Genomic DNA, 53,601 nt, shown 5'->3' with positions numbered 1-53,601 from the left:
ATGGAGATCAGATTTAAGGAGGGACAGGTGGGACTTTGGGAGGCCAGTAAGAAGAGAATTGCAGTAGTCCAGTCTGGAGAGGACCAACGATTGGACCAGGGTATTAAGGTCTTGCTCTGGGAAGAAGCGACAAATTCCCCAAAGAAGGCGCAATTGGTATCGAGCAGACTTTGCAATGGAATTGATGTGGGAGATTAGATTGAGTTTTTTTATCGACCCAAGACCTGCTGACCTTCAGGAGGACACTAAAGACCTGGCTGTTCGATCAGTAGCGCCCCTCCCTCCCCCCAGCACCTTGAGACCCTCACGGGTATGTAGTGTGTTTAACAAATGACTGATTGATTGATTGATTGAGTATAACACCAAGGGATTTTGCGCTGTCGACAATGATGGATTATTGTTAAGTAGATTCATCTGATCCATCCATGATTGGACCGGGGGAGGAGAAAGTGAGGAGGAGAGGAGGAGGAATTCAGTTTTGGATGGATTCAGAATCAGTTGATGAGTTGTCATCTAGTTTTGAATGGCGTCGAGAGTAGAGCTTAGGATGGAGAGATCGTGAGTGGAGGCAACCTTGAGGTAGATTTGAGTGTCGTCTGCATAGAGATGGTAGTGGGTCCCGGATTTACTTAGGAGATTTACCAGTGGTTCTAAATAGAAATTGAACAATGTGGGTGCAAGTATAGAGCCTTGAGGAACGCCTTGACCTACACCAAAGGAGATGCAAGACTGTTCACTATTTTGATCATTTGGGATCTATCAGAGAGGAAGGAAGCAAACCATTTAAGCACAGTGCCCTCCATGCCCATTCTCAGTTAAAGAGTGTTGTGATTGACAGGGTCAAAGGCTGCGAAAGGTCAAGGAAAATTAGAAGACAAGACCCCCCCGAATCGAGTATCCGCAGCGCGTTATCAATCACTTGCAGCAGAGCTGTTCAGTGCTGCAGTTTTGGATGAAGCCGGACTGAAAATTGTCAAGAAGATCATTGTCTTTGATATGACGATAGAGTTGTTTCGCTACACATCTTTCTGTGATCTTTTCAAGAAAGGGTAGGTTAGTGATGGGGCGGAAATTGTTGAGGTCATCCGCATCAGCAGTGGGTTTTTTAAGCAGAAGGTTGACCTGCCCAGTTTTGAAGGAAACAGGAAGGGAGCCTTGACAGAGGGAGAGGTTGACCAGAGTGGTCCAATAGGAAAGAGAATGTGGAAAGAAGTCAATGGCAATGGCATTAGGGATGGGGTCAAAAGAATGGTTGGAGGGCTTTATTTCGAGGATGCAATTGAGGAGGGCATCTTTAGAGATGGAGTCAAAGTTCTGCCAAATGGCTAAGGATTTGCGCTCCTCTGGAGGGGTAGGATGAACGACTTGATCCACAAGTGATTTCACTTTTTCATCAAAGAATATAGCGAAATCCGCTGCTTTCTTTGTAGAATCCTCCAACTTGGAGGTTGGGGGAGAGCAGTTAGGATTCTTAATGAGATCGAATAGTTTTTTGGGTCTATTTTTAGATGAGTCAAGCAGGGTTCTGAAGTGCGATGCTTTCCCAAGGAAGATGTGCTTATGGCACTTGGATCTTGCTGAACGAAGCATGTCCGAATTATCTGTGGAGGGCACTTGCCTCCATTGTTTCTCCAGGAATCTTAGGTGCTTCCTTTCTTCATAGAGGGATTTGTTGAACCAAGGTGCTGAGGGAGTGGGCCTTTTCTTTTTGCTTTCGAGAGGAGTGATGTTATTGATTTCGACTGCAAGGACTGTGAGGCATTGGGAGGTGAGTTTGTCAACATCTAGGTTCGGGTCTAGCCTTGGAAGTGATAGCAAAGCTGATTCACAGAGGGAACCGACGTCAATATTTTTAGTGTCACGGAACGAGGAGGTAGCCCTCTTAGGTTGGCCAAGAGTTATAGAGTGTGATAGGTGAAGAGAGAATGGGATGAGGAGGTGGTCAGACCAGTCTACATGATTAGGGGTAGGGATAGAAAGCATGCCTGCTTTATAAATAACATGGTCCAGGATTGAGCCCTTAGAGTGTGTTGATTCTGTGCAGTGTTGGATAAGATCGTTTGCAGAGAGGAAGGTGGCCAGCAGATTCGCAGAAGAGTCTTGCGGTAAGCCCCAGTGGAGATTGAAGTCACCCACGAAGGTCTGGTTGTCGCTTTGTGAGTATTGGTCGCTGATGAAGTCAGTGAGTTCCTCCATAAACGAAGGGCCACTACAAGGCGGGCGGTAAATGGCATGGAATCTGTGGGGTGAGCAGTGTTGTAATTGAAGCTCAAGAGATAGGCATTCAAAAGTGTGGAAGGAGCTGATAGGAAAAGCCTTAAGTTGAAGGGAGTTTCTAAAGATGACTGTAACACCTCCCCCAACCTTGTCAATTCTGTCATTCCTCAATATAGAATAGCCTGTGGGTAACAGTAGATCAAACATAGAGGGAGAGGTATTGTTAAACCAGGTCTCTGTGAGGAAGAGCATGTCAATATTGTGAAGGGTGATGGTATCAGAGATTTCAAGTTTGTGTTTTATTGCAGATCTGCAGTTGTGGAGCAGACAGCGCAGCTCTGTCAAGACTGTTTTGGTGACGGTTCACTTAGGCTATGAAGGGTGATAGGGATATTGTACATATATGGGGGTGCTCGATGGGTTTAGGTGGATGCTTGGTTCTGACAGAGGAGATGGTCGGGATAGTGTAGATAGTAGGGTTACTAGGAGATGCAAGTTGAAGAAGGGTGGTGTTCAAGGGGTTGTGGGAGTTAATGATGTTTGCAGATGACAGGTTATGCTTGGCTATAATGGGGTGAGGGGGTGAGGTGCATCTCGTGGAAGGGTGAGAGTTTCCCAAAGGAGGTGAGGTGAATGGAAAGTGGAAATCTTGGAGCTTAAAAGTTAAATGGTAGCTCCAAGCTGGGAGATGGAGATTTTCCAGAGAGAGTAGGGCAGAGCACGGAAGGTTGGGTGGCTCGATGGAAACAGGAGGGGGTGAAATTGGTGGGGGAAGGCAGGGAGAGGTGGGGGGACAGGAGGAGAGTTGGGGTATAGGGTTCATAGGTGGGGAAAGGTGGAGGTTGAAAGCAGAAGTTGGTGTATCAGAGGTGAAGGGAGAGCTGTTTTTGTTGGTGTTGAAAGAAGGAAAGGAATTAAGGATATAATTAGGGGGAGATGGGTGCGGATCAAGGCAGCGGGGTAGAAGGAGAGGGGAGGTCTGTGTAAGAGGTTTGGGAGGAAAAGATGTGAGGTGGTTGGAGAGGTCCTGTCAGCTAGGAGAGGTGGCTGTGAGGGAACCAGCATCTGGCAGAGTGAGGGAGGTTGGGAGAAAGGGAAGTTGAAGAAAGGAAATGGTTCTGCTGAGCCGGAGGGAAATGGAAAGGGTTACCAATGGGGAAAGGCATTGCTGGGAGAGTGGGGGGAAGGAGAGAGATGCAATGGGTTTGTGGAGAAATCGGGGTAAATAGCGAGAGGAGGATGGGGTAGAGAAGAGGGGGGAGGGAGGAATAACTGGAGCGTAAGGAAAGTTAACTGGGGGAGAAGGTTGGAGGAGAGGTGGACTAAAAATGGGGGTGGCAGGTAGGAATAGGAGGGAGGAGATGAGATTGGAGTACCGGGACGGTGCAGATTGCATGAGGAGCGTATTAGCTAGAGGTGAGGCTGAAGTGATGAAGGGGTGGCATACTGTGAGGGCGAAGGAATGAGGAAGGAAGGCACAAGGGAGGTGGAGGGAAGAGGGACGACCTGTGCTTCTTGAGGGTACAGCCTATTGGAGTGTAGGGGGGTCAGGGGAGGAGAAAGGGAGTAACGGGTGCAGCTAGATGAAGAGTCAAGGGATAACCCAGTCGCAGAGGAGGGGAGTAGGGAGGGGAAGAGGTGGTCAAAGAGAGAGAGGCAGGTGTCTTTGCCTTGGATCATGGCAGTACCGTTGTTATAGAGTGAAATAGTGAGGGAGCCGTTGAAACATGCAGAGGGGGACATTTTTTGTTGTTTTCCATGAGGGATAGAGGAAGAGGAGGTGACGTTAAGGGAATTATATAAGCTGGTGGACCAAGAGGGGGTGTCGTGAGTGAAGAAAATGAAATCGTTTTTGAGCCTCCCAAAACGACCATTGTAAAATCGATCAACAAAAAGGGATTCAGGGAAACGTTTAATAGTGTTATGCTTCAATCGTTTTACTGAAGCTTTAGTCTGGTCGGGAGGATAAATGATTTTGTAGCAATTAATTCCAGCCGTAACTCGAGTTGTGGCCATGTTGGGAAAATGAGAAGGAGGGTGGGGGGGGGGTGTTACTAGGAAAGCGGTGGTAAGGAGAAGTATAAGGACAAAAAGGGGGGCACATATTCCAGACGTCGGGTGAAGATATCTGAACTAATGTGTCGTCTGGGAAGTGAGGTGATTAGGAACAGGTTGTTACTTCAGAGCAGAAGAAGATGTAATGTAAATGTAGATGTACTTGTATAGCGCACGACTACCCGGAGGCATCTCGGCGCTTGTACGAATACCGCTGAGGAACCCTTCCTGGCCTTTCCCTGTGGAGTGCCCACTCCTGGGCACCCCCAATAATCAAGCCAGGCATCCTAGCGTTGTTGGGGCCGTTGCGGAGATTAAGCAAGCTATTGCCCAGAGTTGCAGAGTGGGACCCATGATTAGAATAGGCACCGAGGCGAGAATTAACAGGTCCGAGGAAATAGAGCCCAAGACCCGCCGAGGCGGGAATTGAACCCTGGTCCCGGGCCAGACTTCTGCATCAGGGTCTGCAGCTCTAACCATTGAGCCACACACAAGATGGGTCTCTGTGATTCCGCTGGTATTTGTGGGCCCTTCATCTAGGTATACATGATGCCTCCTGGCACTTATCTACAAGGGAATCGTTAACATATAACAGGGCCAACTGGACCACTGTCAGAACCATCACAAAGCAAATTTAGTAAAAGTAAAACAGATCATAAACGAACACCCAGTGACCACTGGTGATCAATGTACTTAGCATCAGCCAGTAATAAAAACCACATTCGGCACTAACCGCATTGTACACCCATAATCTCAACAGACTAATATTGGACCCTAACCTCCTGAGAATCACTAACGTTAGGGGCATAAAGCACAGGGTGGAACAAAATCCCAGTAGCATAACCAAAATATGCAAGACAACCTCATCATCATAAAACCACCTTTAGAGGTACTAGAACAGGGTGCATAAATCATACTACATGAAAAACATTTCCTAGCATCACATAATCGTAATAGGGTCTGGCACCCAACAAGTCTCCCTGGCCAACTGGCCATCTCAGAGGGGGGCTCAAATGCCCTGTATCCAGAATGTGAGGGCTGCTGCCAATGATGCAGCGAAAGTCAAAGGATGCGCACTTGCGCAAACCTAAGCGTAGCAGCTGGCACTAAGTGCTGCGCAGCTGTGAGGGAATGGGGCGAAGGAGTGCATCTCTCTCCTAACTCAATCAGAACTGTCCCCACAGATAAAGTGGCCTAAACAGTGCAGCTGGCACTTCTTGCTGCACAGCTGTTAATGGCCTAAACTGTGCAGCTGGCACTACTTGCTGCTCAGCTGTAAAAGGCCTAAACTGTGCAGCTGGCACTACTTGCTGCGCAGCTGTAAAAGAGGGAAAGGCCACCAGGGCACTCAATGTGCCCTTTAAATAGATAGGTAGGAACGTTGCAGCTACCCGCGCAGTTGCGGCGCAGCTGTACTTGGTCTATTGTCCGATGGTAATGTTTTATCAGTGGAACATGGATGATGTTAAGAGGAGAATTCCTGAACCAGATAAGTGGGATACTGTCAGTTTGCCCATTCCAAGATGGCCCCCAACTGCAGAGGGAGGATCCAGCTCATTTCACTCTCTCTGCACAGCCGAGCAGAGAGACCAGGGACGAGGGGCCCTCCTCTTCAGTTTCTTTGACCAAAGGACAAGATGGATGCCCAAAAGCAAAAATAAAGATAAACAAAATGGGTGACGTCCCTCAATGTATACACTAGAGCTAGGGAACACCAGACCATGTGCGTGATCCTTAAATGTGCCCAGAAACACAGAGGTTAGGAAGAAAAGGAAATCCGAGCCTTTCAGGCGGCTCTTGATGTGATCCAGAGCATGTGTCTGGGGAATGCCAGAGTAAAAACGGGGCCACCCGATTGTGCCCACCCCAAGCGCCAGTAGACTCTGCAGCTGACAATGCACTGCCTCGATCCCCCTGGCCTCAGAGGGACGAAAGAAAGGCAGAGGGCATTTGCTATCTTTACATACTTAAATTCCCCTCTCTGCCCACGTCCTGTTCATATCATTGATCATCTGAACAGTCACAGAGAAAGGATGTGTGCACCCGCCCCCCCCATTAACCCTGGAACCAGACACCTCAACACCTCTTCCTTAGCTGCCAAAACCACTGCCCACCACCCCCACCGCTCCCACTGACGTGCCTCTGCCTCCGTCCAAACCCCAATCAGGGAGGTATCACTGTTGATGGCCAGCGGTAGGGAATAAATCAAAGTTGCCCCACACTGGTGTTTCTGCACCTAGGCCAATTCTGCGCTTGTGGTGAGCCGCTGGTCACCAAAAGGTGGCAGGGAAGGGGGGTGTTAGAACCGGCTGTCTCTAGTTGGCAGAGGTATGAACTTCTGACAAATAGGGACACACCTTTTCTAGTCAGGGCAAGGGGATCACCCTTTGATAACCCCTGCTCACCCCCTTGGTAGCTTGGCAGAGCAGAACAGGCTTATCTCAGAGGCTGTGTGTTAAGCATTTATAACCACATACAGTAACCAAGTGAATACACTACAAATGGACACGACACAGTAGTATTATAAAAATAAGGATTTTTATATAAGGCTTAGCACAAGACCAAATAACGACACAAATATACACAATCTTAATAAATACTTTTGGAAGGGAAAATAATAGTTCAAAGGTAGTTTCTTCTTCAGCACAAAGTCTTTCGTATCAAAGCAATTCTTCTTCTTGGAAACACAGTTCTTTAGCAACAATGTAACCCACACGGGAGCTACACGACGTTGAGGCAAAGTTAATCCAAAGGTTCGGCGTCGACCGCGAGGAGCGCTACGTCGAGCCCGGAGTCACACGGACCCCCAACAACACAGTACCTTGGAAAATGAAGCACACGATGATCAGCGGCGTCGAGCAATCCGGCGTCGCGTCTTCGGTGTCGATCAGGCCTCAGCAGTCGTTGATGATGATGACGTTGCAAAGAGTGAGCAGCGCTCATGGCGTCGAGAGGGCACGAGGGCGATGCGATCAGCAGCGGTGCAGACACGAGGTCCCTTGGAGCTGGAGCCGAACTCACTACTCACTGGCGTTGCTGCTGGCGTCGATCGGGCCCGGCGGCCGGCGTCGAGGAAGCGGGACACTGGGGCCGTTACCCACTATGTCGAGCTGGATTCGGCGACGTCCATCGGCGTCGAGATTGCTGGTTCTTTCAGAGGTGCTGGATTCACAGGTTCCAGCAAATAGCACTTTAAGCAGATGAAGTCCTTTAGCCCTGTGACTTCAGCAGGAGACTGGCACTCTTGAGAGGAGATTACTGGAGGATGCCAGATTTACTGCCCATATTAAGAGCTGGGCAGATGACTTTTTTTCGGCCAATAGATATAGCTCTACCAGGAACATAGTGTGGGATTGTTTTAAAGCGGCTTTGAGGGGAGAAACTATTAGCTATTCGACCAAAATAAGAAACGATGATAGAAAAGAAGAAGAAAAATTACTTGATAGACTCATGAATATCGAGGAAGAGCATGTGAAAGTCATTGCATCAGGGGGAGACGGTAGCAACACCCATAAAGTACTTATGGCAATCAAGGCAGATCTCCAGAAAATCTCCACTCAGAAGGCGATGGGTGAATATCAGGCTACAAGATCCAGCCGATATGAAACTGGAGAACACGCCGGCAGAGCCTTAGCCCTGCGACTTAGGCAGGAACGGTCTAAAAACACTATTAAAAAAATAGAAGAAAGAGGTAGAGAGTACACAGAAACAACAGACATCCTCCGTGTTTTTAGAGACTTTTATAAAAAATTATATGATGAAGAAACAATGATCGGGGGGCATTATACGAACTTAGAAGACTCTGGTCCCCGTCTTGATCCCTCCCTTCAAGAGGAACTGGACAGAGATATTACCGAACTGGAAGTTAAAACTGCCCTTCAGGGAAGGCTGCCGGCTGGATGGCCTCCCCTTGGAGGTATACAAACGTATTGAATCCGTAATCATAACTTTATTAGCTGACCTCTTTAATGGGATAGTATACAAGGGAGAAACCCCGGAATCTTGGAAAGAGACAAACATCATTATTTTCCACAAAAAAGGGAAACCCAGCGAGAATCCGGGGTCATATAGGCCGATATCCTTGATTAACTCCGATACCAAGCTTTATTCCAAAATATGGGCCTCTAGAATGGGCAGGGTCATTGGCGGTCTGGTCTCTCCGTGGCAGCATGGGTTCGTTCCCGGACGAGGTACTACCGATCATACAAGCAGAGCAATAGCTATATTCGACGCCCATGCTGTCACGGGGGGGAAAGTCGCCATGATCCTGCTAGACGCGGAAAAGGCTTTCGACCGTGTGGTGTGGAGCTATATGTGGGAAATCTTGATAGGGAGAGGTTTTGGGCAAAAAATTATCGGAGCTCTAAAAGCTATGTATCTTAATCCTGTGGCAAGAGTCACGGTCATGGGTGAGAAATCTGATACTTTTAACATTAAAAGAGGAACCCGGCAAGGATGCCCATGTTCCCCGATCCTTTTCTCCCTATATATTGACCCACTTATTCAGGCAATTCTGGGATGCCCTAGGTTAAAACCAGTGGTAATAAATGGCTTTGAAAATAAAATATTAGCCTATGCTGATGATCTGGCCGTTTTTACTGATGATCCCCAACAAGCAATGTCAACGTTGGTCGATCTGACAAAACAGTTTGGCTCCAAGTCAGGTTACCTATTAAACGAAGCAAAAACTCAGATAATATGTACAGAAAATGTGGTAAAGGCAGACTCTAGATACGTGGATGCAGCAATATATTTGGGGGTCACAATTTATGCTTCTGTAGAGAAAATAGTGGAAGGCAATTATTTACCATTGATAAAATCAATCGAGACGGACCTAAAAAGATGGGATGGACTACACCTCTCCTTGATCGGCAGGATAAATGCAGTCAAGATGACGATGTTCCCAAAGCTTTTATATCTCTTTAGAGCCATACCACTATTTATTGAGGAAAAAATAATGTCAAAATTGGAGTCGGTCTTCATCAAATTTATTTGGCAATATGGTAAAATAAGAAGGTCAACAAGTCTTTTATCTCTCCAGCGGGAAAGGGGGGCTTGGATCTCCCTAACTTAAGGCTATACCACTGGACCTGTCTCTTAATACAAATGAAAATACTATTTCAATTAGATGTTAATTCGGACAACGTTAGACCCGAAGCTTATCAACCCCCCTCCATTTATGAATTATTATTGGGAAGAAAGGCTACTGGTATCATGTTATGTGAAGTAGATCGAAGATTTTATAAAAAAGTAAGATATAAGATAATTGATAGTGCTTGGAGTGTGTGGAAGGCCAGCAGAAAACTGTGTAATATTCCCAAAATTAGTGCCTATATCCACACCCATAGATTCAGCCTCTTTTCAAGGCTTGGGATTGGAAGGGTTTTAAAAATTTGGAGCGAATTGGGCATCAATACGCTACGAGACATAATGGATGCAGAAGGATTTATGAGTTTTGAAGTATTACAAAGGAGGTACGGGATTCCAGATAATCACTGGTTCGCCTATACCCAGGTTGACCGCTCCCTGAAGTCCATTAAACCAAAACCACCTCCCCCTGAAAATAGTCCCCTCTTGGAAGCATTGTCCAAAGGATGCAGTAAAATCAAGCCTCTATACAACATCCTTCGGGCTGAGATCAAGGATGATGTTGAGAAAACAGAGGTTGCATGGTCTAACAAATTAGGGAACCCGAATGTAGATGTTGACCTGGCTATAGAATTGAATAAAAGAATATTCAGAGCTACAAACCTAAGAGCCCAACACTATAAAACGATATTTAACTTATACTATACCCCGGCGAAATTACACATATGGGGGGCTAGAGCGGACGATAATTGCCCAAGATGTGGGGGTGGCCAAGCAGATCTACTGCATATGTTCTTCTCTTGCACTCTCTTGACACCAGTGAAAAAAGAGATTGAAAAACTATGGGAGGGGCTGCTAGGTCATAAGATCGATCTATCCCCTACCCTGATGATTTTGGGCACTGATTCAAATTTAAATTTGGGCAAGGAAGAAGAAGCACTGGTATTTATTTCTGTCGCTGTTCTTAGGATCTTGATCTCTGCGGGGTGGAAGGATACAGTTGCACCATCTTTTCAAATGTGGCTATCTAGACTCCTTGGTATACACAATATTGAGATCTGCCTATATGAGTATAAGAGGGGGAAAGTACGGGACTTCGGAAGAAGGTTCTGGGCCCCGGTAACCAATTGGAGGGAGACTCATGTAAAAAATGTATGAAATGTTAAATTAGCATATTTGGATGTTTATTGATATTGGAAATACAATTATACACCTTGTCTCCCCCTCCTATTTATATTCTGATGATTTTACATGAGCTTTTCCATTTTAGAAGTCTTAACTATTTATCTAATGTATGTTTGGAATGATTATTTGTCTTTTGTATTTAAACATTATGAGAATTAATTATTAAGCCTGTGTCCTGAATGATCAAAATATGTACTTTTAAAAATCTTCCTTTTTCTGTGATGTATTGCTGACTCCAAATAAATAAAATAAAAAAAAATAAAAAGACTGGCACTCTTCCAGTCCTTGGAGATTTTCTTAGCAAGCGTGAGAGTACACACACAGTTCCTCTCTCCTGGTTCCTAGGCAAAAATAAAGAAGCACTGCTTCCCCCCAGCAAACAGCACACTGGCAGAAGGGGTAGGCAAGTCCTCAGATCAGCAGGCCTCTTGTCCTTGGTTACAGGGTTCCTTGTCAGAAGTGATCTGATTTCTTAGTTCAGGGGTCCTTCTCTTATACCCCTTTTCGGCTTTGATCCCTTTGTCCATGCAGGGGGCTTTCCCAACATCCTGGGTCTGTTGTGGGTGGAGCCAGGCAGAAGCACCTGGCTTATTCACTGAGCGGGGCTGGGTCCTCAGACGCCCAGCAGGAGGTGGTGCCAGTATTGTCACTGGCAGGAGCAGAGCTATCGGCCTCCTGGCAGGAGGTGGGGCTAGGATCATCCATGGCAGGCACAGAGCCATCAGTCGCTTGGCAGGAGGTGGAGCCAGCATTGTATCAGGCAGGGCAGGCTATCAGCACTACTCTCCCCCTACTCTCAATGCAAATGTCCCACTCATCCCACACTGACTCATCCAGACCTCTGGAGCCACCCAGCTCCTGTCACACACACGCAAAACCAGCAGAAACCAGAAATGGTTAGACAAAAAAATAGACACTTTCTAAAAGTGCTATTTTCGAACCCAGAGTCCAAAAACCATCCACACCAACGGATGCGTAATTAAACCCCGAGTTCAGGGATACCAAACTCGACATTGCACCATGCTCCCCGAGCCAGCTAGGATCATAGCATTAATAATCCAGGCGGCCCATTCTAACCAACGGAGAGCAGGTTCCTCGCAATAGTGAAGAACGGAGATGGCCGTAGTTCACTATTAGGACATGCCAACTTGGTCAGGCGTGTCCTACCTTATACTTACAATGCACCCTGCCCGTGGGCCTACCATAGGGGTGGCTAACATGAAGTTAAGGGGAGGTTTGAGGGACTGGCAAGTAGGTATACTTGCGCAGCCCGCGTGACAGTACCAGACTGCACGTGGGTCTCGCAATGACCGACCCGTAGACATTCTTTTACGAGGCCGCTCTTGTGGGTGGCACAACACGTGCTGCAAGCCCACGAGCGGCATTTGTATTTACAAGCCCCGGCACTCCTGGTGCACTAGACTAGGGACTGGCAGTAAACCAAATAAGCCAAACATGGATACAATCGATACATCAATTTAACATCCGGAGCACTTGCGCTGTGGCACTGATCAGCAGTGGCACAGCGCCCAAAGCATATACCAGCAAAACATCGTAAAACAGTGGAGGCAAACAGAAAAAATGGAGGAGAGACTCAAGCCAATGATGTCAGGTCTAACACGTGTCCCCTCCAGCTGAAATGTGGGGAGAAATACCCTTGACCGAGGGAGTCCTCATCACTAAGGCGGAAAAATCTGGACAGACCATCAGCATTGGCGTGATCTGTACCAGGGCGGTGTTCCACCGTGAAGTCCATCCCCTGTAGAGAAATGGACCACCTCAACAGTTTCGGATTCTCACCCCTCATCTGCATCAACCATCTGAGGGGCCTGTGGTCTGTCTGAACCCGGAAGTGAGTCCCAAACAGATAGGGTCTCAGCTTCTTCAGCGCCCAGACCACAGCAAATGCTTCTCTCTCTATCGCACTCCACCTCGTTTCCCTGGGAAGTAACCTCCGACTGATGAAGGCTACAGGCAAGTCTCGGCCCTCTTCATTCATCTGAGCTAGAACAGCCCCCACGCCATGCTCTGAAGCGTCCGTCTGGACAATAAATTCTTTAGAAAAGTCGGGTGCCTGGAGTATAGGTGCTGTACACATTGCAGTTTTCAGGGTGTCAAAGGCCGTTTGACAGGCATCAGTCCAGATCACGTTTCGTGGCTGCTTCCTGGAAGTCAGCGAAGTCAAGGGGTGCACAATGTTACCGTAATCCTTGACAAACCTCCTGTAGTAACCCGTGAGACCTAAGAAGGCTCTCACCTGAGTTTGGGTTTTGGGCGGCGCCCAAGCCAGGATGGTATCAATCTTGGGTTGCAGGGGGGCAACCTTGCCGCTCCCTACTTGGTGCCCCAAGTACACCACAGAACCCTGCCCAATCTGGCACTTACTGGCTTTGATTGTGAGGCCTGCTCTGCGCAGGGCCAACAACACTTCCTGGAGGTGGCGCAAGTGTTCCTCCGAGCTGACGCTGAACACTGCGATGTCGTCCAGGTGGGCGGCACTGAAATCCTCCAGTCCAGCCAAGACCTGGTTGACCAACCTCTGGAAGGTGGCAGGGGCATTCTTCATCCCAAAGGGCATCACCCGGAACTGGTATAGCCCATCTGGTGTGGAGAATGCTGACCTCTCCTTTGCCCCATCGGTTAAGGCGATCTGCCAGTACCCAGACGTTAAATCAAACGTACTAAGGTACCGGGCAGCCCCCAACCGATCGATGAGCTCATAAGCTCTGGGGATGGGGTGCGCGTCAGTCTTCGTGACTGAATTGAGTCCTCGGTAATCCACACAGAACCGAAGTTCTGGTGAAGCACCAGGCGCTGCAGCCTTCGGGACCAAGACCACTGGGCTGGCCCAAGGACTGCTAGAGGACTCAACCTCCCCTAACGCAAACATTTTGGAGACCTCCTCCTTAATGTATGCTCGAACCTTGTCAGTCACCCTGTAAGCCTTGTGCTTCACAGGAGGGCTGTCTCCGGTGTCAACGTCATGGACACACCAATGAGTGACATCCGGAACCAAGGAAAACAGATCCGGGAATTGTCCCAACAGGTGGCGACAATCCTGTTTCTGCTCAAGGGTCAGTGTGTCAGAGAGGACCACACCATCCACTGACCAGTCTTGCTCTTTAGCACACAGGAGGTCAGGAAGAGGCTCGCTCTCCTCCTCCATTCCAGCATCTGTAGCTAGGAGCATGCCCACTTCGGACCTTTTTAAGTGGGGCTTCAAGCGGTTGACATGCAGGACCCGCAAGGGGTTCCTGGGAGATTTCAAGTCCACCAAGTAGGTGACATCGCTCTTCTTCTCCACAACCTTAAACGGTCCAGTCCACCGGTCCTTGAGCGTACAAGGTTCCACCGGGGACATGACCCACACTTCTTGACCAGGCTGAAGCTCTACCAGAGTGGCATTCCGGTAGTACCAACGCTTCATCTCCTCCTGGCTGGCCTCCAGATTTGCCTGAGCAAGTTCTCTGAATCGCCGAGTCTGGTTCTGAAAGGCCAGCATGTAGCTGTATACATCCTGGGGAGGTTTCCTGGGAGATTGCTCCCAGCCTTCCTTGACCAGACTCAAAGGCCCTCTTACCGGGTGACCGTACAAGAGCTCAAAGGGGTTGAACCCTAGAGACTATTGCGGCACCTCATGGTAAGCAAACAACAGGCATGGCAAGAGGACGTCCCATTTCCGCCTCATTGGTTCTTCAAGACCCATAATCATGCCTTTAAGGGTCCGGTTGAATCTCTCAACCAGCCCGTTTCCTTGAGGGTGGTAAGGAGTGGTGAACTTGTAGGTTACCCCACACTCCTTCCACAGAGACTTCATTTGGTTAGAAATGAAGTTGGTGCCTCGGTCTGACACCACCTCTCTGGGGAACCCCATCCGGGAGAAAACACCCATCAGTGCCGTCCCACCACGGGGCCGTCACTGTTCGGAGAAGGATGGCTTCCGGGTACCGTGTGGCATGGTCCACCAAGACCAGGATAACCCTGTTGACCAGGGCTGTCTTGGGGTCCAGGGGCCCAACAATGTCAATACCCACCCGGTCAAAGGGGGTGCTGACCACTGGAAAAGTTTGGAGGGGAGCCTTCTGCTTCCTTCCGCTTTTCCCACTTGCCTGGCAAGTGTGACAAGTCTTGCAATGGATGTCTACATCCCTTCGCATCTGAGGCCAATAAAAATGGGTGACAAGCCTGTCATAGGTCGTGTCCTGCCCCAGATGTCCAGCTAACGGTACGTCATGAGCCAAACCCAGTAGGAAGGCTCTGAAGCGCTGGGGTACCACCAGCACACGGGCTGACCCAGGCTCAGCAGCCTTAGGCTCGCTATACAGGAGGCCGTTCTCCCAGTACACAAAATGTGACCCTGACTGATCACCTGAGGATTGGGCTGAGGCCTGCTGCCTCATGCCCACAAGAGAAGGGCACACCTTCTGTTCGGCACAGAATTCCTCCCTGGAGGGACCACCATCCTGCTGCCAATGGGTCAGCTCGGGCAGGTCTCCCAGTTCGGCAATTTGTTCCCCTGTGGGCTCCGGGGCATCCCCCTCAGGGTCTACCTCCTCCTGGACCACGGGAACTACGGGGGCCGGTTTCTCGCGCCTCCTGCCTCTTCTCTTCACAGCTGGGTCCTGGGCCGTACTTTCAGGCTCCGGGACCCCAACAACACCCTTACTCGCTGTCATCGATCGAGTGGTTGCACACACCCACTCTGGCACACCCAACATTTTCAAGTGCGTCTCCCTCTCCACCTTAGCCCAAGGGGAGTCTTCTAAATCATTGCCCAGGAGACAATCGACAGGCATGGCGGGCCTCACAGCAACCTGAAGAGTACCTGAAACTCCCCCCCATTCAAAGGAAACCTGAGCTACCTCACACTCTTTCTGGGAGTTGTCAGCAGCTATCACAGGGTAGAATGCGTGGGGAACCACCTGCTCTCTGGACACTAAGTGACACTTGACAGCTGTCACACTCCCTCCAGTGTCTCTGAGAGCTTCCACTCTATGGCCATTAATGGTCACCCACTGCCTATATTTACTAGTGTTACTAGGCAGAGGGGGTGGAGGGACATTTGCATGTCTCCTAGCGAGACCAGGGACATTTCTGCGGGACCCCTCCCACCAGGGACAACCATCTCCTCCCCTCCCAGGGCTACACTCGCCAACTGACGGGAGGTGCACGCGGCGGTGCATTCGAATTCTTCATGGGACACTGGGGGTCATAATACCGGTGTCCCACCTGCCCGCAAACGTAGCAGGTTAGGGGTTAGGGGGCCCCTATGAACAGGTTTACCCGTCGGGCCCCTGGCTTCTTCTCAAGGGGAGGCGGGGAACCTTTCCCTTGGTTCCCTTGGGGATTACTTTGGGGCCCTTTCTGAGACTCCTTCTGTTTACCCTTGTCCCCCCACTCTTCTGCTGGGGACCCTGCCCACCTTTGGCTGAGTCTCCCACTGGACCCTTGTGGACCCTGGTACTGACCCAGCGGTCCGCCTCCTCAGCAAGTTTTCTAGGGTTAGATATCTTGCTATCAATAAGGTGCTGGCGCAGCTCTGGAAAACAGTTATTAGACAAATGCTCCCAAGCAAACAAATCATAAAGAGCTTCATAACTTTCCACTTTGCTGCCCTTTACCCAACCATCCATGGCTCTGCAAAAATAAGACACATACTCAACCAACGTCGTACCAGGCAACTTCTTACATTCTCTAAAAGTTTGTCTGTACTTCTCTGGGGTTAGGCCATACCGCAACATTAAAGCATCTTTCATATGAGTATACGACATCCTATCCTCAACAGGCATGTCTAACAGGGTATCTCTCCCTTCATTCACAAAGCGACCCCACAACCCCGCTCCCCAATTCTTCTCAGGGACCTGGTGGGCCAACAATGCTAACTCATATGCTTTAAACCACTGACCAATATCTTCGTTCCTATGATAATCTTTTATCACATCTTTGGGAAAATAAAACCTACTTTCTGCAGGCACAGATGGGATGCTGCCACCAGAGGGATTCAATTCTAACTTCTTAGCTTGGATGTTGAACTCCCTCAACTTGGTATCACGCTCCAAAGCTAACTTCTCTCTTTCGAAATCCAACCTTTTGGTCTCCAAATCAGCTTCTCTTCTACCTCTTGCATTTTCTAACTCCAACTGCCCATTTTTCTTTAGCCTTGCCATTTCCATGTTGTATGCACGCTCCTTCGCCCTTTCTTCTCGTTCTTCAGGGGAAAGACCTTTGGAGGAAACACTGCTACCGGGAGAGGACTCAGGCCCATTCGCTGGCGCCTCCTCTTCCCCTTCCACTGGCGGTACCTCCACCGGATCAGTGGGATCTCTGGCCTCCAACCAGGCCTGCGATGCTTTGAGATATGTTTCCTTAGCCTTGAGACCTTTGGTAGGAACTTTAAATTTTTTGCAAAAGAATTTCAACTCCTCCAATCTGTAGACGTTTATCTGCGCTCTATCAAATTCCTCCTCAACAACAACAGGGGTAGTGACTCCGCTGTCACTCATGATCAAAACTGGAAGTGTTCAAAAAATCAAGTTTCAGAAAAGCGGAGAACCAAAAATAGGATCCTTCCAAATTAGATTGTGGCTGCGCTATGGTCTGCTTTCACTATGTAGCGTTCACTAATCACTGCACATGGGTCATAAATGTAAGGTTCAAATCCCACCGCTGCCACCAATGTTAGAACCGGCTGTCTCTACTTGGCAGAGGTATGCACTTCTGACAAATAGGGACACACCTTTTCTAGTCAGGGCAAGGGGATCACCCTTTGATAACCCCTGCTCACCCCCTTGGTAGCTTGGCAGAGCAGAACAGGCTTATCTCAGAGGCTGTGTGTTAAGCATTTATGACCACATACAGTAACCAAGTGAATACACAACAAATGGACACGACACAGTAGTATTATAAAAATAATGATTTTTATATAAGGCTTAGCACAAGACCAAATAACGACAAAAATATACACAATCTTAATAAATACTTTTGGAAGGGAAAATAATAGTTCAAAGGTAGTTTCTTCTTCAGCACAAAGTATTTCGTATCAAAGCAATTCCAATGACCGCACTCCTGAGGCGAAAAGCCGGGAGGCAGCTTGATTTTAAAACTGTTGCTGGCATTACTTTGCTTTTTAAATCCACTTACCCCCACTTCTCACGTTCGCAAAACGGACTCAGCGCTGCCCTGTAACTAGGCGAGGAACGCTTTCCAGCGCCTCGCTCAGCCCGCAGGCCACGCCCCCTTCTGAGGCCACGCCCACCGATCGTCAGTCTATTCCTCTATAAATCATGTGCTTCCCTCGGAAGCGCAGCGGACGAGCGCAGCGGGCGCGACGATTGCGCGCCGAAGGCGCGCCTAAGGAAAGCCCGTCTGCGCCCGTCCGCGACCGACCGGGACTAGGGGCACCTCATAATACCCAAACCTTCCATTATTCCAGGGACGACCTTCTGGAGTGCAATAAGAACAATGATCATTTACTTTTATCAAAGGATACACTTCACCAGCTCTATAAGCATGGCATCCTGAGCCAAGGCTGTCACCTTACCACTCATGTAGCAGGTTTGGCTTCGTCCAACCCACCCCCTAATTCGCTTGCTATTCTCTACCTCAACACCCGTTCCCTTGTCAAGCATCAGATGGACATCTTTTTGTTGCTTGACACGGAGAAACCTGACATCCTTTTGCTAGCAGAAACGTGGCTATCTCCCACCTCTGCACCTGATATCATAGCAGCTCTGCCATCTGACTACTATATTATCCAGGCAGACCGTGCCAGCGTGAAAGGAGGAGGCGGAGTTGCGGCGATTATCCACTCTAGTCTAGAGGTCACTACTCTTACTTGCCTGACACTAGCCAACATAGATAACCTTGTACTAAAAATTGCCACTCCTCACATGACTACAGCATGTGTCCTCTTATATAGACCACCCACCTCAATGCCACTGTTTCCTATGGCCTTTAGTGAGCAAGTTGCTAATCTAGCGTTGGATCACGCCAGGGTGATGTTAGTAGGTGACTTCAATTACTGGTATAAAGATCCATCAGAGGGCTCTCAATCGGCGGAATTGACTGACCTTCTGTCTAACCTCAACTTTAAGCAACTGGTGCTCTCTTCCACTCATGATAAAGGTCACATATTGGATCACGTATGGTCTAATACCACTTGCGTGACCTCTCCGCTAATCCTGCCTTGCCTATGGTCAGACCATTTTATCCTGAAATTTAAGATCTGTATTCCTCATATCAGACCCACTGTGCCAACTTCCGGCAGATTAGCTAGGAATTGGAACGCCATGGATAAGACTGCTTTTTTACAGTCATTAGCTAATGATGTCCCTCCTTTGGATAATGACATAAACCTGTCAGTTTCCTCTCTAACCGACTGGCTACAAGCGGCCAGCAATCTCCATGCCCCGTACAAAAGAATTAAACTTGCACGGCGCACGGATGCCAATAGATGGTTTTCTGCCGACTTGAAAAGCAAGAAATTGGCTCTCCGTCATCTTGAGCTCATGTGGCGCCGTGACTATGACACTGAGGAAAAAATTAAATATACTAGGGCAAGGAAGGAATATATGAATGCCATCTCTGCAGCTAAGGTGGAGTATTTCTCCTCTCGTATTTTAGACTCTACAAACAAATCTAAAGAGGTTTTCTCTATTTTCAATGAACTGACCAACTTGGAGAATGTCCGTCCTAAAGTAATCCCCACTCAGTGTTTGTGTGATTCACTCAATTCTTACTTTAGTGACAAAATCACCGACATCAAGGCTAGCATTCCTCAATCAAAGACCCCAATCACAACAGGCATGGCAATAAAGACTGGACATGCCACCCTTACCAGCTTTCAACCCATAACCCATGGCCAGTTTCTGGAATTAATGACGAGAGTCAAATCTGGCTCCCCACTGGATACTTGTCCCCCTCGTATTCTGAAAGAATGTTTTTCCACTCACCCAGCCCCTGTTCTTGCCCTTCTAAATGATTCCCTGTCGTCAGGTATAGTTCCATCCGCCTTCAAAGAAGCCACGGTTATACCGCTATTAAAAAAACCCGGGGCGGATCCTGGTTGTAAGGCGAATTACAGGCCCATTTCCTTACTGCCTTACCTGGCAAAAATTCTAGAGGCACACGTTGCGAAAATTCTCTCAAATTTTTTGGAGGAGTCCTCCTGCTTTGACCCTCATCAGGCTGGATTTCGGCCTGCACATTCTACGGAGGCAGTGGTCACCGCAGTTTTGGACACACTCCGAGATTGTGCAGATAGAGGGTCTCCTCAGGCCCTGGTGCTCTTGGATCTGTCGGCCGCGTTCGACACGGTCGACCATAACATCCTGGTCGACCGTGTCGGACAGACAGGCATTCAGGGCGTGGCGGCCTGCTGGTTGAGGTCCTTCCTGGAGGAACGATCCCAAGCGGTGCGTCTGGGGGATTTGACTGGTGTTAAACAGTCCATCCCATGTGGAGTGCCACAGGGCTCCTCCCTGTCACCCCATCTTTTTAACATATATATCCTCCCCCTTACTCAAACCTTGAGGGACAAACAGGTGAGAGTTTTTAATTATGCAGATGATCTGCAGTTACTCTTCACCATTGATAATTCTGAAGAATCTATAAGTCATTTCCAGTCAACCATGAAGTTTATTAAATCCTGGATGGATCAAAATCAGTTAAAACTAAATCCAGGTAAAACCGAACTGGTATTGACTGGGGACAGTGCTAAGTATTGGGGTCCCCACTACTGGCCTTCAGATCTAGGTCAAGTACCGCAACCATCGCCTTCGGCTAAAACGCTCGGAGTCATCGTGGATAGTGATCTTTCACTAAAAGCACAAGTGGGACAAGTGGTCTCCAAATGCTTTTATCAGCTAAAAAAAATAAGGAAGGTCAGGCGACTATTAACACCAGAAGCTATTACTCAGGTTGTGATCGCCACTGTTCTGTCTCATCTGGATTACGCAAACGCCATCTATCTGGGTCTCTCAAACTATTTACTTAAGCGCCTCCAGATGGTTCAGAACTATGCTGCTAGGTTGATCCTGAAGCAACCAAGATGGCAGGCGGCAACTCCTCTTCTTATTAAGCTTCATTGGCTTCCGGTCATGCAACGCTGTTCCTTCAAAGCAAGTTGTATGATCTTTAAGTCACTACACTGCAAAAGCCCTAAATTCATTAATCAACTGATCACCAGATACGTTCCCTCTCGTAACCTTCGGTCACTCCATCTAGGCCTTCTCCAGACCCCTTTTTTCAAACTCAAACGTTCTGGTGGACGAAGATTTGCTACATTAGCCCCCTGCTTATGGAACACCTTTCCCCTGGAAATTCGGTCCTGCCAAGACCTTTTATCTTTCCGGAAAGCATTGAAGACCTGGCTCTTTAGACAAGCTTTTTAATCTACCTTTTCTACCTCTGATTGTGTTACTGTCAATTTAGCGCCAAGAAACTAATCAGTGTTAGTGCGCTCAATAAATGATTTAATAACATAACATAACATAACATAACATGACCGACCCGTAGACATTCTTTTACGAGGCCGCTCTTGTGGGTGGCACAACACGTGCTGCAAGCCCACGAGCGGCATTTGTATTTACAAGCCCCGGCACTCCTGGTGCACTAGACTAGGGACTGACAGTAAACCAAATAATCCAAACATGGATACAATCGATACATCAATTTAACATCGGGAGCACTTGCGCTGTGGCACTGATCAGCAGTGGCACAGCGCCCAAAGCATATCCCAGCAAAACATCGTAAAACAGTGGAGGCAAACAGAAAAAATGGAGGAGAGACTCAAGCCAATGATGTCAGGTCTAACAGGGGGGTTGCCTTTGCCACAAAACAAAAGGTGAAGCACCCTACTATGGATCTCATCCACACGCTTGGTTACATCTGGCTTGCCTCGCTCACTGAGAAAGACTATGTGGGTGAGTGGTCTGCTCAGGTCAACTCAGAGGAGGGCTAAAGCCTCCTGATTGATTTGAAGTTCAGGCCCACCTCAAAGTGTTTTTGTAAACTCAACAAACGTACTTCTGAGGTTCCGTGAATTCTGAACCCGTTTCATAAATGTCATGGTTTCGTTACGAATTTGATAGTAGCTAACCGTAACTAGTGAGTGCGGCAAGTACGAGTGATTTCGCTATGTTAGACCGATGGATTCACTGTGTATTTAGGGATTTCGTTCTGAACCCTTGGGTTCCATTTTGTGTATGGCAGCCATTTTGTGATTGCCCTCACATAGGCCGATGACTACGACCGAACGAGTCTTTAGTGCACGTGCTCTTTAGCTGACTTCTGAATGACCTGAGTGAACTGACCTCGTTGCCTGAAGCTGACCTTGCTAAGCCAGTTCCTTGCCCGGTAGCTGATCAAGATTAAGGATCAGAGCACAGGAGATTGTAAAGTTTGGTATGCACACACACACCCCTTATCCTACTTCTCATCTGTTTCTATTCCTTCTTTTATGGCTTCTTTATGATATGGGTTGTGGTCTTTTATTATGGGTTTGTCCGGCCTGTTCGAGAAAGAATGTTGGGCTTTCCCGTGTAATTGATGGTGGGCTGGACAACTGAAAAGTGGGTTTGTCGTCATGCGATACCTCTTGTAATGATGCTTATGATTGGACAGATTGTAAATAGTGGGTGTTTGTCCAGAATGTGATTTTTAGAATAAAAGACGATGTCTCGCCTTACGAAAATTGAGCAATCTCTGACGAATATACTCGTGTGGTACTTCGTAGACTTCTGTTCCTGGTTGCAGCCAATAAAGCCGATCTTTGACGTCACCGAGAAGTATCCCGTGTCTCTGTATTCTAAGACAGGTGAACCTGAAGACTTTGGGCATGCCCCTGGCGCCGCTGGGTAAAACCTGGTTCTTCACCGCTGAGCACAGTTATTCAATTAATTTAAATGATCATAAGATTTTTAAAGCTGCCTGAAATTGTCAAGCAGCAGTGCAGCAACAGATTCAGAGCTGCAAACCAATTTTACCACACTGTTTGGTATTGCCTCGTTGAGTGCATGCCTCGTAGCGGGTGATGGCAGTGACACTATACTGCGTGGCCAATGCATTTTAGTGTGGCGATGCAAACACAGCACTAAAATGCGTTAGTGTAATCCCTGATGCCTGGTACTTGGCAGGGTGTGTATGACTCGAATACTATTTTTTTTGGGAAAGGACATTTTCCCTAACATGTTGTCAATGCAAGATTTTGAAGTCATCGGAAGACCAACAAGTTGGGAGTGGAGCTTCAGGTCCATGTTGAAGGGCACAGAAAGAAAGGAACCTACATCAGTTTGCAAGGGGCGGTGCCTATATACAGCACCACTCCATCACTCACGGGCAGGACGGAGTCACAAGGGAGCCACATACCACTGCTTGCCAGCAGGTGGAGACATTGCTGTAAACTTCTGACCCAGTCTGGTGCTTAGGACCATTCTAAAGATGAGGAATATGGAGTTGAAAGTTTCCATCAGAATTACAAATATTTAAACAAAATATGTGTGCTGTGGTTCGTTGTGTACATTTGGAAGGTAACAATGACCCCATAGAAATGTCATTATACCTGCAAAGTACATCTAGGGAATTGTATTTTCTTATGGATAAAGGTTCACCTGCTGAATCTACGTCGAGAGTTTTTGGCTCGAACAGACTGCGCTCAGGCCTATGAGGGCCACATGCTGGTCGCTCCCCCCGTAACTGTTTACAGGTGGACCTTCGCTTTTGGATTGACATTTAAGATTTTTCTATTTTCCTCCAGAGTGCATTTCCAAAAATCACAGTTATATGATTACATTAACGCACCTGCCGAGTTTGCGGGGAGGAATCCTCCTCCTACTAGGTCAAATACAGGTTTATTAAGGCTTTCTACTGGTTGTGTCCCGGTGTCATTTTTTCAGGTAGAAGATTGCCTTTGACATGCTACAGAAAGGGTTTCTACAGGGTGTACTATGATACAGTGTTGACTTAAGGAACAGATATCGGTTGCAATAACTTTTAACACAAGATTATCTGTGAGCATTAATGCATGGAGCCCAATACTTGATAGGACTTCCTGCTTATGAGTTCCCGTTTCGCTTTTCATCCTTCTGTTCATTTTTGCCTTGAAAAAGTCTATAGGACGAAACACGTGTCGGCTATCAGCTTGTTGCATCATACTGATACGACGGAATCAAAACATAAAAAGAAAGAAAGATTTGAAATGGGCTACCCTGATTACTTTTATGGCCATTGGACCCATATACTTTATAGACTGCTTTTTGTGTGCCTCGGTATTTGTGTATCTACAGGTTCCAAAGGTGTAAGTTATGAGCTGATAGAAGTTCGAATTGGATGGGTTATTAGTTTAACCAGAAGAGAGTCCCATTAGAAATTAATTTCTCCTTTTGCCAATGTTTTTATGTCCTTATTTTATAAACATGCTCAGGCATAAGAAGTTCAATTATGCAGTCATGTAACCATTGTAACCCCATTTGTCAATATATTGATCCTGACTAGGAATAACAATGTTGTCCTCTTTTCTACTTTGCACTTTTTAGGTTTTGCCTAGCGAAAGCTGCGCTCTGCGCAGCTTTTTCGCGCAGGCGAAAACCTGATGAGAACTGTAGGGTGCTTTGGGTCGGCCCTCGTCATTCATTGGCTGGCTCCGTAAACGGAGCCTTGCCATTGGACGAGGGGCCTGTCCGTCAATGCCGGACCAGACACGGGGGCGTTCCTGACATTCTTTGGCTTTTGCCGACGTCACGCGATGCCGGGAACGCCCCCGAGTCTGGTCCGGCATTGCCGGGACCTGCGTTTGCTGACGTGTCGGGTTTCTTTGTCTGTGGCGGAACAAATTGCAGGTAAGCGATGGTGTCTTTTGTAATCTAAATGACTGTCTCTTTTGAATGCCCCAGCCGAAATGTTTAATGACGTATTTTTTTTTGTTTTTCTCTGCAGGTTGCCGGGACCTGCCTTTGCTGACGTGTCGGGTTTCTGTGTCTGTGGCGGAACAAATTGCAGGTAAGCGATGATGTCTTTTGTAATATAAATGACTGTATTTTTTGAATGCCCCATCCGAAATGTTTAATCACGTATTTTTTTTTGTTCTCTGCAGGTATTTTGCGACGGCCCGGTGGGGGGAACAATTTCCGGTCGGGATCCTTGGCTCGCTGTCTGTCTTCGTCCAAATTGCAGGTAAGCGATGGGTTTAATTACGTATTTTTTGTTGTTCTCTGCAGGTATTTTGCGACGGCCCGGTGGGGGGAACAATTTCCGGTCGGGATCCTTGGCTCGCTGTCTGTCTCCGTCTCCGTGCTCCAAGGGATTTCTTGCAGGTAAGCGATGGTGTCTTTTGTAATATAAATGACTGTATTTTTTGAATGCCCCATCCGAAATGTTTAATCACGTATTTTTTTTTGTTTTTCTCTTCAGGTTGCCGGGACCTGCCTTTGGTGACGTGTCGGGTTTCTTTGTCTGTGGCGGAACAAATTGCAGGTAAGCGATGATGTCTTTTGTAATATAAATGACTGTATTTTTTGAATGCCCCATCCGAAATGTTTAATCACGTATTTTTTTTTGTTCTCTGCAGGTATTTTGCGACGGCCCGGTGGGGGGAACAATTTCCGGGCGGGATCCTTGGCTCGCTGTCTGTCTCCGTCTCCGTGCTCCAAGGGATTTCTTGCAGGTAAGCAATGGGTTTAATTACGTATTTTTTGTTGTTCTCTGCAGGTATTTTGCGACGGCCCGGTGGGGGGAACAATTTCCGGTCGGGATCCTTGGCTCGCTGTCTGTCTCCGTCTCCGTGCTCCAAGGGATTTCTTGCAGGTAAGCGATGGTGTCTTTTGTAATATAAATGACTGTATTTTTTGAATGCCCCATCCGAAATGTTTAATCACGTATTTTTTTTTGTTTTTCTCTTCAGGTTGCCGGGACCTGCCTTTGGTGACGTGTCGGGTTTCTGTGTCTGTGGCGGAACAAATTGCAGGTAAGCGATGATGTCTTTTGTAATATAAATGACTGTATTTTTTGAATGCCCCATCCGAAATGTTTAATCACGTATTTTTTTTTGTTCTCTGCAGGTATTTTGCGACGGCCCGGTGGGGGGAACAATTTCCGGGCGGGATCCTTGGCTCGCTGTCTGTCTCCGTCTCCGTGCTCCAAGGGATTTCTTGCAGGTAAGCGATGGTGTCTTAATCACGTATTTTTTGTTGTTCTCTGCAGGTATTTTGCGACGGCCCGGTGGGGGGAACAATTTCCGGTCGGGATCCTTGGCTCGCTGTCTGTCTCCGTCTCCGTGCTCCAAGGGATTTCTTGCAGGTAAGCGATGGTGTCTTTTGTAATATAAATGACTGTATTTTTTGAATGCCCCATCCGAAATGTTTAATCACGTATTTTTTTTTTGTTTTTCTCTTCAGGTTGCCGGGACCTGCCTTTGGTGACGTGTCGGGTTTCTGTGTCTGTGGCGGAACAAATTGCAGGTAAGCGATGATGTCTTTTGTAATATAAATGACTGTATTTTTTGAATGCCCCATCCGAAATGTTTAATCACGTATTTTTTTTTGTTCTCTGCAGGTATTTTGCGACGGCCCGGTGGGGGGAACAATTTCCGGTCGGGATCCTTGGCTCGCTGTCTGTCTTCGTCCAAATTGCAGGTAAGCGATGGGTTTAATTACGTATTTTTTGTTGTTCTCTGCAGGTATTTTGCGACGGCCCGGTGGGGGAAACAATTTCCGGTCGGGATCCTTGGCTCGCTGTCTGTCTCCGTCTCCGTGCTCCAAGGGATTTCTTGCAGGTAAGCGATGGTGTCTTTTGTAATATAAATGACTGTATTTTTTGAATGCCCCATCCGAAATGTTTAATCACGTATTTTTTTTTTGTTTTTCTCTTCAGGTTGCCGGGACCTGCCTTTGGTGACGTGTCGGGTTTCTGTGTCTGTGGCGGAACAAATTGCAGGTAAGCGATGATGTCTTTTGTAATATAAATGACTGTATTTTTTGAATGCCCCATCCGAAATGTTTAATCACGTATTTTTTTTTGTTCTCTGCAGGTATTTTGCGACGGCCCGGTGGGGGGAACAATTTCCGGTCGGGATCCTTGGCTCGCTGTCTGTCTCCGTCTCCGTGCTCCAAGGGATTTCTTGCAGGTAAGCGATGGTGTCTTTTGTAATATACGCGATTTAAATTTGTATATAATTATAATTTGTTTTATGTGTTCTACTTTTTATAACTTTGCAAAGTGTTTTAGAAATTAATTTATCTCACTTTCGTTGCAGGTTTTTTTCGGCGTCGCTGCGTGGTCCCGGGATCTGGGCGTGGTCGCGGTTTCCGGTCGCCATTTTGCGCTCGGTGTCCGGCTTCGTGGTACGATGGATTTCAGGTACGCGTTTAATTTGTATATAATTGTAATATGTTTTATGTGTTCTACAGTCTTTAGCCTATTTGTTTTATATATTTTGCGCTTGTTCTCTCTAATGTTTCCGTGTCGGGTCTCCTCCGTGGCGTGACGACTTGCAGGTAAGCGATGGTGTGTTTTTTAATTTACATTTTTATGTCATTGTAATTTATTTTATATGTATTCAGTCTATTTTGTTTATATTGTTATGTATTTATTTTTGGGGCCTGTTCTCTCTAGTGTTTTTGTGTCGGGTCTCCTTCGTGGCGTGACGACTTGCAGGTAAGCGATGGTGTGTTTTTTAATTTACATTTTTATGTCGCTGTAATTTCTTTTATGTGTTCAGCCTCTTGTGTTTATATTGTAATGTAGTTATTTTTTGGGCCTGTTCTCTCTAATGTTTCCGGGTTGGGTCGCCTTCGTGGCGTGACGACTTGCAGGTAAGCGATGGTGTGTGTTGTAATTAATAAATGACTGTCTCTTTTTAATGACTGTGAGTTTTTGTAACTTTGTAAAGCTTTTTTTAGAATTAATTTATCTCACTTCTTTTGCAGGTTTTTTTCGGCGTCGCTGCGTGGTCCCGGTATCTGGGCGTGGTCGCGGTTTCCGGTCGCCATTTTGCGCTCGGTGTCTGTCTTCGTGGTACGATGGATTTCAGGTACGCGATTTAAATTTGTATGTAATTGTAATTTGTTTTATGTGTTCTACGTTTTATAACTTTGCAACGTGTTTTAGAAATTAATTTATCTTCATTTCGTTGCAGGTATTTTTCGGCGTCGCGGCGTGGTCCCGGTTTTGGGCGTGGTCGCGGTTTCCGGTCGCCATTTTGCGCTCGGTGTCTGGCTTCGTGGTACGATGGATTTCAGGTACGCGTTTAATTTGTATATAATTGTAATTTGTTTTATGTGTTCTACAGTCTTTAGCCTATTTGTTTTATATATTTTGCGCTTGTTCTCTCTAATGTTTCCGTGTCGGGTCTCCTCCGTGGCGTGACGACTTGCAGGTAAGCGATGGTGTGTTTTTTAATTTACATTTTTATGTCATTGTAATTTATTTTATATGTATTCAGTCTATTTTGTTTATATTGTAATGTTTTTATTTTTTGGGCCTGTTCTCTCTACTGTTTCCGTGTCGGGTCGCCTTCGTGGCGTGACGACTTGCAGGTAAGCGATGGTGTGTGTTGTAATTAATAAATGACTGTCTCTTTTTAATGACTGTGAGTTTTTGTAAGTTTGTAAAGCTTTTTTTAGAATTAATTTATCTCACTTTCGTTGCAGGTATTTTTCGGCATCGCGGCGTGGTCCCGGGATCTGGGCGTGGTCGCGGTTTCCGGTCGCCATTTTGCGCTCGGTGTCTGGCTTCGTGGTACGATGGATTTCAGGTACGCGATTTAAATTTGTATATAATTGTAATTTGTTTTATGTGTTTTACAGTCTTTAGCCTATTTGTTTTATATATTTTGCGCTTGTTCTCTCTAATGTTTCCGTGTCGGGTCTCCTCCGTGGCGTGACGACTTGCAGGTAAGCGATGGTGTGTTTTTTAATTTACATTTTTATGTCGCTGTAATTTCTTTTATGTGTTCAGCCTATTCTGTTTTTATTGTAATGTATTTATTTTTTGGGCCTGTTCTCTTTAATGTTTCCGGGTTGGGTCGCCTTCGTGGCGTGACGACTTGCAGGTAAGCGATGGTGTGTGTTGTAATTAATAAATGGCTGTCTCTTTTTAATGACTGTGAGTTTTTGTAACTTTGTAAAACTTTTTTTAGAATTAATTTATCTCACTTCTTTTGCAGGTTTTTTTCGGCGTCGCTGCGTGGTCCCGGGATCTGGGCGTGGTCGCGGTTTCCGGTCGCCATTTTGCGCTCGGTGTCTGGCTTCGTGGTACGATGGATTTCAGGTACGCGATTTCAATTTGTATGTAATTGTAATTTGTTTTATGTGTTCTACTTTTTATAACTTTGCAAAGTGTTTTAGAAATTAATTTATCTCACTTTCGTTGCAGGTTTTTTTCGGCGTCGCTGCGTGGTCCCGGGATCTGGGCGTGGTCGCGGTTTCCGGTCGCCATTTTGCGCTCGGTGTCTGGCTTCGTGGTACGATGGATTTCAGGTACGCGATTTAAATTTGTATATAATTGTAATTTGTTTTATGTGTTCTACAGTCTTTAGCCTATTTGTTTTATATATTTTGCGCCTGTTCTTTCTAATGTTTCCGTGTCGGGTCTCCTCCGTGGCGTGACGACTTGCAGGTAAGCGATGGTGTGTTTTTTAATTTACATTTTTATGTCGCTGTAATTTCTTTTATGTGTTCAGCCTATTCTGTTTTTATTGTAATGTATTTATTTTTTGGGCCTGTTCTCTCTACTGTTTCCGTGTCGGGTCGCCTTCGTGGCGTGACGACTTGCAGGTAAGCGATGGTGTGTGTTGTAATTAATAAATGACTGTCTCTTTTTAATGACTGTGAGTTTTTGTAACTTTGTAAAGGTTTTTTTAGAATTAATTTATCTCACTTCTTTTGCAGGTTTTTTTCGGCGTCGCTGCGTGGTCCCGGTATCTGGGCGTGGTCGCGGTTTCCGGTCGCCATTTTGCGCTCGGTGTCTGTCTTCGTGGTACGATGGATTTCAGGTACGCGATTTAAATTTGTATGTAATTGTAATTTGTTTTATGTGTTCTACTTTTTATAACTTTGCAACGTGTTTTAGAAATTAATTTATCTTCATTTCGTTGCAGGTATTTTTCAGCGTCGCGGCGTGGTCCCGGTTTTGGGCGTGGTCGCGGTTTCCGGTCGCCATTTTGCGCTCGGTGTCTGGCTTCGTGGTACGATGGATTTCAGGTACGCGTTTAATTTGTATATAATTGTAATTTGTTTTATGTGTTCTACAGTCTTTAGCCTATTTGTTTTATATATTTAGCGCTTGTTCTCTCTAATGTTTCCGTGTCGGGTCTCCTCCGTGGCGTGACGACTTGCAGGTAAGCGATGGTGTGTTTTTTAATTTACATTTTTATGTCATTGTACTTTATTTTATATGTATTCAGTCTATTTTGTTTATATTGTTATGTATTTATTTTTGGGGCCTGTTCTCTCTAGTGTTTTTGTGTCGGGTCTCCTTCGTGGCGTGACGACTTGCAGGTAAGCGATGGTGTGTTTTTGTATTTTACATTTTTATGTCATTGTAATTTCTTTTATGTGTTCAGCCTCTTGTGTTTATATTGTAATGTAGTTATTTTTTGGGCCTGTTCTCTCTAATGTTTCCGTGTCGGGTCTCCTTCGTGGCGTGACGACTTGCAGGTAAGCGATGGTGTGTTTTGGAATTAATAACTGACTGTCTCTTTTTAATGACTGTGAGTTTATGTAACTTTGAAAAGCGTTTTTTAGAATTAATTTTTCTAACTTTCTTTGCAGGTATTTTTCGGCGTCGCGGCGTGGTCACGGTTTCCGGTCGCCATTTTGTCTTTGGATTCTTGGCTCGCTCGGTGTCTGTCTCCGTGGTACGATGGATTTCAGGTATGCGATTGGCATTTGTATGTCATTGTAATTTATTTTATAGGTGTTCAGTGTATTTTGTTTATATTGTAATGTATTTATTTTTTGGGCCTGTTCTCTCTAGTGTTTTTGTGTCGGGTCTCCTCCGTTGCGTGACGACTTGCAGGTAAGCGATTGTGTGTTTTGTAATAGTGTTTTTGTGTCGGGTACGCAATTTACATTTTCATCTAATACTTATTTTGTTTACAAGTGTTTTTCCTATTGGTCTTATATATTTTGGGCCTGTTCTCTCTAATGTTTCCGTGTCCGGTCTCCTCCATGGCGTGACGACTTGCACGTAAGCGATGGTGTGTTGTGTAATTTACTTTTTTATGTCATTGTAATTTCTTTTATGTGTTCAGCCTGTTTTGTTTATATTGTAATGTATTTCTTTTTTGGGACTGTTCTCTTTTGTGTTTTTGTGTAGGGGCTCATTCGTGGCATGACGACTTGCAGGTAAGCCATGTTGTGTTTTGTAACAAATGACTGTCCCTTTTCAATGCCCGGGAGTTTTTTAACATGGAAAAGGTATTTTTGAGTTTATGTATCTTCCTTTCTTTGCAGGAATTGAACGGCGGCGGCGTGGGAACGATTTCCGGTCGCCATTTTGTCATGGGATCTTTGGCTGTCTGTCTCCGTCTCCTTGGTCCAAGGGATTTCAGGTACGCGATTTAAATTGTAATGTAATTAGTATTTCTTTTACAGGTGTTCAGCCTTTTTGGTTTATATTCTTTTAATGTTTCTTTTTTGGGCTGTTCTCTCTAGTGTTTCCGTGTAGCCTGCCGTGACGTGTCGGGTTTCCTTCCCCGTGGACGAACAACTTTAAGGTAAGCGCTGTGGTCATGTCTTAGTGCGACTCGGTGTAGATAGATTCAAATGTAATTTGTATTTTCTTACAGGTGTTGTAGATTTAACGTAACAGGTGTTCGGGCTATTTGGTTTATGTTCTTCTGATGTTTCTTTTTTGGCCTGTTCTCTCTAGTGTTTCCGTGTCGGGTCTCATCCGTGGCGTGACGACTTGCAGGTAAGCGATGTGTTTTGTAACTAAACAATTACTGTCACTTTCGAATACCCGGAGTGTTTTGTTACGTTTCAAAAGTAATTTCTATCTCATTTCTTTCCCTTTATTTGCAGGAATATGTCGGCGGCGTGGTGTCGTAATTCTATTATGCTTACTTTAATAGTTATTTTATATCGTGTGCTTTCTGTGTAGGGAATTATTGCAAAGAGCTATCGTGTTTTTCTACTTTAACAAAATGATATTCACCAGCACTTCTTTTTGTATTTGCAGGCAGCGTGGCGCCAACTCGTCTACCACTAAGCTTTGATATTCAAGATCGGCAAAAGTCGCACATAGCCACTAAGTACTCTAACGAGTCACAGCATCCACGACCTTTTCATTCGGCCAGACAGCCTCCTATCGGCAATTTACATATGTCGAGACAGCAACATCCTAAACAACATCTCACCTACATGTTCTTAACAACAAACTTTGCAAGTCTTTTGTTATTTAATGAACTAACTGCGTTTTTTTTTGTCTTCCACAGTATGTAAAGGACTACAGCCACGGAAAGAAACATTTCTTCGAGCGAGCTCAGAAGGTATACTTCGTGACAGTGGACTGGAGCCTCTCGATTTCTCGACCGATCTCAGGAGGTATACTTCGAGACAGCGGACTGGAGCCTTTCGACATAAACTGTAAGTTCCTTCCTGTCTGTGAAAGTAATTTGTCCTTTTGAGCTGCGGTATTACGACCACAATTTTCAGTTTTACACGCGCAAACAAAGCAGTAATAATATGAATCACTTTAGAATTAAATTTTGTTGCCTATACGTTTGTCCAATTTCACCATGTTTTTGTTTAATGCGTTTGAGTTCTTTTTGGTACATTGCCAATAGGTACATTTACGATATAAATGTTGTCGCATGTCTCCTTTATTCATGAACTTTTCAAATTCAAACAAATGCTTACATTGTAAGGACCTCTGTTTATTCAAATTCGCCATTATGTACATTTTGGATGCCTTGTTTGTGCGATGCCACATTTTATTTAATATGCAGAAATCGTGGGGCTGAGTTAGCTGACCACAAGCATGTATTTGTCGCAACACTAGATTTAGTCAAAGCATGAAGGCCTGTTACATTTACTGAGAGCATAAAGAACAGTTAGGATAAGGTGAGACCGACGACTTTCAGTGCAAAGTTATACATCGGCAAACTGTGCATGTAGGAGGAAAATGTAGGTAGATTTACGATATAAATGTTTGCGCATGTCTACTTTATTGATGGCCTTTGAAAATTCGAACACATGCTTACTTTGTAAGGCCTTGCTGTTTAATCCAATTCGTCATTATGTACATTTGGGATGCCTTGTTTGTGCGATGCCAGATTTTATTTCATATGCTCAAATCGTAGAGCTGAGAGTTAACTGAACACAAGCATGTGTTTGTCGCAACACTCGATTTAGTCACAGCATGAAGGCCCGTTACATTTACTGAGAGCATAAAGAACAGTTAGGATAAGGTGAGACACGACGACTTTCAGGGCTAACTTATACATCGGCAAACTGCATTTAGGAGGAAAATGTTTGCGCATGTAAGTTTAGCCCTTTCTGTGAAAGTAATTTGTCCCCTTTTTTAGTTCATATGCTCAAATCGTAGGGCTGAGAGTTAGATGAGCACAAGCATGTGTTTGTCGCAACACTAGATTTAGTCAGAGCATGAAGGCCCGTTACATTTACTGAGAGCATAAAGAACAGTTAGGATAAGGTGAGACACGACGACTTTCAGTGCAAAGTTATACATCGGCAAACTGCATTTAGGAGGAAAATGTTTGCGCATGTAAGTTTCGCCCTTTCTGTGAAAGTCATTTGTCCCAGATTTTATACTGAGAGCATAAAGAACAGTTAGGATAAGGTGAGACCGACGAGTTTCAGTGCAAAGTTATACATCGGAAAACTGCATTTAGGAGAAAAATGTAGGTAGATTTACGATTTAAATGTTTGCGCATGTCTACTTTATTCATGGCCTTTGAAAATTCGAACACATGCTTACTTTGTAAGGCCTTGCTGTTTAATGCAATTCGTCATTATGTACATTTTGGGTGCCTTGTTTGTGCGATGCCAGATTTTATTTCATATGCTCAAATCGTAGGGCTGAGAGTTAGATGGGCACAAGCATGTGTTTGTCGCAACACTAAATTTAGTCATTGCATGAAGGCCCGTTACATTTACTGAGAGCATAAAGAACAGTTAGGATAAGGTGAGACACGACGACTTTCAGTGCAAAGTTATACATGGGCAAACTGCATTTAGGATGAAAATGTTTGCGCATGTAAGTTCAGGCCTTTCTGTGAAAGTAATCTGTTCTTTTGAGCAGCGGTATTACGAGCACATTTTTCAGTTTTTATACGCGCAAACAAATCAGTAATAATACGTATCACTTTAGATTTAAATTGTCTTGCATATACATTTGCCCAATTTCCCCATGTTTTTGTTTAATGCCTTTGAGTTCTTTTTCATACATCGCCAATAGGTACATTTACGATATAAATGTTTGCAAACTGTGCATTTAGGATGAAAATGTTTGCGCATGTAAGTATGCCTTTCTGTGAAACTAATTTGCAGTAAGAATACGTATCACTTTACAATTCAATTGTGTTGTATATACATTTGGCCAATTTCACCATGTTTTTTGTTAATCCATTTCAGTGATTTAGGTAAGACTAATCTTTCACACACACATATATATATATATATATATATATATATATATATATATATATATATATGTTCAGTTACAACTTTAGTTCACAAACTGCTTTGCACGATGCGAGAAATTAAATAAAACACTGACAACATTCCTTCTTTTATTTTCACTACGTGCATGCGCGGATTTCTATATTTTTAAAGGCACATACAAACCAGTAACGTGACGCAAATAATTGCCATACTATTACATTAGAACGCATTAATCGCTAATACGCAAAGCTTTAGCTAAGATTCAATTTGCACAGTTTGCATGAGAAAATCACTGCTTTTTTTGCCTGCACTCATAATATTTTGCTAATGCTATTTTTGTTTTGTAGGGTAAAAAAGTACACGTTTGTTGCAACTGACCCATCGACTACACAATTTGAAATTCGTTATATAAACACGGTATGTTAATACTTTATTTATTTTACTTAATACATTTCTTTTTTTAATAATTGCTGTTTGTACTGAGCATTCTTTGCTGTATACTTATACACAAAATTTCGCTCATAAAGCACATCTTATGCTTTTGTACAAGAGCGCCACTGGTAAAGTTGTAGTCAACAGAGAAGGAAAACTTATAACAAACACTTTTTTTACAGGTCCCTGTAGGGAATGCTTTGACTCATTTACCACACGCAATATACATAGATCTCTTTATTTCCTGCCTTCCCTTTCAATTTCTTTCTTGCCTTTCCTTATGTCTCTCTTCTGCATTTACTCTGCATCTCCTTCACAATTTTACATTCAATGTCCTTTCTTTCACTCTCGCATTATTCTTCTCTCCTTTTCTCCGACTTTCTCTTTCTTTTGCTCTCCTTCTCTCTCCTGCATCCTCACTCTTCTGCCCTCACCCTATATATTCATCCCCACCTTCTTTACAGGTCCCGGCAGCAAATGCTTACATACTAAGCTAGCACATGCAACATACATACATTTCACTCTCTTGACTTCCATTTCAATTTTGCATTTTTGCCTTTATCTCTTTTGCATTTACTCTGCATCTCCTTTCCCATTTTGCCATCAGTCTTTCTCTTTTATTTACTCCTGCTCTATTCTTCCCTCACTATTACACCTACTTTCTTTCTTCTTCTCTTCTCCCTCTTTTTTTCATGCCCTCTCTTATACCTTCTCTCTCCTGTTTTAATCTTCTTTCCTTCTATCATGCACACTTTCTTTTACTCCATCTCTATTCAGCTCTCACTTTTACCCATCCTTTTCTTCTTTCTCCTGCTCTCTATTTTTTGCGTCCTCCCCCTTCTGCTTGCTATCTCCCGACTTATCTATTATGCTTATCTCTTTTACCTTCTCTTTTCCTATTCCTTCTATCTTTATTTCTCTCACTCTCTTGATATCTTAACCTTTTGCCCCTCTCTTCTTCCAGACACTTTCCACCACTCCTTCTTTCTCTCCTTATATCTCGCTCTTTTGTATTCCTTCTTTATTTCTCTCAATTTTGCACATTCTTCCCTCACTATTACACCTACTTTCTTTCTTCTTCTCTTCTCTCTCTTTTTTTCATGCCCTCTCTTATACCTTCTCTCTCCTGTTTTAATCTTCTTTCCTTCTATCATGCACACTTTCTTTTACTCCCTCTCTATTCAGCTCTCACTTTTACCCATCCTTTTCTTCTCTCTCCTGCTCTCTATTTTTTACGTCCTCCCCCTTCTGCTTGCTATCTCCCGACTTATCTATTATGCTTATCTCTTTTACCTTCTCTTTTCCTATTCCTTCTATCTTTATTTCTCTCACTCTCTTGATATCTTAACCTTTTGCCCCTCTCTTCTTCCAGACACTTTCCACCACTCCTTCTTTCTCTCCTCCTTATATCTCGCTCTTTTGTATTCCTTCTTTATTTCTCTCAATTTTGCACACTCTACCCATCTTACTTTCACACTCTTGTGCTTTTCTTCTTTATATACCCTTTTTCACATTCTTTTGTCAAAAACAAGTTCCTCCCGTTCTCTCTTGCACTCTCTCTTCCTTTTTTCAATTACCAGCTGCTCTCTCCTTCCTTCTTGCTCCCTCTCTATTATGCTTCACTCTTTATCTATCATACTTCGATTTCCTGCACTCTCTTACTTCTTTATTTTTGTCTTTATCTTTGTCGTCTTTTCACTTCTTTGCGTTCTCTCCATATCAAGCTTCTTTTTAACTTGCACTGTTCATCATCCTTCTCCTTTTTTATTTTCACTCCTTTTCTTTTTGCCTATCCTCCCCTCTTTCTATCCATCTCTCTCTTCTTCCTGACCTCTATCTCTTTCCACCTTGCTACTTTATAGTCTTTACTACTATACTAGTTACTCTATAATACATAGTGCTTCTAATTCTCTATTTACAACTTCTAATATACTTCACACAAATGTCCTCACTCTTTTCAAACTTTTGCTAACAGTATATTTTACTTTTACAGGACAAAAAATTTGCCATTTGGTGCAACTGCCCCATCGAGGACACATCTTTCAAATTCGTTCATTCAACACGGTACGTTCATACTTAAAACTTATTTTACTTTAGACATTTTTGGGTAGTACTTCCTGTCTGTACTGGGCATTCTTTGCTAGATAGTTATACACAAAAGTTTGCCTCATAAACAACATTTAATTTAGTTTGGAGATGAAAGCAGCACTGGTGAGGTCGTAATCAGGAGAGAGGTCAAAGGTAAAGGAAAACTTATAACTAAGACTTTGTTCTTTCTGTCTGTACTGGGCATTCTTTGCTGGATATACACAAAAGTTTGCCTCATAAACAACATTTGATTTAGTTTGGAGATGAGCAAATGATTAGATACTGAGACAGCACATGCAACATATATACATCTCCTTCTCTTGCCTTCCCTTTCAATTTTGCATTCTTGCCTTTCCTCTCTCTTGCATTTACTCTGCATCTCCTTCATGATTTTGCCAGCAGTCTTTCTATTTTATTTACTCCTGCTCTATTCTTTCCTCACTTTCTCCTACTTTCCTTCTTTTTTTTCCTCTCCCTCTTTTGCATCCTTTCTCTTCTACACTCTCTCCTGTATTCCCCTCTTCTCTTTCTTTCTATCATGCACTTTCTTTTACTCACTCTATTCTGCTCTCACTTTTACTCCTCCTTACCTTCTCTCTGATGCTCTTTCTAGCTTGCGTCTCAGCTTGCTCTCTCTACTTATGCTTGCTCTCTCCCTACTTATCTATTATGCTTATCTCTCCTTCCCTCTCTTTTCCTATTCCTTCTATCTTTATCTCTCTCCCTCTTGCTCTCTTACCTTTTGCCCCTCTTCTTCTTGCATACCCTTTCCATCTCTCTCCTTTCTTTCTCTACTTCCTAAATGTAGCTGTCTCTTGAATTCATTCTTTATCTCTCTATTTCCTGCGTCCTTTCTCCTTTCTGCTTCCTCTCTCCCTTTTCTATCATGCTTATCTCTCCTGCCATCTCTTTTCCTATTCCTATCTTTATCTCTCTCCCGCATGCTCTTACCTTTTGCCCCTCTCTTCTTCTTGCATACTCTTTCCATCTCTCTCCTTTCTTTCTCTCCTCCTTATGTTGCTATCTTGTATTCCTTCTTTATTTCTCTTTATTTTGCCCACTCCATCTTACATTCACAATCTTGTGCTTTTTTTCATCTATACTCACCTTCTTTCTTCCATCACAATCTGTTCCCTCCTGCTCTCTTTATTGCTCTCCTATATATATCTCTCCTTTCTGCTCTCTCCTTCTCCCTACTACCCCCTATTTCAACTGCTCTCTCTTTCCTTCTTGCTCCCACTCGATTATGCTTCTCTTTTTATCTCCCTCCTTTCTGCTCTTTTCTCTTTGTCATCAATCTCCCTCTTGCACCCTCTTCCAACTGCTCCATTCTTACTTATTTCTTGCTCATGCCCTCCTTCCCACCCTCTCTTTACCTCATGCATTTTCTCTCTCCTTTGCTCTCCCTTTTGCCCTCTCTTTTACTTTCACTTTCTATCTCCTTCCCTATGTTGTTCTCCATTTCCATCTTGCACTCCTTCTCTTTCTTGTCCTCTGACTCCATTCTGCACTCTCTTCTCTCTCCTTTTTGCTCTTTTTTCTCTCTCCTGCACCCTATTCCATCTCCTCTCTCTCCTTCCTTCTTCCTCCCTCTCTATCATGATTATTTTTGTATCTCCCTTCTGCTATTTTCCCTTTGCCATCACTCTCCCTCTTGCCCCCTCTTCCAACTGCTCCCTTCTTAATTCTTTCTTGCTCATGCACACCCTCCCTTTAACTCCTGCTTTCTCTCTTCCTTGCTCTTCCTTTTGCACTCTGTGACTTTCACTTTCTATCTCCTTCCCTATCTTGTTCTGGCTTTCCATCTTGCACTCCTTCTATTTTTTGCCCTATGCCTCCATTCTGCAGTCTTTTCCCCTTTCTACGTTCTCTCTCATGATCTCCATTATCTTGCGTCCTCTTTACTTCCTTATCGATCATACTTCTATCTCCTGCACCCTCTTCCTCTTTCTCTATCTTCTTTTTACCTCCTCTCTGCGTACTCCGTTCTTTTTTTGCACTCTCTCTTCTTTTTTTAAATTACTTCTTTATTCTTTCTTCTCTATATATCTCTCCTTTCTGCTCTCTTCCTTCTTCTTCCTGCCCCCTATTCCATCTGCTCTCTCCTTTCTTCTTGCTCCTTTTCTATCTATCATGCTTCTCTGTCCTGCACTCTCCTTCTTTTCTAATACTCTCCGTGTTCCTCTTCCTCCCTATCTTTCATTCTTCTCTCTATCTCTTTTATGCTTTCTTTTCTCTCTACCATACCTCTCTCCTGCACCCTCTTCCATCTGCTCTCTCTCCCTCCCTCCTTGCTCATGCCCTACTTCTTACTCTTCCTTTACCTTCTGCCTTTCTTCTTACTCCTGCGTATTATCTCCTTCCTGCCTTCACTCTCCATCTCTGTCCTTAAAAGATACCATCTCTTACCTGCAAGAAATCCCTTGTACCATGGAGACGGAGACAGACAGCGAGCCAAGGATACAGACCGGAAATTGTTACCCCCACCGTGCCGTCGCCAAATACCTGCAGAGAACAACAAAAAAAAATACGTCATTAAACATTTCAGCTGGGGCATTCAAAAGAGACAGTCATTTATATTACAAAAGACACCATCGCTTACCTGCAATTTGTTCCGCCACAGACAAAGAAACCTGATACGTCATCAAAGGCAGGTCCCGGCAATGCCGGGCTAGAATCGGGGGCGTTCCCGGCGTCGTTTTGTCGGCAAAAGCCAAAGAATCTTGAACGCCCATGAGTCTGCTTTAAATTGACGGACAGGCCCCTCGTCCAATGGCTAGGCTCAATTTATGGAGCCAGACAATGAATGACGAGGGCCGACCCAAACTCACACTACAGTTCTCATTAGGTTTTGGCCTGCGCAAAAAAGCTGCTCCCTTTGCGCCCTGCGTCCTTTCTCCTTTCTGCTTGCTCTCTCCATCCTTTTCTATCATGCTTATCTCTCCTGCCCTCTCTTCCTATTCCTTCGATCTTTATCTCTCTCCCTGTTGCTCTCTTACCTTTTGCCCCTCTCTTCTTCTTGCATACCCTTTCCATCTCTCTCCTTTCTTTCTCTGCTCCTTATGTCGCTATCTTGTATTCCTTCTTTATTTCTCTTTATTTTGCCCACTCCATCTTATATTCACACTCTTGTGCTTTTCTTCATCTACCCTCTCACCTTCTTTCTTCCATCCCTCTCTTTACATCATGCTTTTTCTCTCTCTCCCTTGCTCTCCCTTTTGCCCTCTCTCTTACTTTAACTTTCTATCTCCTTCCCCATATTGTGCTACATTTCCATCTTGCACTCCTTCTCTTTCTTGCCCTCTGACTCCATTCTGCACTCTCTTCTCTTTTCTCTCTCCTTTTTGCTCTCTTTCTTCTTACTCTTGACCCCTATTCCATCAGCTCTCTCTCCTTCCTTCTTCCTCCCTCTCTATCATCATTCTTTTTTTATCTCCCTTCTGCTATTTTCCCTTTGCCATCACTCTCCCTCTTGCCCCCTCTTCCAACTGCTCCCTTCTTAATTCTTTCTTGCTCATGCACACCCTCCCTTTAACTCCTGCTTTCTCTCTTTCTTGCTCTTCCTTTTGCACTCTGTGACTTTCACTCTCTATATCCTTCCCTATGTTGTTCTGCCTTTCCATCTTGCACTCCTTATATTTTTGGACCTCTGCCTCCATTCTGCAGTCTTTTCCCCCTTTTACGTTCTCTCTCATGATCTCCATTTATCTTGCATCCTCTCTACTTTCTTATCTATCATACTTCTATCTCCGGCACTCTCTTCCTCTTTCTTACTTATCTTTCTCTAACTTCTTTTCACCTCCTCTCTGCATACTCCGTTCTTTCTTGGCACTCTCTCTTCCTTTTTTTAATTACTTCTTTATTCATTCTTCTCTATATATCTCTCCTTTATGCTCTCTTCCTTCTTCCTGCCCCCTATTACATCTGCTCTCTCCTTTCTTCTAGCTCCTTTTCTATCTATCATGCTTCTCTGTCCTGCACTCTCCTTTTTCTTTTCTTTTTCTCTTTCTAATACTCTCCGTGTTCCTCTTCCTCCCTATCTATCATTCTTCTCTCTATCTCCTTTATGCTTTCTTTTCTCTCTACCATCCCTCTCTCCTGCACCCTCTTCCATCTGCTCTCTCTCCCTCCCTCTTGCTCATGCCCTACTTCTTACTCTTACTTAACATTCTGTCTTTCTTCTTACTCCTGCGTTTTATCTCCTTCCTGCCTTCACTCTCCATCTCTGTCCTCATCTTGTATTCTCTTTCTATTTTGCACTCTTTGGCTCACTGTCTCAGTCTCCATGGTGCAAGGACCCCCATAGAGAGAGATGTAGATGGAGGGCAGTAAGAAGAGAGCAGTTGGAAGAGGGGGCAAGAGGAAGAGTGATGGCAAAGGGGAAAAAAATCAAAAAGGAGAGGGAGATAAAGAATAAGGATAGATAAGGCAAGAGAGAGAGTATGCAGAGAGTGAGCAATAGAAAAAACAGATAAAAAAGAGAAAGTTAAAAGGATAAAAGAGGGAGCAAGTGCAAGAGAAAAATAGTACATAGGGAGGAAGAGAAAAAAAAGACAAAAAGAAACGTAAGGGTAGAATGAAGTCAAAAAATCCTTTTCAAACTTAAAAAAAAACCGGTCATTCAAAAGAGACAGTCATTTATTTGTTACAAAACACATCGCTTACCTGAAAGTTGTTACGCCAAGGAGGAGACCCAACACGGAAACACTAGAGAGAACAGCCCAAAAAAAAAACATATTATAAGAATATAAACAAAATAGTTAAACACCTGTAAGAGAAATACTAATTACATTACAATTTAAAACGCATACCTGAAATCCCTTGTGCCATGGAGACAGCGAGCCATGGATCCCAAGACAAAATGCCGACCGGAAATAGTTACTATCTTGCACTCTTTGTTTCCTATCTTCTCGCACAATTGTACACTTACTTTTCGTCTTCCCTCTCTCTTCCTCCCTCTCTTCCTCCCTATCTACTATTCTTCTCTCTTGCACATTCTCCCTGTTTTGCCTTTAACTTTCTCTCTTTTCTATCTTTTATCTGTTTTTTCCTCTTGCTCACTCTCTGCATCCACTCTTTCTCTCCTTCCTTATCTATCATTATTCTCTTTATCTCCCTCTCTGCTTTTTCCCCCTTTGCTATCACTCTTCCTCTTGTTTCCCCTTTGCTATCACTCTTCCTCTTGCCCACTCTTCCAACTGCTCTCTTCTTTACTGCCCTCCATCTACATCTATCTCTATGGGGGTCCTTGCACCATGGACACTGACAGCGAGCCAAAGATCTCAAGACAAAATGGCAACAAGAAATACTTGCCCAACCCTGCTGTCAAATACTGCAACAAAAGAAAAATAAATTTAGTCACATTCGGCGCATTCAAAGTGACAGTATTATCAGCTTTACAAAACACAACATTGCTTACCTGAAAGTCTTTACACCACTGAGCTGGCCCTCTTGCTCCTGCACTTTCTTCCATCCATTCCTCCTTCTTGCTCATGCCCTACATCCTACCCTCCCTTTTTCTCTCTCTCTCATGTCCTCTCTCCTTCCTGCCTTCACTCTCTATCTACGTCTCCATCTTGTCTTCACTTTCTATCTTGCACTTTTTTTACTTGCTATCTTCTCACTCCATTCTGCACTTACTTCTCTTCTTGCTTTCTAGCTCTCTTGATCTCTTATGTGTCTCCTCTCTTCATCAACACTTTCTAGCTACTTTGTGTGCTTTACACACATTTTTCCACTTCACTTTACTAAGTTAGTGTGAGCATCCCTATAAGGCTATATAGATGATGTTAACTATAGTGTTTATTTAGGAACACTATGCAACAACTATAGAACACCCTGGACAAACGCAATGACTTATATTTACAACTAATTGTGTGAAAGTTTTATATGTTTGTCTGTTATTTCTTTTACAGGTGCACAAACACTCCGCAATTAGGAGTATTTTTGGAATGAGCAATTGCTCTTCCCCCTTTTTTTTATGCACTAAATCATTTTTTTGATATTTTCACTTTCACGCCCCCAGGTCAGGGTGGGCGATTAGAGAGTCCATACCGCCGGGGTATAATTCTGTCATTATAAATGCCTAAGTAAATGTAAACAACTGTAAAACATGAAACATGTTGACTGACTAATTAGTATTTTAAATTAACAAATCCATTACCTTGGGCATTAAATTCAGACACATAACTCTTTCATTTGTGTACTAAGCATCAAGAATTATAGATTTTTACTTACACATTAGGCAGTTTTAATTATAAAACTCACAACATGCCTTTTTCACAAAACCTGCTCCGCAGTCTTCTGGCGTCGTAGCACACCAAAGAGGCATTCGGCCTCTTTGGTGGGGCCCAATGATGAAGCATGACACTGACTAGGTCGGTGTGTGAGGGCTTTCTTTTCCACCTAAAGTGAGTGTGCAATTCCCCAGTTGCATCACTCAGTCTCTGTGGCAAATTCAGATGTATTTAACGTCTCTTCTATTGTTTATTTAGATTTAACAAGGGATTAAGTGTTCCTTAATCTCACTACCTCTCCTATTCCTTTGTACTTGCTTAAAATTACAAACAATGCATCTAATACACTCTTTACAACTTCTCATAAAAATCACTTCATGTAATTTACATTTCTATTTTTTTGTAGCTTACATTCTACACCTCTATATCCTCTCTTCCTTATCAGACTTCTCTCTTTTCCTTATCTTTCTCTTCATCTTTCCACTACTCTCAATATTGCCTAACCACCCCTCTTTATTAACATCTCTTCTTCCTGCCCTCCATCTCTCTCTATCTTGCTCACTTTATCCTCCTTACTACTATACATTACTAGTTACTCTATACTACATACACTTCTAATACTCGATTTACGACTACTAATATGCTTCACTCAGTCCACACACATACTACACATACAACTTCTACACATAGTCTTGAGTATCGAGCCGCTTTTATTATATTAATATGTCAACTCAATATTAATGCTTGTTTCATTCTTCCTTAGATTGCCAATTGATTGAATAACATCAGACGTTCATAATTGTTTGACACAACATCAGTGAAAACATCATCACGGTAAAAGTATCTATTTTGCTTCTGTATTGACTTGTAAGTATAGAAATAGCAAGGGAAAAAGCAAGACACATATCAACACACACCCATATATATATATATATATATATATATATATATATACTTAGAATTCGAAAAGATCATATAGAAGATTTCCATAGGTAACATTAATCTTAAGAAAAAAAAATAGTTAACAAAAAAGTAAAAGTAATTGCTTTTTATTTTGCTACCAGCTCCAACTATAAAACAAGTCCAAAACAACAATAGAGTGGATTTAGAGAAAAAAAACTAGACAAAATCAGATATATAATTAGTTATTAAAAAAATTATATATATATTTATATACTTAACATTGAAAATTATTTCTTTTATAAAAACAATTGCTAATTGTTTGGAAATATATACAATTAGAAGTATGTTTTTTAAATAAGCTATCAACCTGTAACTTGGAATATATTTAACAGTAAAATAACTATATATATATACATATAAATATATCCAAATATATATATATCCAAATATATATATATATATATATATATATATGCTAATAGTATAACTTATAGCTAATACATCACTAAAATTGTAAACAAAATACATCTAAATCTGCTACCTAAAATACAAAGCAAAAAAATAGTGTTCAATTAATTGCCTTGCATTATAGTTAACTACAAAAGAAAATATAAATTAGCAATAGATATATAGATATATATATATATCTATATATAGAGATTAAATAAGAGAACGAAAATAGACTCGCGTATAACAAAAAAATCTAGCAATACTGTAGCGATATCAAATTATTTCATAAATTAGATTAGCTAAGATGCAAATACTAGCAGCAGATTATCATCAAGGTCATGACAAATTTACATGCAATTCTAGAGGTTATCAATGCTTGCCAAATAGTACTTTTGCAATTATACACAACTATTACAAAGATGCACATACATGGACTAAAGAAGACTTGCATTACATTATGAAATTAGGTGATGCTTTATATATAGATATGCATTTACTTAATAGCGAACAACTTAGGCATCCAGATGAGTTACCAAATTTTATTGAACACAATACTACTATCTATTCTCTTAAACTTAAAGAACCTTATTATGGAGACATATTACAACAATGTGACCCTTCGTTTCCAAATCTCAACAAAATATTAAAACCTGCACTTGATTCCAACTCCGGTGTTATACTTTGCATGGAAATTTATGTTATTTCCATTTTTAAGAAAAATGATTCGTACTTTGTATTTGACTCACATAGTCGTGATAAGACTGGAATGCCTCATCCAAATGGAACATGTATTACTATACAGTTCACATTTGAAAAACTTCTAGAGTACATCACTAATCTGGCACACTATCTTAAGAAACCAAACCTGAATTGTGTGCCGTATGAATTAACTCCAATACAAATAAGTACGATTACAAAAGAATCACTTCAAAAAGCAATGGTGCGTCATGAAAAAAATAAGAATGCAGTAGCACCGAAAATTTTTTATGTGTATTCTACTAAAGGTAGTGAAAATTTTTTCACACAAGCATTTGAAATGCGTATAGAAAATGCCAAAAAAATCATTCAGAGATGTCAATCTAAAAAAAATACTTTTTGGAATATGGAACAGCCATTAGCATTTTTAGATAATACTCCTAGTACAAGTACGTATTCCTGTGCAATTCTCACTACAACAGGGCCTAATAATCAATCTAAAAAGAACAGCAAGCAGATCAGCACAACACAATATACTAATACACCAGAAGAGACTACTCCTACTGACACATATGCAAGTATACTTAAGAAAACACTTAAGAGCAACACAGAAAGACAACATATTAATAGCACACACATAAATGTACAACAAACAATACCAGCAAGTAATTTAAATACCAACACATATTCTACTAATGTAATTAATAACACACACATAAATGTACAACAAACAATAAACACAAGTAATGTACATACAAACACATATTCAAGTGATTACTATAATACATATAAACTTATTACTGGAAGTAATGACAGTTTACTTCATGATAATATACACAATAGCACATTGCAGAACAAGGAAAGTAGCACAAATAATACCAATATAGATTCACATATTTTAACACAAACACCACAAGAAATTCCCTTTTTACATAACACACATCCACATGAAAAAAATACACATAGTGATAAAACTATTCACTATACACATTGTCTTCAAAATAGTATATTTGCTATTCTAAAGAACTACTGTAAACCAGCATATATTTGGGATAGTGTAGACTTGCACTGTATTATGAATCTTGGAGATGCTTTGTACACTGAAATGCACTCTGTCGATGAACAAGATTGTATGCAACCTCTAAAGTTACCAAATTACATAGTTAGCAATGACATAATCTATTCTACAAAGCTCAAAAAATGCTTTAGCGAAGAACTAACAAAATCAGCACAAACTTTACATAGTAAATTTATATCTGCACTAACTTCTACAATTAATTCACAAACTGGTATATTGATCTCTATAGGTAGATATATAATTTCAGTCTTCAAAACTCTACATACATACTCTCTATTTGATTCACATAGCCAAAATGAAAATGCAATACAACATCCTAATGGAACATGTATTGCTATCAACATTGACTCTATTAATCTTATTATAGAATACATCCTAAAGTTAGGCAATAGAGAACAAATTACTAATTCTGAGAGTATTACTTTAGATTTAACTACAGTGAACATAACAACAATTAGCAAAAAAGGATTACACCAAACACAACGGAATCATAAACAAGGAAATGTAAAGTCTAGAAAAAGCATATATGTTCATACGACACATATATCTATAAATGCATTAGGGGAAATTCCTTCGAATAACTTACAAGTAGAAAATACAATAATAAACACACAAAACAGCAATAGTCAGGACAATAGACTGCATGTAACAGAAGACAGTTATTTAGCTTCACACATAGCTCTTAACAATACTGAGATAATAAACACATTAACAGCTAATGTTGAATCACTAATTCAACCAACCAATATAGAAATTCTAGAAATAAACAGTAATAGAAAAAGAAAACGGACACAAAACAAAGAGAATGAACCTAATCATAGACATATAGCAGGTCAAACAACAAATGAGATAATTAGGATATTTCAGGAAGAAATACGATATGGACCCGAGTACACTTGCACTATTTGCAATCAACTATGGCATAAGCAAAGTCTTCAAAATACACACAGTATTAGTAAGAGAGCTAAATTCATAGAATGTAATATTAGCAAATACAGAACAAATGAGATATGCAGAACATGTTACACATATATATCTAAAGACAAAATACCTCCATGTTCAGTATATAATGGGATGACATTTCCTGATATCCCAGCAGTCTTACAATTGCATAACTTAGAAGAAAGATTAGTATCGCCAAGAATATCTTTTTTACAAATTAGAACATTACCACGTGGATTCCAAAAATCTCTATCAGGTGCAGTAGTAAATGTCCCTGCAGACGTTATGACAACAGTAACTGTTTTACCAAGGCAAATTAATGATAACATGACAATTCCAATAAAATTAAAAAGGAAATTAAGTTATAAATCTTATACCCATTATGAAAATGTTAGACCAAACAAAGTTAAACGTGCAGCTTTATATTTAGCCACTACAAGCACTTTGTTTCAAGAATATGGAATCACTATTAATAAAGATTGGGATTATACAACACAAGATATACATTCTTGTGATGAGACTTCAGATACAAGTAATACGTCAGATTCCTCAGACAACATTCCAGCGAGAAATTTAGATACTATGTTAGATAATGAAACCATTACTACAGAAACAAATAATATTTTAAGTTTAGCACCTGCAGAATATAACACACCAAGAGGCCTGTATGAAGACAAAGATTCTGAATATTTGGCATTCCCAACTATATTTTGCGGAAAACGAAGGCCGACTAATGAAGAAAGGCATGTCCCAATACATTACAGCACAATCTGTCAATCAGAAGTAAGAAGTAATGATCTAAGAGTAGCAAAGTGTGTTACTAATCTTTTCTTTAAATTAAAAACATTACACATTAAACAATTACAGAGCAAAATATTTATATCTCTTAGGAAATACTTTAATAATGGAAACATTATAACTGCCAAAGACATAAAGAATAAATTAGATACAATTTTGCAGTATAATGAAGGATACAAAATACTTAAAACTATCCGTAGTTCACCACCATATTGGGAGCAATGCAAAAAAGACCTCTTTGCTATGATTAGACAATTAGGATTACCAACATTTTTTTTAACTTTATCTGCTGCAGAAACGAAATGGTATCACTTAATTAACATATTATTACGTACAGAAAAGAGACCAGAATGCACAAAAGAAGAATTTAACAATATGTCATGGGAAACAAAATGCAAATTAATACAGCAGAATCCCATTACATGTGCAAGACATTTTGACTTCCAAGTTCGGAAATTATTTAATTCTGTTTTATTGCATGAAAGTAATCCAATTGGCAAAATTATTGATTACTTTTATAGAGTGGAATTCCAACAACGGGGATCACCACATATACATGCTATAATATGGATAGAAAATGCTCCACTATATGAAACTTCTGATAGAAATGAAGTCACTACTTTCATAAATAAGTATGTTACATGTGCAAAAACAGAAGAACCAGATATAGAGTCTTTACTACCTCTACAAAGACACGGCCATACCAAAAACTGCCGTATCAAACATAAAAGAACATGCAAATATCATTATCCCAGATATCCAATGCCTGAAACTTTTATACTAGAACCAATAGAGCTAGATAAAACAAATAACGAGCTCTTACAGCAAATTGAACTAATACATCTAACTATAAATAGCCAAGAATTTTCAAATTATACTTTTGAACAGTTTTTACATTCAATGAACATAGATCTAAAACAATATACTTTATGTATACAATCTATTATACAAAAAAATACTATTTTCTTGAAAAGGACACCAGCTGAATGCTTTATAAATAACTACAATCCAACTATTTTGAAAGCATGGCAAGCAAACATAGATATACAATACATCTTAGATGCATATGCATGTGCTGTGTATATTGTTTCATACATTAGTAAATCACAGCGAGGAATGAGCAAACTAATTGCCCAAGCTGCTAAAGAAGTACATGCCAATCCAAGTATTAAAGAACAACTTAAGCATATAGGGAACAAATTCTTAAACTGTACAGAAATAAGTGCACAAGAAGCAGCATATCTAATACTACAAATTCCTTTACGGAAAAGTTCAAGATCTTTTGTATTTATCAATACAAGTCCTAATGAAAAGCGTACATACTTATTAAAAGACATCGAAACTATCAATTCTTTACCAGATGAGTCTTGTAAAATAAAATATGATAATATTATAGTCAGGTATAGTAAACGCCCTGTAAAATTAGAAACATGTACATTAGCTGACTATGCATCTATGTATAATGAAAAGAAAAAATGTAAAGGAAAAGAAGAAACAGGCCATGACAATTTCCTTATTGAAAATAACTTTCATAGCTCAGATGACGAAGAACTTGAGATAAATTTAGTAGACGAAACAAACTGCATAAAAAGAAAAAAAGCAAGAGTAATTCGCTATTGCAGATTTAACATCAAAAATGACTCAGAAAATTACTATAGAGAATTGCTCATGCTTTTTTACCCATGGCGAAATGAACATAATATAATTAATAACAAGGAAACTTATTATGAACGCTATCTAGAACTTAAAAATGCAGTTGATTCAAACCATAATAAATATAATAAACATAATAAACAACTAACAACTAATAGCAATGAAACTAGTATATTAGATACATTGCTACCACCAATAGATACAGAAGAAGATAACACCATATGCCATGAAGTGCAAAATAATGAAAACCCATTGTATGACCTATCATTTGATTTAGGGATTAGAAGTACAAGTAGAGAAGAATCAATAAGCAATAACATAATGCCAAAAGAACAATATGATAGTATAATGCAAAATCTAACAGAAGAACAACTTAACTTTATATATCATCATTTGCATTGGGTTAAAACAAAAGAAACACCATGCTACACATTTTGTACAGGTGGTGCAGGAGTAGGCAAAAGTTTCCTTATAACAGCACTTTACCAAACATTAGTACGTTATTACAATACAAAAGCAGGAGAAAACCCAGATAACATATATGTATTGCTTACAGCTCCAACTGGCAAAGCAGCACATAACATTCAAGGACAAACACTACATAGTACTTTTAAAATACCTATTTCACAAACACTAACTCATAGACAGCTAACTCATGAGAATAGAAGCACACTACAAGGTCAGCTAATGCATCTTAAATTGCTAATAATTGATGAAATATCAATGGTAGGGGCTAATGTATTCAACTTTATACATAATAGATTGCAAGAGATAAAAATGTCTGATCTCCCTTTTGGCGGAATATCTATTTTAGCAATTGGAGACTTTTACCAATTGAAGCCAGTTTTTGACCCATACATATTTGACAACCCAAAACATTCATATAGGCCAGTAAGTACTAATTTATGGCAGACACATTTCAAGTTATTTGAGTTGACTAAAATAATGAGACAACAAAATGACTTGCCATTTGCTCAACTACTAAACAGATTAAGAGAAGGGAAACAAACAAATGAGGATATTATACAGATAAAAACACGAGAAATAGAGCCACCTGAAAACATTAGCAAAACGATCCCTTACATTATGGGAACTAACAATGAAGTCAATAGCATAAATAATGCAGTTTTATTAGAACATATAACCCATTACCCAGTTTACACAGCTACAGCAATAGATACAGTTGCAGCAGACTTAAGTGAAGCAGTAAAAAAAAAAATACTCAAACAGTTGCCCACAGATTCTACTAAAACAATGAGCCTGCCATCAATATTACATATTGCATTGCAATTAAGATATGATTTAACTAACAATATAAATGTCAATGATGGTTTAACAAATGGTGCAACAGGTATAGTAGAATTTGTGGAAACTATCAATAACAGCCCAAATGTAATTTGGATTAATTTTGATAAAGAAACAGTAGGCAAATTAACAAGACAAGAAAACAAACACATATATCACAGTAATATTTTGCCTCATTGGACACCCATTCATGCTATTACACGGCATTTCCAATATACACAGAAATTTATAACTATTATACGCAAACAATTCCCATTGAGACAATCATCTGCAAGAACTATACATAGAACACAAGGAGAAACAATTGAGCCCATTTACATTCACTTTAACAACAGTAAAGTACATCATCTACATTATGTAGCTTTAAGCAGAGCTAAATCTTTAGACAACATATACATTAGAAACTTTCAGCAAGACAAAATAGCTGTACATCCAAAAGTGCATGAAGAAATGACACGTTTAAGAACACACATGCTATTACAAATATCAGTACCACAATTAGATAGCTATAGACAACAGTGTAATATAATTGTCCATAACATACGGTCCTTGCAAAGAAATTACACTGCTATGAAATCAGACAAAAATATCATGAACAGTGATATTATATGCCTTACTGAAATCAACACAACTAGAAAAGCAGATAAGAATACGTTCTTAATAGAACAATATCACCTAGTATTATTTGATAAATTTCACAACCAGCACACTAAGCATGGTATTGCCATTTACTACAAAAAAAACATGCTTTTATCGCCAATATATCAAACACAACACGAAATTGACTTTTTAATTTTCACTCAGCATCTTAATGATTCAGAATACTTATTTATTATACTGTACAAACCACCACATGTACTTTTGCAGACATTATTACAAGCTTTAAGTAGCATAATTTACTTGTATCCAAATTCAAAATATGTCATCATGGGAGACTTCAATATAGATTTAACACAAATGTCACCAAACAGAACTTTGCTATTAGAATATATGCTGCAGCAATTTCAATGCCAGCAAAAAATACAACAATACACAACAGACTACAATTCTACACTAGATCACATCTATACTAATGACAACATCATGCACTACGGTACATTAGAATCATATTATAGTGATCACAAAGCATTATGGGTGGCAGTTTAAAATGCAACCACTTCATTAACATGCTATTTTATTACAGGTAATAGCAAAAGGGGAAAAATTTATGCTCAGAATGTGTACTAACATTTTCTCTCATTTCAGATGATTTCCATAGAAGACCTCAAAAAAATGAAACATGAAGACAACAAACCTTACCAAAAAACAATCCGAGCCACCGTAATAAAATGTTCGACAAAAACAAACTATACAAATGCTAAACAAGAGCACAAAGTCATGTATCATCTAGCTCTAGCTGATGAAAGTAGTTGCATTAAAGCAACGTGCTACAATGAGCCATTTTACCAGCAAACTAAAGAAGGAAATGCTATTATGATTCGCAATTTCTTAGCCAAAAACAATGTGATTATCATCACGAAACAAACGAAACTATCACGCATGATGCCCTTATCTATACCTCAAGAAATAATACAGGAGGCACAATATATCCTACAACCCCCTGCTCCACCAATATCACCGATAAAAACAGTAAAAGCAGCTTCACTACGCTCATTAATGAGCATTTCTGGGACTATTGCTGAGGTAAGCTTATAAAAAATAAAAAACTCACCCTTTTACACGCACACTATGTACCAAAAACTCTTGCACACAATACTTACACCTTTGACAAACTCTCACTCTTTGACAAACTCTCCCTCTTTGACAGACTCTCTCGCTCTTTGACAGACTCTCTCTCTCTTTGACAGACTCTCTCTCTCTTTGACAGACTCTCTCTCTTTGACAGACTCTCTCTTTGACTCTCTCTTTGACTCTCTCTTTGACTCCCTCTCTCTCTCTTTGACAGACTCTCTCTCTCTTTAACAAACTCTCTCTCTCTTTGACAGACTCTCTCTCTCTTTGACAGACTCTCTCTCTTTGACTCTCTTTGACTCTCTCTTTGACTCTCTCTTTGACTCTCTCTTTGACTCTCTCTTTGACTCTCTCTTTGACTCTCTCTTTGACTCTCTCTTTGACTCTCTCTTTGACTCCCTCTTTGACTCCCTCTTTGACAGACTCTCTCTCTCTTTGACAGACTCTCTCTCTTTGACAGACTCTCTCTCTCTTTGACAGACTCTCTCTCTCTTTGAGCAGACTCTCTTTGACAGACTCTCTCTCTTTGACTCTCTTTAACTCTCTTTGACTCCCTCTCTTTGACAGACTCTCTCTCTCTTTGACAGACTTTCTCTCTTTGACAGACTCTCTCTCTCTTTGACAGACTATCTCTCTCTTTGACAGACTCTCTCTTTCTTTGACAGACTCTCTCTTTCTTTGACAGACTCTCTTTGACTATCTCTCTTTGACTCTCTCTTTGACTCACTCTCTCTCTTTGACAGACTCTCTCTCTTTGACAGACTCTCTCTCTTTGACAGACTCTCTCTCTCTTTGACAGACTCTCTCTCTCTTTGACAGACTCTCTCTCTCTTTGACAGACTCTCTCTCTTTGACAGACTCTCTCTCTTTGACAGACTCTGTCTCTTTGACAGACTCTCTCTCTCTTTGACAGACTCTCTCTGTCTTTGACAGACTCTCTCTGTCTTTGACAGACTCTCTCTCTCTTTGACAGACTCTCTCTATCTTTGACAGACTCTCTCTCTTTGACTATCTCTTTGACTCTCTCTTTGACAGACTCTCTCTCTTTGACAGACTTTCTTCAACAGACTGTCTCTCTTTGACAGACTGTCTCTCTTTCACAGACTGTCTCTCTGACAAACTC

At 42.2% G+C, this 53,601-nt stretch overlaps 1 long non-coding RNA gene across 1 annotated transcript; it reads left to right on the top strand.

The window, feature by feature from the left end:
- Window positions 1–31,572: 31,572 nt before the first annotated feature.
- LOC147717147 (uncharacterized) lies at window positions 31,573–43,740 on the top strand. Its single transcript, XR_015296062.1, has 4 exons — window positions 31,573–32,126; window positions 34,514–34,583; window positions 36,592–36,662; window positions 43,686–43,740. It is a non-coding gene; the product is annotated as an uncharacterized LOC147717147 (long non-coding RNA).
- Window positions 43,741–53,601: the final 9,861 nt, after the last annotated feature.

This window comes from Lissotriton vulgaris, chromosome 5 (genome assembly GCF_964263255.1).
Source record: "Lissotriton vulgaris chromosome 5, aLisVul1.2, whole genome shotgun sequence".
Lineage (NCBI taxonomy): Eukaryota > Metazoa > Chordata > Amphibia > Caudata > Salamandridae > Lissotriton > Lissotriton vulgaris.
The sequence above is the reverse complement of the archived record's forward strand: the minus strand, read 5'-3'. Positions and strand labels throughout refer to the sequence as shown.